This window comes from Emydura macquarii, unplaced genomic scaffold, assembly GCF_026122565.2.
Source record: "Emydura macquarii macquarii isolate MOO-44397 ecotype Brisbane River unplaced genomic scaffold, CSIRO-AGI_Emac_v2 contig_1477, whole genome shotgun sequence".
Classification (NCBI taxonomy): Eukaryota; Metazoa; Chordata; order Testudines; family Chelidae; genus Emydura; species Emydura macquarii.
This window is the reverse complement of record NW_027131614.1, coordinates 8,843,992-8,909,331: the sequence shown is the minus strand read 5'-3', so window position 1 is coordinate 8,909,331 and position 65,340 is coordinate 8,843,992. Positions and strand designations below refer to the sequence as shown.

The window sequence follows — 65,340 nt, the reverse complement described above, 5'->3', positions numbered from 1 at the left end:
AGTGGCAGAAAAAAGGAACTGATGGGGTGTAGGGCTGGCGGTACTTCATATGCCACGGCATGTGTGCGGGATTCCAGGGAGTGCCGGAGCCGGCCCTATGGGTACTGCTAAGGAGAAAAAAATCCCAGTAACCATGCACGGAGGTGTGCACACACCTAGAACGGAACTCAGATGAGCAAGCACTCGAAGAAGAATAAGAAACGCATCTGTGATGGACCCTGGGCTGTGATTCTGGAAGGAGCAGAACTGCAGGCACTTCCTGTTGAGCCTTGTGACAAATAAGTCCACGCATGGAACCACCCACAACTGGAAGAGGCTGCTCAACACATATGGGCAGATCAACCATGCCTGCCTGAGGAAGGACCTGCTGAGACTGTCAGCCAACATGTTCTGAGCTCTGGGAAGGTAGGATGCTTCCCCATGTATCGATCGGGTGATGCAGAAGTCCCACGGTCTGAGGGCTTCCTGGCACAGGAGAGAGGGGTGTGCTCCACCCCATCTGTTTATATAAAACATCGCTGTTGTACTGTCTGTCAGGACTGATACCTACTTGCCTTCCAGGTGACCTTGGAAGGCCTGACAGGCCAGACATACCGCTCTCTGCTCTCTTATGTTGATGTACAGTAGGAGTTCTGCGTGGGACCAAAGTCCTTGGGTCGTGAGCTCTCCTAGGTGAGGTCCCCAGTCCATTTCCAAAGCATCTGTCACTAGACACAGTGATGGGCGAGGTGCAGAGAAAAGCACTCCTGCACACACCATGCGTGTGCCTAGGGCCTACGAAGGTCTTAAAATGGCCTTGATTGGGGTAGCATTTTAAGTCTTCTATGATGCCACAGAGGGCCAGAAAACGAGATTCCAGGAGGGATGCCTTGGCCTGACCTGAGACTAGAATTAGTAAGTAATGGGAATAGAATTCCTTGCCCCTTAGCTCCCATGGAACCTCTTTCACCACTCCTATTCTTAAGAGAGCTTGCACCTCTTCTAGTAGAAACTGCTTGTGAGAAGTGTCCCTGAAGAGGGACAGAGAGGGTGGGGGTTGGGAAGGTGGGAAAGAAGAAAATTGGAGCGAGTATCCCAGTTTCACCAAGCATAGAACCCAGCCATCTGATGTGATTTGGGACCATGGTAGAAGTGGGATAGTCAGTTCAAAAATAAAATGGGGATGGTGGGTCCAAGACTCTGATTGCTGTGCCCGCCTCAGATGCACCCTCAAAAGTTTTGCTTGGGACCAGAGGGCTCGCCTGTCCAGAACCTTGCTGGAGGAGAACTGTGGAGGCCTCCTTCTGTGATTTCTACCCCTTCTTCAGTTAGGGCCCTACTTAGGATGGCCTTGGTAGAATCTAGGCATCGGCTGGAGGTTTAAAGTGCCTCCTTTGACGTGCCAGGGTGTGATGGCTCAGGGACTTCAGAACAGCCTGAGAGTCCCTTAAGCTATGCAGCCTTTAGTCAGTCTGTTGAAAAAACAGGGCTGGGCCTTTGAAGGGGAGATCTTGAATTGTCATCTGGACTTTATGAGAGAAGCCCGAGGCCTGGAGCCAGGAGCTTCTTCTCATGGCTACACCAGATGACATAGTCCAAGCTCTTGTGACCACTGCTGCCTAGAGTAAGGCCTTTGCCACAGTCTTACCCTCCTTTACCAGGGCTGTGAATTCAGTCTTGTAGTCCACTGGTACCAGCTCTGTGAATTTGGCCATGGACTCCCAGGAGCTGAATGTGTACCTAATCAGGATAGCCCACTGGTTTGCGATGAGAAGTTGGAGCCCCCAATAGAGTACACCTTTCTATTGAAGAGGTCCAACTTCTTAGTGCCCTTGGCATGGGGCCCTGCAGATTTTGCCTCATGTTCATTGGCCAAAGTCACTACGAGTGACCCCAGAGTAGGGTGAGGTACCTGTGGTCCTTGCAGGGCACAAAGTACTTTTTCTCTACCTTCTTTGCCATAAGGATTGTGTAGTGTCCCACATGGCCTTTATCAGTGGTAGGGCAACTGTAGAGCGACCCACCAGGCCAAGAATATCAACCATGGGATCCACTCCCCCTGTGACCTCCTCCACTTGGAGTCCCATATTCTGAGCCATCCTGCGAAACAGCTCCCAACGAGCCTTGCTATTGTAATAGATAGGTACAGTCACTGCTCTCACCACAGCTTTATCCGGTGACAAAGAGGAAGATGCTCTGATGGGCACCCGTGACTCCTTCTTACCCTTCGGCACCCAGTCCCGGGCCAAGGGTGCTGTCAGGCCCGGTGCTGAGTTCAGACCCTTCTCCAGTGCTGCATGGGCAAACTTCCAACAGCACATGATGGTTGGGCTCTGATGTCGGAGACGAACAAGAGTGACTTCCCCGAATGGGATCCTTGCACCTGCTGGAATGCCTACAAGATCCACAATGGCCATTGGGCCAGCATCTGCCATAGGGGAGGCCATGACACCGAAAGGGGTGTGCCACCTCGAGCCTCTGGCATTTGCTTGAGCAGTGTCAGCTCATCCTTGAGGTATGACTGCCTCAGAGTCGGAGGAGAACCACTCACTCCCGGGAAACCATGGTGGTGCGGTGTTGGATGGTGCCAGGGAGCAGTGGGGAAAGATGACTTTGCAATCATGGCAGATTTACCTTAGATGGCACCATGGTTCTTCTCTGAGCTGGTGGTCTGGGGTCCTGCTTGGGAGCAAGTGATGGTGCCATGCTTTCAGAATCCACGACACGCACCCGAGGATTTGTGACTGGATTGGCCTGGTGTGGGTCGCACTTTGCTCGCGCCTTTACACCCAGATGAGTTCAGCATTGGCGAGCATCCCCTCTGTCTTCATTTGCTTTTTACACTTTACCACAGATTTTGGGAGAGGTGCTGTGCTTCGCTATGTGCAGAGTCCCTTGGTGCCAGGGAAGCATAATCAGTGCCAAGAGTCTCTAGGCGTAGTCCTTTCTCGGTGCCATATCCCTTACTGACACCAGTGTGCTCTGCACCGATGCTGAAGTGCTTGGCCTTGGCTCTGCTGGACTTTTCTCCATGGTCAGAGAGCTGACTCCATAAGTAAAAACTGGCTTCTTTCTTTTTGGGTCCTTGGACGGAAACCTCTGCAGATCTTGCAGTGATCCCCATTGATGCATCTCTCCCAAGCACTTAAGGCAGGTTGAGTGTGGATCGTCTCTGGGCATGTTTCTTACGGGCCCCACAAAGCTTGAAGCCAGGCATGCCTTGGCCCTGGGGTGGGTGGGGAAAAAAAGACCCCAACTATGCTTATCCTAAAAACTAACATAAGTGCTAAGTATTACCTATTTACAGGTACTTAGAAATTTCACTGGGGAAGAGCTTGCAAAGCAAGAGAAGTGATGTTCCAGCAATCGTCATGGACAGTAAGAAGGAACTGAAAAGGCAGCAGGACCCTTTAAATGGCACCATGAGGGCACAACTCCAGGGCACACTAGAGCCAAACCTACAGATACCACTAGGGGAAAGTCTTCCAGGGAACATGCACGCGGCGCGCACACACCTACTTGGAATTGACCAGAGCAAGCAGTTGAAGAATCCCTGGATCTCTCTCCTTAACAGAGTGTTACCAAGTTACAGAATGAGCATCTTTATAATACCCAAGACATGTCATTTCTAGTGATTTTATTAGATTGAGTGGATTCTCTGATTACACATACTTAAACCAGGGATGTCTATCAAATGTTAATATTAAAAATTGCAATGGACAAAGTAAATCACTGTGGGAACTAAGTGGAACTGGGAAATGAGTGGATTGGCTGGGAGAAACCTGTTAGCACATTTTTACCAAAAAACCCCAATTCAAATTTATAGCACAAAAGGGTGCCAACAGGCTTTCCTTGGGCATAGTAGACAGAGCTGAGAGACAAAGTAAATTTCTAGAAAAACATCCAAGGTTGTAACAACCTTGCTCTAGATGACTAGTAGAACTAAGGAGAAATCAAATGAGAATGAACATTTCCTGGGCAACTTTAGTAGAAAAAAGACAAGATTATAATCTCTTGATCACTTTGAATGAAAGAAATAACTTTGGTTATATCATGTAATAGAACAAGTCATTCACTGGTTCATAGCTAAATAGCACTACATTTTGAAAAATCCTAAAATGTATTCAGCATTAGTCCAGACTTACAAATATCTATTCTTCCACTTGCTTGGATCAAGTAATAACTTTTGAGAGATAAAGAATTAATTATATTTTACTTATCAGTGATCATGACAAAGCACAGACAGTAGATTGTGTGCCTGAGCTAGTAAATTTTCATGACAGCTTTGCAAGACTGCAGTAGCTTGGCTGCTTGGCATTATTAAAAAAAATATGAAAAAACAGTTTGAAAAATGTCTAACTTCAAATAGAATCACTTGCTACTTAATAATTTTATTACGAATTTTTTAGTTGAACACATTCATTATGAGAATTAACACATTAGATCTACAAGGCTGTGGTTTAAAAGCAATTTCAATAATAGTTGCCTGAGACCGGAATGAGTCCAGAGTCTACAATTCTTTCAGAACAGGTTGATTAGAAATAGTTATTTTATAACTCCATGAGAACTTTTAAAATCATTAGCATCATTAAAAACAAGTAGCAGATTGCTATAACTACCAATAGCAAGAAAGTACAAAATGCCACCTCTATCAGGATTTCCAAGCACTGATGGCATAACCGCATACCACTTCTGTTTTCCTAAATATTCTGTATATTAGAAGGAATAATTTAACACCCACTACACAACTGTACATATTAAATTTAATGCAGGCATCTTAGTAAGTTTTGTCCATGTTGATAGAACACCATGATGAAATTTGTAACTGGTTTAAATACACTTTGGGCACATTTAATACAATCATATAGTTACATACTCATTGGTGACATGTCATCTCACACTCTATCTCCACTCCTCTTCCACCTGTCATTCTCCTTTCACAGCTTAATTTGTTTGAAAAAAATTGTTTCCAAAAGTACATAATCCAATTTTCAACATACATTTCTGCTATCATTTGACATTAGTTTGGTTGATAATGCAAATACTCATTTTTATAAGCCTATTACAATCATTTATATATTATAGAGTTCATTCCATTGCTGAATCACCACTCTGTATAAAGACCTTTTATTAATACAGTTAGGGGATTTTTAGTTAATCCAATATTATAGGAACATGTGCTATAATTCAATAAATGGGTAGCAATGTCAGATTACAAGGAAATAATATTCTACAACATCCTATAATACAGTATGACAAAATTCCAGTGTCACAGATTCCCAGGTTGTGTGAACTTTAATATTTTTATGCTTTTTTGTATACCAACAGTCCCAGTTTTAAAAAAATTATTTGCATGTTTAAGATGCGTAAAATGTAAAAAAACCCAAAAATCTGCTCTTGTACGGATTACAAATCTACTCTGCAGTAACCAAAAGACCATTTCAAATGTGATAGTTTGCTATATAATTTTAATAGGCTGAACTTTTCTTCATTAAATATTAAGGAAACCTAGAGTTTGTATATCAATATATCAGCAAAAAAAGATAGAAAAGTGAATTTCCCCTTTTCAAGTCACTTCAAATGTACTACACAGCTACAGAATATTTTCTTCTGATGTTGAACCATGAGGACCTGTCTAAAAGTATGTTTATATAGCACACCAGTGACATGATGAGCTTCACCATGGCCGACCAAAGATAATGTTAACAGGTGCTTTATTAATTTTAAATACCATTCTCACACTGTGTGGAGTGACTCATGACCGTGAGTGCCTATCCATAGGCGTTAGAACAATTTTTATAGTGGGAGTGCTGAGAGCCATTGAATCAAACTAGAAACCCTCTATATAATGGAAACCACTTCAAGCCAGGGGGTGCATCAGCACCCCAAGTACCCCTAGTTCTAGCACCTATGTGCCTATCTCATGGCAGACTGTCAAAAACAGGGCAGAGTCCCCAAACTGGTGGTGTGTTCTATAAAGATTTCACCATGGCCATAACAAATGTGAATTTCTGGATCACTAACAGTCTTACTATGGAGTCGCAGACAGTGCCCTAGACTCTCCAGTGTATCTTGCCACCCAGACAAACTAGATTTAGTGATAAATGGTCACTTATACCAAAAATCACACCACATTCAGGTTCCTTCCAGTCCCAAGAGACTTACACCAAAGACAACTGTAGCCAATCCTGTAATATACTATCTAAAGGTTTATTAACTAGAAAAAAGAAATGAGTCATTTATAGGTTAAAGCAAGCAAACGTACACAACAGTGAGTTACCATCTAAATCCTAAGAGTGACGGAGTTGTAGTGATTTGTCAACTCAAAGCGTCTTTCAGGGTGGACCTAGGAGGCAGCTGCTGGGGATCTCGCTTCAGTTTAGTCTCTGGCCCGTCAGAGTTCAAACAGCCATAAAGATAAAACAAAACGTTACAGGAAAATTTTCTATTTCTTTCAGTCAGCTTCCAAGTCCACAGGACAATCTTCCTTGCACAGCATTTCCAAGGTGCAATAGGGCCATAAACCAATCCTCTGTATTCCAATGTTGTTTGATGGCTCATCTGATTTTAATAGTACTTCTGGATGGGGAACAGAAGAGTTGATTCCTGTGCTCACAAGTTCAGAGCAAACATTTTCAAAGTTATAAAGCAAAATTTACATATTTGTTTGTAGCATGGAATACAGATATTGCAAGACAAATTAATACATGCAGTAATTTACAAGCATTTCATAGAATCTAAATACTAAATACATTTTTATAAGACTAATACCTATGTTGAGCAAAACTAACATACAGGTGAACTTGTCTGGTCTCCAGCTAGGAGTTTGTTAGTTCTTAGATTATGCCTGCAACCTGGGCAAGAGCTGGCATCTGGGCTGCCAGGGCCACAACCATTACATTTTAACATACACATGACACAAACAGTTATACCATATATTGTACACAATTGAAAGACGAGGCCTGGGGAGTAACAAAGAACCCTATGAATATGAAAAAGCATTTTACCCAACAATTTGCTGATACAAAAATATTAATACAACAGGAGCTCTGCATCTAATGCAATCACAGATACAATATACACATGTACCAAATGCTTTCGTGACCATTACAAATTAACGTTAAATAATGCTTGTTTACTTTGATAGACATTCTGTGCCTTTAGTGCTTTTATATGTAATTAACACATTACTGGACAGTCTTTCATTATAGCATACTTTTATTAATTGTATTAGCCTTTTGCTCTTGAGGTCTGGGGTTCAGAATTTAGTAATTTTAGTAAGGACTAGAACATGCTTCCAAGATCTTTATTTTAAGAAAGTACAGAGATACATTAAACTGAAGTTTTGGCTAGAACCTTCTCTGAAGAACCTGGAGTGCTCCCCTCTCAACACCATAGTAGGTGGGTTACACCACAAACATTAAGATTTTAGTACGTTTTTTGTTTGCTTTAATAATCATACACTGTATTGGAGTAACTGTATTAATGAGCAAATGTCAAATACAAGTGTTAACACAGTGACAATGTTTTAAAAGTCCATCACAAAGTGTCCTTCCATAAACATATATTGGTCTGAGTGAGTCTAGAAAAAAACTGGTGCCATTAACAACAGAAACAGGAAATTGAGGCAACGGCTTATTTCCAACAGCACTACAGCAGGAATCTGCTTTTAAATCAGTTCATTGATCATATGTTTTTCTTAGCCATACATTTAAAAACATTTACACTAAAAAAATCAAAGTTAAGAATTTACAAATGTTGATATTAAAATTAAAAAAGTTGAATCTAGATGAGCCTATTCATAATGCACCAATGGACAGTGTATTCTACTGTTAACATATAATTATTGCTTATATTTCATAAACAGTTGAGAGACAATACTCAAACCTGTAACTTCTGCTAACATCGGAAGGACAAGTTATTTAAATAAAAAAGCAGTGGTCTCTATAAAACAATTAAAAAAGGAGACCCAGGTGTTTGGAATCATGTCTAATTAAAAATTGCAATTACTAAAATAAACCTAATTCATGTGACTCTGCCATTTTCTCCAGCACTATGGACACAGCACAGTGATAACTATGAAAGATGATAAAGTGCAAGTGGAAAAGTAGATTTTTGGTTACGGAGTGTTTTATACAGTGAACTAAAATATTACCCTGAATAGCTTCCATAAATTGCATAGTTTACAAGTAAATACATGATCTTTAATGCAAGAACTGTTCCAGTTAATTGAGAAAATTTGCTTCTTATATTCCCATGAAAGAATTGAGAACAGTAAACTTTAAAAATTCTCAATGTTGAATTATTTTTCATGATTCACAACAACAACAACAAGACACACAGTATTTTCAGGAACCAATGCAGGGAACTAAATCAGAATTTACACTAGTTACTGTATGTTCAGCTCTTCCTGGTTCTTCTCTAACCTACATAGAATGGAGAAACTGGTACTATGTATCCCATATGTTAAAAAGTATGCAAGTTCTGACCAGTCTCAATCTCATTTACCTAAGCATATTCAGTTTGCACATTTTTTAAACATATGCGTTACAGAACTACTTAATCTAACCAAGATGATCTGATTTTATTGTTACAGGATTTGATCCATGTTCCTCGTTCTTCACTGTATCAACCTTGAGTGGCCTGATGGCTCAAATTCTGCAAGGTCACACATTCCGCTGTAATCATTTGCTTTTATCGTATGTCTACTGAAGTGGTAGAAAACAGTATTTATAGTCATTGCATATGAAAACATTAAGGCCCTGTCCACACAAAACTTGTACCACTTCAATTATATCTAGTACAGTTAAACTGTACAATCCACAGTTATTCTGGTATAAAAATGCTTGCAGCAGTATAACTTATTCCCATACAGGCAGGGGAGTAAGCTTTCCCAGTTTAAGCACACTTATATCAGCATAACTGCAGCCATAGTAAGGATTGTACCAGTATAACTATATCTGGTTGGTTTGTTTTTTTTAAATCACACCCGTCAGTTTTACAGGTACAACCACAATGCTCACATTTAATTTGTTTTAGACTATAACAACTTGACTGGTTTCATCTTAACTATTTGTTTCCATATGTCCTTTTACCACCTTATATTTCTGTATAAGGAACTGCAGAATTTGTATATATAACTATGTTCTGCCTTGTTACAACTGGAGAAAATGTGATTGTATATGAACATGTATTTGTGTCTCACACAAGTTCATCCCCAGAATGCCACTGTTTATAGAAGCTATACTTTCCATACCTGAAAGCTGTAGGCATGCCCAGAGGCATGAGCCCTACAAGAAAAAAAAGACAGGCGCTACAAGAGACGCCATCCATTCCCACAGCCCTCCACCTGCCAGGCCAGGCCAGGCCAGGCCAACAAGTTGAAATGATAATGCCACAACAGAGCCAGTAGATTGGCAATACAGAACTGTAAACCCCCAGTGGAATACATTTGTCTCCCAAATAGGTCCAGCTTTTTTGCGTTCATATTTTTGAGAATGGAGCTTGCCTGCCCCTGCCTGTCCCTTTAGTGGTGGCTGCAGCCATCACTAAGGACCCTGGGGGAGGATGGGAAAACAAGCAGTCAAATCCTGTGGCTGGCACATTCTTTTCGGCCTACTTTGATGTAGGAGCCAGAGAAGAAGGGGTTTCCTACAATGCTTTAACAGCCCCAGGACGACTGCCTCATTAATGGGCAGTGCGATCTCTAACATGTCTATCAATATGTGTGAGGTGTCCTTGAATTCCTCCATTTCTAGGCCCAGGCTGGATGCTACCTGCTTGAGGAAGTCCTGGTGAGCCTTAAAAAGTCATCTTGTGGCAGAAGATTACTGGGTCCTGCCACCACCTCATCCGGAGAAGATGACTATAGGGTTTGCACAGAGGGAGGCGCTCCTTCTTTCTCCACCTCCACTATGTCCCCTGGGGGCATTTCTTGGGTCTCACTCCCTCAGCCCATTTGTCCATGTGTGGAGCGGGCAAGCACCCTCTGTCCGCTCGCTACTTTTTGTGTTGTTTTCTCAGCAATGGGGATGGACAGTGGTGCCGAGATGTACTCAGTGCTGGCAGCGTGTGCCTCACCGATGCCGATGTACTTGGCGCTGAGTCAGAGACCAGCCTGAGAGCAGCTTCCATCAAAATCACCTTTAGTCTTATATGTCCTGCTTTTTTCTGGTATGGGGCTTAACACTCCAACAGATGTGGCACCTGTCCTTTCCATACGATTCCGCCAAACACTTCAAGCAGTTGGTGAGAGGATTGCTATTGGGCATGTGCTTCCTGAAGGAGGCACAGAGCTTGAAGCCCAGAGACCAGGGCATGCCTGGCCCTTAGGTGTGAAATCCTTCAAGGAACGGGACCATAACTGTCTAACATCTATATACACTAACTACGATGAACAAAACCACTAACGGAGAAGCCTTGCTGAAAGCAAGCAAGAAAACAAGCTGTTCCATCAACCCTCATGGGCGGTAAGAAGGAATTGAGAGGGCCAGCAGTGCCCCTTATACTGGCACATATACATGTGGCTCTAGAGGGTGCTAGAGCTGGCCCTACAGATATCACTAGGGGGAAAATCTCCGGCAACCATGCAGTAATGCGTGCACACCTGACGTGGAAAGGACATAAGCAAGCACTCAAAGAATTGCTCCCTCACTAGGGTATTGTGCCTCTAACTATACTGCTATAATTAAAGCAGTACAACTTTGTATACAGACAAGACCTAACAATCATAGAACATCAGACATGGTGTGAGGAATGTTGCAAACAAATAAATCCCTTGTACCAAAAGTGATCCCATTTAATCATTTTTTTAGAACTATGGAAATCCCTTATGGGCAACTGCACAAGATCTGCCCTAATTAAGTGATATTTGAAATGGTATACTCTTAAGACCAAGAATACCTGTATTAAACAGGGAGGACTCCTTCATAAAGAGATGCATGCATTAATTATTCCTGCACTACTGAACTTTATTTTCTGCACAGCTTCACAAGTTAAAAAACATCAAATGGCGATGCTACAAAGAGCATGTAATGATAGGGACAGAACTAAAGCAGCATTAAGCAGCTATGTATAGCCTGCACCTACAAGCAAGCTAGATATGATGCATGAGAGAACGTATACAAGGATTACTAGCACTGCCATACACCAAAAATCTCAACAGCTGTTAGGCACAGCTTCTAGGGAATTGCTAGTAGGGGTTCTGCAGTTTCTTCCTCTGTGCTATTTTCTATCCATGCCCATTACTTTAATCTTTGCTTTCCCCCTCCACTCCCCCGCCCAAAAAAAATTATAGCTCTTGGAACATCTGGTCTCTCATACCATTTTAGGGAGGATGACAGCATGCAACTCTAAAATATGCAATCCTAAAGGAATTCTGTAAAAAAAATTTACACATCCTAACCTAAAGCAAATACCATTTCATTTTTTACCTTCTGCTAAAAAGTTTCACCTACTAAACAACTTCAGTTTGGCTAAACTAATCCATGATTTCTTCATGCACTTCCGTTACAGTTGTCTCCCTTTTCCAGACTTGTTTTTATCCATTATACTGCAGTATTTAAAAAGTTTGGTCTATATATTATCGCACCTTCTACAAGACAGATGTATTATAGTTATAGATGGCAAGAGTAAGCTATTGTTGTAACAAAGCATGCTGAAAGGAGGAAAATTAAGGTTGTGTTAAATAGAGATAACATTTTAATGGCATTAAATGAAATGGTTAAGGCAGTCTGGGAAAGAGAAGACTTACTACGTAAGTGTAAAGCATGATGACAGGGAGCAACGCTCAGTAACTCTGGGACTCACTCCTGCTTTAGGCCTTATGTTCCTAAAAGCTTCAGGGCTTTAGCTGGCCACCTGCAGGGGGTCAGGGACGGAGTTAAAAAAAGCATATGCTGGGTTTTGGAGTCTTTTTGGTCTCCATCCTCTCAAGCATCAGAGACAGCCATGGCTGGAGATGGGACACTGAACACAGACGATCAGTGCTCTGAAGTGGCACCAAGCATTTTCTGTCTGTCTCAGGTGCTTGCCTTGCTGGTTCTTGCTCAAATGCTCAGGATCTGATGAACGTATGGGGTCCGGAAAGAATTTTCCTCCAAGTCAGACTGGCAGTGACCTTGGGAGGTTTTCACCTTCTTCTGGAACTTGTGAGCACGGGCACGCGCCACAAATTATCTGGGTATCTCTCACTTAATAATTTCCCTGCCATTGTAGGGTTTGGGCCCCGGTGCACCTTGATCCCTATTCTATTATATGCCACAGGCAGAGTCCAGTCTCCTGTGGGCCATAATACTTTGGTCTAATTTCAGTTGTTGGGTTTCATGTGGGGTGCTATTAATGGCCTGTGATATACAGGTCAGATTAGATGATTAAGGCCAGAAGGGACCATTCAAACACTATGATTTATTTCAACAAGCCCCCCCCACACTCCTGAACAAAGCTTTTGGGTGCTAATAACAATTTACTACAAATAAGCCCCCATGTTCTCCAACAAATAGCTGGCCTAAATTTCACAGCAAGATTTTTGTATGCTGTGGCAAGTTAGTGCTACAGACTGGAAATTCTGCAGCAGCTTCAGTTAAGGTTTAAAAGGTAGATTTTTAATGAATATCAAATTGAACACCACACAATACAACAGTCCCCATTACTAATTTTAATATTAAGTTGCATTTATTTTTCACTGTCACTACTTTCAGTTTTTAATAAGCAGTTATGTGCTGGCTACATCTGTCAATACAACCACATCCTGAAAGTTGGAAGTTTTGACAAGTTGAGGGAGAAGGGATGAGAAAGAACTGGAACTTTTATCATCAGGTGAGTTTGAGGATATGAGGTAAGCACATTAGTTGGACGTTTTTGTAAAAATAGCAAAGTAATTAATGTTAACACTTAAATTGTCACCTTGAGGTTTTGAATTTTTAAAATTTAAGATGAACAGGGCAGCTCACATCTTTCAGAGACCTTGTTTCAGGTTGTCTGCTGGTGCAGGATGACAGAATTGCACTGATTTACATTCAAGACTCTCTTTGCAGAGAGCGAGCTCTATATAAATAAAAAAAGCTTAGTCTAGAGCAGGTGTAGTTATTTTGTCAATGTCCAAATTTCTTGATCAAGGTATAGTCCAGATCCAGACTCCAGAGAAACATTTTTTCACACCACAATAACAATAAGTAAAAAGATTTTGCGGTCTGTTCAAAATCATCTGGTAGATCAGATTTGGCCCATGGTCCACCTAGTGGCTACCCGTGGTTTAGAGCATGATGCTATAGTAAATTCTATAGCTGCAGATTATATGGGCCCTGATAACGTCCAAAATGAGGTAATGTGAGACTTGTGAGAAGTATTATGCCACACTACTTCACAGAGCAATAGTAAACAAATGCTATTAAGTTAGTACAGGAATAAGGAAAACTTATCTACATTATCTTCCTGCTTCCTCAAGGGAAGAGAAAAAAAATCCAGGATTGTCACTCCTAGGTCTTTGATCCTTTGTGAACGATTGCAAATCTTCTCCTTTTCTTAAGCTGTTTTGAACCTTCAAGGCAACAGCAGGAGCAGAGCCTGAGCAAGGCCCCTTACTAGCCATTTTAGTGCTAACCTGCCCTCCCACAGGTATAAATGCTGCCCTAGCATTTTCAAGTTCTCACAGAGAAAAACACCAATTCAAAATAAGTAAGATCATAAAAGCATCAGACAAGAAAAATGAAAAATAAGATTCAAAAGATCTGCAGAACAGTAGCCTCTAAACTCTGAAGTGAGTGTAGGCAAATGGATTCCTGCAAGGTGATATCTAAAAGCAGAATTACAAGGTAAGTAGTTTTCCTCTCTTGAGAGTCCAAGAGTGAGTTCTTAGAAGATAAGCTTAAAAGGATGTCTCAAAAGAAAGAGAATATGGTAGAAACCAGAAGTGAACAAGGCCGATGCCAAGAGTGTACAAAGAAGGATTTTAAATATATTACACACACCCTAAACTCATTAGGTGTAATGTACAGCCTGTAAAATGAGGTCACAAATAAAAACACCACATTTGTAAAGATTGATCAACTGAAAATAAGGAATATTGTAAAATAAAACTTTTTGGAGAACGACATAATATGCTTCTGTGGAAGGTCAAATCCTGGGGTACAGAAATCAAAGCAGGATTCCTTCTAGGGGGCCAAATCAAAGCAGTAATGCTTTGCACATATGCATAGAGAAGATTATGCAACTGCTTCACAGGAGTCTGGCATGGAAACATCTGAGGCATCCAACAATAGCAGCCTTGCCTCAAACCAAGTGAGGTATAATGACCTAGTTTCAGGCCAGCTACATTACAACAATGAGACATGCAGTCAGACACCAATCTGTACAAAGTCCTCTTAATATTACTTAGCAAACTATCAATAAAAAATCTGAGCAGGCATTAGTTCACTCCATTCCTATGGAGAAGAGTTGCTCGGAATGAACCTGTTGGAATGAGGGCTGTTGCCTGAATTAGAGACTCATTAATGTGGATCTCTGACATAACACTGGACAAAAGTTTCAGATCAGTCTGTCACTTAGGACCTAAAGCTCACTTAACTCTGCAAGCTGATGTCACTGTCACAAGAAAAATTAACTTCCATGTAAAAAGGAAGGTCATGGAAATGAGTGGCACAATAAAAAAAGCTTTGATCAGCTTCAACAGGACCATGTTAATATCCCACTGACAGTCTTAATATGATGTTTCAAGTTTATATGGGACTGGACGTATGAAGATGCAGAGACCACAGCCCAATCCAGTAATAGGGATTGAACCGCTGACAAATGTACTTGGAGTCAATCTTAGATTTTGAGAAGTGAAGTTGGCCAAGCAGTTTTTGTGCATGGTAAATTAAAGGGCCCATTTGGGCCTAACTGAACCACACCACAAACCTTTTCTACTTTTTAGGTCCTTTCTGGTATTTTCTGGGGTATCAAAAGGACATGAGCCACCTATGCAATGCCAATGAATATCTACTCTGTCAAGAATCAAGCTAACAGAGACCTCCTTGGATGGGACAGTGCCATGGTCCTGAGACACTCACCCTGATGGCATCAGCAAGAGTTCAGAACCTGGTGTCTGGAACAGAATGGGGTTATAATCAGGATCAAACTCGTCTCTCCTAAGCTTTGCCAGGACCTTTTCTAGTTGACAGACTGATGAAAAGGCATACAGAAGCCTCCTCTTGCTAATTTGGCCTTTCCTCAGTGCCCACAAACCTTGAGGTGAGTGGCATCCTTCACTGGAGGAAGGTCTCATCTTCCACTTGCTGATCCAGAGATCTTTTCCAAAAATCTAATCAATACAACAGAGCTCTCCTGTCAGGTATATGGCTACTACAAATGTCTTGTCGGTTAGAGCCTTCCTGACTTGTCTGAACCAGGAACTTTTTTTGAGATCTGCAAAGGTTCTTAGAGCATACAGGACCAACCTAATTTTCAGAACATATACAGAACTGATGTTCCTGGAGAAACCACATAGCTGGATGTGGAGTCCTTCCACAGGACTTCCTTATTCCAGGTTGGACACATCTGTGGTCACTGTCATTTGGACAAGTAGTGTTTGGAAGTACATTTCTACCAGACTTTCTTTGAACTGCCTCCTGGCCAGGAAGGCCCAGAAGTCATTGTTATCCAGATGTGATGGGAGAGTCCCTCTGTCTCTGCTTCTGCTGGGATCACAAGATCATGTGCAGACATGTTACAGGTAATACAAAAAAACTGCAGCTCTAAGGCCCAACATTCATAGTATAGTCCAAGGTGTGAGCTACTAGCTTACAAGTTGTTTTTTTTTCTGTAGACTACAAGTGTCTTGGATCCTATTCTAAAGCAGGAAGTCTTCTTGTTGTACTGTGTACAACAGACATGTACTCCAAAATGTCTGCTGGAGAACAGTTACGACTTTGGGTATTTTAGCAGCCTTATTGACTCCTACATGCTGCTGGTTTACAGATTCCAAGGCCAGAAGGGGCTACTGTGATAATTTAGCTTAACCTTCTGTATAAACAGACCACAGAACTTCCCCAAAATAATTGCTAAAGCACATCTTTCAGAAAAACATCCAATCTGAATTGAAAAATTGTCAATGATGGAGAATCCACCACAACTCTTGGTAAGTTGTTCAAATAGTTAACCACTCTGTTAAAAATGTACACCTTATGTCCAGTCTGAATTTGTCTAGTTTCAACAACTTCCAGCCATTGGATTTTGTTATACGTTTCTCTGCTACAACTGAAGAGCTCATTACTAAATATTTGTTCCCCACATAGGAAGACTAATCAAGTCACCCCTTATCCTTCTCTTTGTTAAGCTAACAAGATTGAGTTTCTCGAGTCTATTACTATAAAGGCCTGTTTTCTAATCCCTGAATAATTCTCCTGGCTCGTCTCTGAATGCTCTCCAATTTATATACATCCTTCTTGAATTGTGGACACCAGAACTGAACATAGTATTCCAGCAGTGGTCATACCATTACCAAACAAACAAGTAAAATAAACTTTTACTTCTACTGAAGATTCCTGTTTATGCATCCAAGGATTGTATTAGTCCTTTTGGCCACATCACCGCACTGGGAGCTCATTTGTAGCTGATTATCCACCAGGATCCCCACACCTTTTTCAGAGTCACTGCTTCCCATAGAAGTCTCCCATGCTATAGGTAGGGCCTATGTTCTTTGCTCTTAGATGTACACATTTACAATAAGCCATACTAAAATGCGTATTGTTTGCTTGAACCCAGCTTACCAAGCAATCCAGTGACATGTCCTCTTCCATATTTACCACTTTATGTCAGTTTTCTTCTTCCAGGTCATTAATAAAAATGTTAAATAATGTAAAGCCAAGAACTGATCCCTGCAGGACCCCATCAGAAACAAACTCATTCGATGATGAACACACCCATTCGATGACGTGGTTTGATTAGAGTGGGATCCTTGATGAACAAGTTGTCTAAATACAAAAACGTGCACTTCCAGCTTGCACAAGTAATTAGAATGACCAGACATCTTGTGAAGACATATGAACAAGTCTGAAAACATTGAATGGGTAATGCGGTTTTCCTGTGAAAAGTGTAATAAAGGGATACTTCTAGTGTTTGGGAACTAAGTCCAAAGTCTAGAGCCAGTCACTTTTACCTGAGTCAGGATGACCACCAAACACTTCTTTGACCTAGTATTGAATCAGTTCTGTAAGAAGCGATGGGTCAGAGCCTTCCCATCTTTAACAGAAAATATCTGGGGGGGAAAACCCTCTACCATTTGAACAAGATCCCTGAGAGGAGACTGAACTGAGAGGACAGCATGGCCATTCTCTCATTTAATCTTTGCAAAGAGGTCTTCAGTTGCTCCCTAAAAAGTCTCTCTGATATCACATTGGTCCTTGAGCTTGCTCTGGACCACCCCAGATGGCTGCAACCAAGCAGACCTACTGGCATCTACCACCAAGACAGTAACACTTGTCACTGTTACCGCTTTAAAGAGGTATAATACAGGCCACGACTGTGGTCTCAAAAAATAGTTAGTTCATCACATTTCTCTTGGGGAAGAGAATTTAACAGTCTTGAGCCTTTCTTCCATAGCTCCGCTTGACCTTTGGCCATGAAGGCAATCCATGACATGAAGGACTGCAACTGTGGACTGTTCGATACTTCATCCAAATGACTCCTAAACATTGCAGGTCAGGAATTGAAGTACTCTTGGCCTTTCCTTTAAATAGGGTGCCTTCATCAAACTCTACAGGGAGATCCCGCACAGCACCCTCTAGAATGATACACTTGTTCTCAACCACAGCAGTTATACAGGGACTCTGCCACACATTCACCATCAGCCAGATGAAAGGGCATAGCAACACTATTTGACTAAAGATTCCTGGGCCAGGTACTTCATTTGCAGCAGATTTCTCAACTGTTTAATGGAAAAATCAGCCATTCAACAGATTCTGTAAAAACATGCAGAAAAAGTAGCTTCTTTCCTGGAATAACCGACTTGGTGTTCCTCCAAAGTGGAAATGTATTTGGCATCTGAGTTGTCTTCACCATCCGTATCCAATCATTAAGCACTGTCTGCTGACCCATGCAGTGCAGCACTTCTACATTGATTATGTAATCTCTTCAATGAATTCCCAATATTCTTCTTAAACAATGCTGATGGAATGCACTCAGCTTCCTTTTGTGTATTTCTACGATCTGCCATGTTTCTGAGATGTACAAAAATGCTGGAAGCACAACAGGGTTGTGCAATCTCATTTTAGTGTGTAGATATTTCTTACTCTTCCAGATGTTTAACAAATAAGAAAATGATCCACTGGCTTTACCAATTCTTGCCTTCACTAACAAAGTGAAGTAAATTGTTCCCCAGGGAGCAGTTTCCCTATATGTTTATTTTCAAATTACAAAGTGTTCTAAAATAATCTTGCTAAAGGAATATGACAAAAAAGCTCCAAAGGTGCTTAATCCACTCTGAAAACTTAAATTAATAATGCCCAAAAATCTGATGAACATCCCTTAGAATATAAAATACTGGGTCATAACTAGAAGAAAAATAAAATGATGAAAAATTGAGCACAGAATATATAGTACTGCTACTTAAGATAATAAAAATTAAAAGTACTATAGAAGCAGCAGCCAAACGTTTTAGAATTAGCGTCACTGAATTATTTATTTTGAAAATTTAAAGCACATAACACCTTTAATCTCTTCCAATTTTATAAAGATATTCAAAATTCCATTCACTTAAAATTCCCATTGTAGGAGTTGTGGAAACATTGGGCTGGCACACAATTACACATCAACAGCTAAGTGTACATGCATACCAACCAAAGCCAGTATCTCCTCCCCTCACACTGCTCAATTTAACTTTTGATCCTTACAAAAATGGGTTGTAGGAAAGTGGGAGTTCAGCTGACCTTTGGTTTCTATTTCAGAACTTATGGTAAAGGTCACTTTAATGTGCACCTCTCTCAATTTTTAACTACGTTCTGCTAGATTTTAAGAAAAGAAAGATGATAAACACCAAACACCAAAAAACATCTAAAACAATATCGGTCACCAATCTCAAATATTTAAAAGACCTTACTTTTCACAGAATTAGTTTTTGGATACCAAGTTTTCCCTGTCCATCTGAAGCGGAAGATGAGTTTTCATGCCTTTCTGAAGTAGGAAATACACAAAATTATGAACAAATTTATTGATGTGATGCAATATAAATTTCTTCACAGAACAGTCCAAAAACGGTCTCTGAAGTAATCTCTTGCCATAAAAGTAAACGAAAGAGCCTACAGTATTCCTGCTCCCCATTCAATATTTAAAGTGTTTGTCAAAAGGACACCAAAACCATGACATAAGTGTGTATACATATCTATGCAAACTAAAAAATAGCCCCAAGGCAGTATGACAATCTAGTGGATATTCTGTCTTCTGTATTAAGAGTATTTAAATTCGAAGGAAGTATTTCCTTAGGCCTTTACGATATATATACTTGAAGAGGAAAAGGATAAGCACCTCAGTGTTATGTAAACTCCTCTCTTGATTTCCACTACATCATTTTGCAATTACTCTGACAGCTCTGCGTCAGACAGCTAGACAAAGTCCTGGAAATGTTTCCGTACTTTACCATGCAGGGGTCACATTTATTTCCATTCAAGGGCACTCATCTATTTTAAAAACCAAAGTATTTATTGTGTTGTGGTATAAACACACTAAACACAAAACAAGATGTTTAACTCTTTGAATATTGATGTAAAAGAAAAGCAAGGTAGTTTGAAGCAAATTCTGTTGCCACTTCATGTGAGGAACTCCCACTGATAGAGTTCAATACACAGGGTAAAATTCACCCCATGGGGAGGGCCAGCACCACTTCCATCCAACTCAAACCCTATTTTGAGGCAGCACAGCACTATCAGAGTAATTGCACTATTTTGAGGATTTATGTGGTGCATCGGCTTTGTGCTGGTCCTCGCTACAGAGTGAATTTTACCCACCAGACAGCAGCGGAACTCAGAATCCACGTCAATTAGCTTGAGAGGTTTCCTCTTAATATATTTTGCTTTTTTGGTTTTAAATCACAATATCTATATTACTTTAACAAGGTTTTCTTCTTTTGTTTTAACAGCCACATAATTAAGGCCAGCTATTTGATTGTAATCCATACCATAGTGCTGATAGGTGAATCAAAATATAATGCTAAACACTACAGCATGTATCTTTGATAAGATACAGTACATTATAAAGCTCTTTTGAAACCATTATATTATATTATCACAATCCACAGTATGAAAACAATTACATGAATCTTTGACATGATGCACTGTAACAATTCTTTCAAGAGCATTAAGTTGTGTCATAGTACTGTTTCTTTACTGTGGATTAACAAGTGAATATTTTATATGATCCATTATGTGAACCAGCTCTACGAAGAGAAATACATGGAATTCTGCAAGATACATCAATCAAGTCAATCAGTAATACAGAGCAGACATGTTAATAGGAAATAGATTAAATATTCATAAAAAGTTACTGCTCATGCATACTAACAGTTTGCAAACATTAGTAACTAGACTGTTAAGATTTAACTTACATCTGCAAATTCATGCTAAATACAAGTTAGTTATAATTATGAGTAAAACTGTTTCAATTTTCAAAGTGATTTATCGCTCAACAAAAACTGACTTTTTTTTGCTTTTTAAAAAAAAAGGTAAATTGTGAGAGTATATATATTTTATACACCAAATTCATACCCACAACTACTTTTTACTGTTGAGCTCTAAAGGCCAAAAAGGGTTTATAATATAATAGAAAAGGTAGTATAGTAGCTCTACTTTACTGATAGTATCCATAATTCAATGGCTGTGCAACAACACTTTTCTAAAGCAGATCCATTTGAGTTCTACCCACCCTGAGTTCAACATTTACACTTTTTAAAATTTGTGTTTTAAACATTAGCTAACAGAGAAGTATGTACAATGCTATAAAATTTGTCAGTTATTATACAGCAGTAAAAAAAATATTTGAATATTTTCAGCCAATTTTCTTTTTTTTTTTTCCTCTCTTTTTTTTTTTTTTTTAAAGTTTAGCAGTTTCTGGTTCTTATTTTAAAAATAAAGTGAATAATTATTTGATATAGACATTCATTTATTGACTACGGTTTTGTTAGTTAAGGAGTCAACTATAAGGCAACAGTAAAAACAGCATTGTTATAGAAATGTTGCATATGTGTAAAGGTAGTAAGTTTATAAAAGATATCAATCAGTGCTTTCTAAAAAGACAGCCTAGTTGCAGTATCATAAAATTACACAGTGGTGAGAACAATTACGTATTTTTCAACAATTATTTCTCTGTAGAAAAATGCTAATCTAGCTGTAATTAAATTTTTGTGAAGAAAAAGCCTGGAAAAAAAATTATGGCGGCTGTGGGACAAGCAAGTTACGAAAATATACTTTTGTCTAAACTTAAATAAAAAGGTCCACACTTGTGTGTCAAAACATTAAGCCTCTGTCAAAAATGTATTTCTTTCTTTATAATACAGGATTAAAAGACAAGATGATGCTTACAAGGTAAAGAAATAATTTACAAGAAAATATCTTCTGACAAAGCTTTTCAATCAAAATATTATTTTGTAACATTCAGACATGACATACAACACAACAAAAGAAACAGCAAACAAAGTGTTATATGGATTGTTTTCAAACACAAATGAAATATTGTGTAGGCAGTAGGGCTCATGCTGATGGCTAGCAGGAAGTAACAGTGTGCAATCTACATGGAAAAAAGTTCTTATGTACAAATTACAAGCCCAATTACGGACTGCAGCAAATTCAGTTATATCACTGCCATATTCTTGTATCTCCAAAATAAGTCTTGATTAAGCCACTCAGATCTAATTATTACTCATTCCTTTGCTTCAGAGAGATGAGTAACTATATATTAAAAAGGTATTTTTATTTCACCATAGGGATAACATTGTACCTCTCTGCCAATGTCACTTGAAAACCTTCCATGTCAAAACAATTTGACAGCAGATAAACAATTTAATAAATATGTAATGATCTGATTACAGTCCTTTAGTTAAGCATGTTAATTCATGCTGCTAGTTTTGTTATCACAGTGCATAGAATCCAAATATAAAAGAATGAGGTGGTTTCAAAATAATGTTGGATCCCTTGCTTATAATCCCCATATATCTGAAACTTTCCATAAGCCTTATCATGCTTTTTTTTTTTTTTTTTTTTTTTTTTTGGAGGCAGGATCAAAACTTTTCCTTGTATAACATCCATTGCCGGCAATGGATGCAACAAATCCCCCAAGGAGTTCAACTGTTATTGCACAATACATGAAGACCTGGAATTCTGCCAAAAGCTTAAAAATAAATGGAATTTTTTGACATTTTCAGACACCTGCATTAATACTTTATGACTAATAAAAGCATGTCAGTTGCATGGACTGAACCAGCGATCAACATGCGCCCAGAATGCACACTAGTAAAAATGCAGTTAAAGGAAGTAGTCTTCATTGTCTATAGGTCACTTCCAGTCAAAGGTTAAAGTTCAAAGACTGAATGATCAAAGTGCTCATTTTCTCAGTAGGACAATCTTCTGCTAGGAGGATCACACAATGGTGGCATCAACAGGTGTCATCTTTAAAATAAAAAAAAGATTTATGGAAAACAAACACATTCAAATCCCAAATCTGTGAGGTACAGATGCAGAAGCAACTCCTAGCATATACGTTACCATGTAGGTGAAAGTATACCAAATGTCTAACTGGTGTTTTGATAAAGAAAACTGAATACATATTACAAAGCAACTACAAAACTTTGCCTAGTGCCATGCAGTGACTTTAGGAAAAATGGGTTTATCAAAATAAGAATTTAAGTTATTTTTCATATTACATCATTTGTATTCAATATTCAATGATCCAAACAATCCATTGTAAACCTGAAATCAAAAATCTCTTTTCTGTCTGCATTTTGCCCATTCAGGTACACTATATGCATCTTAGTTTAAGCATTTTGATGTTTTGGGCTTTCGTTCTCTGCTTTTGGCTGAAAAATGTTCTTAAGAGATTAAAGAAATACATGAACTTTGCAAGCAGAAGAAAAAATACTAGGGAGGCCACATTCTGAGCAGACCATATCATCACCTGTAACTGAGTAAACTACACAAGGTTCTTCTCCGCTTATTTTTAAAAAGTTATTTGACAAGCTGGACTTCTCAGGAAACTGCTTCCTGACTAATAGTGGCTAGATACACAACTGCTCGTAATTTTGTAATGTGATAGGTCAGTAAGCATAAATTTCAACAGAAGGGGAGAAAATTGCCATTCTCTGCCACAGATGAGTGTTTTAGAAACAACCACAAAAACTGTAGTTGATGTAATACAAGGCAAACTGTAATAATGTTATTGTAAACCTAAGGTCTTTCACATGTATATAATTTCTCCCCCACAAATCCCTAGTAAAACACAATGTTAATGACAACACACTAAGCTTTCAGATTTGTGGCCCCCCCCAATATTTCAAAAGTCATTTGAAGATTTTCGGTATGTTCACAATAATGGTCTAAATTATACACGCAGTTGAATAGATTAGGCCTAAGGGTGGACCTGTCTCGCAGAAGGTATGTTTACATTTCAATAAAACATCCTAGCTGGCTTGTGTCAGCTGACTCGGGCTCATGGGGCTCAGTCTGCAGGCTCTGGGATCCCACGAGACAGGAGGGTCTCAGAGCCCAAACTCCAGCTTGAGCCCATATGTCTAAACTGCATTTTATAGTCTGAGTCAGCTGACAAGGGCCAGCCATGGGTGTTTTATTGTAGTGTAGACATACCCTAAGGCACACTGGGGAAAAAACCCCAAAAACATTCATATTCCAAAGCAAAGGTTTTTGGGTTTTTTTTTTTTTTTTTTTTTTTTGCATGGTCCCCAATTCTACTGCAGATACTTTTGCCGGAAAAAGTTCTGCCTTTTAAAATTTTTCTTCCAAATCTCATCCTACAGTGAAGTTATTTGCATTTGTTAGACAACTGTATATAACAAATAATGTTAGAGAAATGAATATTATATATAGTATGAGAATATATAAACACTGCATACAAGAATATATAAAGGAATTTTGGCTTTTTGAAAGAGTCTTTTCTGATGCAGCATTTCAGAATGAAGCTGAAACTGCTTCAGGGTTGTGTAAACTGTGAAACTTGGTTTGTGTGTCTTAATGTAAAACCTTTGGTCTATGTAAATAGCAAGATGAAGCAGAATGACAAGAGGGCACCAGCTGTGGCCTCTGTAACAAAAACAAGTAAAAAACTCAAGGCCATAAAATAGATAAGTAAGAAGGATAACCACTATTGTAAGGTGAGAACTGGACAGAGCCAGTGGGGTTGACAGCAAGGATTAGATAGCAATAGACAGATAAAAGTAAGTTTTAGGTTAGTTATTTTGATTTATGCATGAAAATATTTTAATTAGATAGGTACACAGATGAAATAACTTGGCAAACTGAGTCTGCACAATGTTATTGAACACAGGATACAAGATAGATGATTAACAACAAGAGACTGGAGAAGACATGGGGAAAACATACCAGAGATCTGAAATGAGTTCCTGTGCTCTGGAGAGGTAACTTGGGCATTTACTTTCCTTGCCTTACCTATCACCACAGAGTCAATTTTATCAATATTTCAGTACTCTGTAAACTTAAAAAAATGTTTGTATTTGAAATTAAATATATTCCCCACTCCATCCTGCCTGCAAAATACTCTGTCCTTGATAACAGTACATGAAAAGAAGACTTCAGGTCACCAACAAGAGGGTGAAGAACTAAAATGCTTCATCGACAAGACCAGTTGGACAGGGTGCACTGGAGGTAAAAAGAGAGTATGTTACCCATCTTCAGATATTTCAGGAGGGGTACCAGGAAAAAAGCTAGCAGCAATCAGAGACACTGGTTGAGGACAAAAAAACATCCTCCTTCCACAGGAATCTCTCCCCTGCCTAGATAGGAACACTCAAATATCTCAAGTGACGGTGGGGTTTTTTTTTGGGAATCTGAGACCAAATCCCCAAAGAGTTACATAATCAGAGGGGGTGAGGGCAGAACTGAGAACAGCCACATGCCTGTGTCACTATTTATGAAGGCTCCCACTTAAGCATTATTCCCCCACTCACACGGCTCTGATCTGAGTACCAGCTGTTCTTGGGGAAGGAGAAAATGCTTGTTCCCCTACAAAAAGGAGATGGGAAAAATGGAACTGACTGCTTTCTCTCTCTTTAAAAAGAGCAGATTCTAAGGACTTCCTAACAAAGTATAAGGCTGAGGACAGCTCGTCTGCAGAAGCAGGAAGATCAGCTGTCAAGCTAGGCTTCTCAACTTCCTACAATCCAGCATATCTTCCAACCAAGTAATTAGATTTTCAACAATCTTTTACTGACTCCCCTTGCTGGTGCCTTTGTCATATAGCAGCAGCAGAGGAATTGAACTATGTGCACTTAAGAAGAAAAACTAGTAAGGGGAACATAGGATCTCTAAGGGCTTTAAAGCATGAATACACCAAAGCACACTACAGAATGTTTAGTAATCAGTACCAGGTTTCACATTACAGCATACTAGGTTGCTGCGCACGCTCTGGCAGATTCACATCCTGGTTTGCCATGCACTAACTTGCTGTGTAGACAACCTCTGAGACAAACTTAAAATTGAATAGTCCAGTACTGCTCCAGAATGGATAGCTATATTTTTAAAGAACTAAAGCAAAGGGGAGAAAAATAAAGTCCATCCAGCCTTTAAACATCACAGCTTTGATAATTCACAACTAGGAAAGGAAGGTAACAAAATTGATTTAGTATTATAGAGATGAAAATTTTCCAATTTCAACAGCATAAGTCATTTTATTAAACAGACTTGTCCTCATCTGCTTGTAACCTTCCCAAGCATGAGTTCTTCTCACTCCAGTTTTATTTACTGTTACCCACTTTTGTTCTTCAATTACTCTATTTTTCTGCCTTTCAATCAGAAAAGAATGGCTGGATAATTTGTCCACCGTGTAAAGAACCATTTGATAACTAGTTGAATAGAAATAGAAGTTTAGCCACTATACAAATGCTAATCATCAACTTCAAGAATCAGATAACCATGTTTATTTTTATACCTACATTTTCACCCTCAGATCCAATTATTTACTTGTAGGAAAACTGGATTAGCACCTAAAGAGTACTACCCTGCAGAGACTTCAACCCTACATCCTAAAGAAGAATCTCATTTTCTCTGACACAGATTAAGATTAAAAATAGAGCAGATTTTTTCACAAAAAGAAAGCTATTAAAAACCATTAGCTAGTCTTGGAAAAGAACTACCAAGAGGAAATAAGGTAACAACTTAAGAAAAAAAAGTCTTCCTTTTTACAAATTCTCTCCATCTAAAGTGCTCTGTTCAATGCCACGTCCTCTTTCACATCATATACTAACATCTTCTTTTATGATATACCACCACTTCTTCTTGGGTTGGCCTCTTATTTTTCCTTCAGTCTTGATCTGTTCCTTACTCACAGTTGTCAGAACTGCTCTTTATATGACCAACCCATCTGAGCCTGCACTCCCTCATTTTTGGGTGTTACCTTTGAGCATGTCTCTAAAACATACATTCCTTACATGATCTTTCTTGGTTAAACCATTCATCCATCTCAACCTTCGCATTTCTGTGGAATAGATCATTTAATTCATGTTTCTTTGTTGCCCAACACTTAGGGCAATACATTAAAACTGAATAAAACAGTGGTCTGTAGACTCTCTCTTTCAATCTTACTGGTTTTAGCCAGTCACATATTATACCACTTATCTCTCTCTATTAGAGCCAGACATCTATTATCTTCGCTCTAATTTTGTGCTCCTTTTCCCCAGATTCTGAAACCCACATACTTGAAACTTTGCATTTTTGGTATTGTCTACCCATCTAGTTTCAGGGATAATTCTTTGGTGTTTACATGGCTCGGGGGAGGGAAGGGAGGGGGAAGAGCGAGATACATTTCTCCAGAATTAGCCCATAGAGAAAAAGCTGATTAGAGCTAGGGAAGTGAGGACCACAAAAAATGTTACAAGAGTAAAGGTGTAGAGAAGAAAGGGGAAGTGATTACTGAAATGTTCCTGAAACATCAGATATGTCTTGTGGATGACAGGACTTGTTATCTTTAACTGTGGGTTCAATTTTGAAACTTTAGGTAATTGAAAATAAGGTAATGAGAAATAGATTAAATATATATTAGTATAGTTGATACTATACTGCACGGTCAAAGGCAACCATTATGCATAAACTGGTTCGACTTTGTCAGAAACAGCTAAATTGTTTCCAGAACTCAACTCCCCAGCATCACAAACACCATCTGCCGTTGTCGGTCCTCACTATTTGAACATGTGGCTCATATGGACAGCTCCGTACCTGCCCATGGAGCAATTAAATGCACCCTGAACATACGCTCTGGTCATCAGCCACCCCTAAACTGGAAGAGATCACCCAGTCACCCACGGTTAACCTGGTTGCAACAAATGGGCTATGGCTCATCTATTAGCATCAAATGGAACAAAGCAATTGGTAGAGGCCATAGCGGATTATCACAACAGACTTCTGCTGGCTAGGCAAACTGATGATGATAGTTGATACTGTGCAGTTCTCATTGGAATCAGAGTAATATTCTGCATCAAATTCTTCTAGTAAACATTATTTAACCTGAAGAATCTTAGGAACGCTTTGGTTAAGAGCTGCTTGGCATCCAATAATTGTGAAAATCAGGGGGGAAAAACAGCTCTGGGGTACATTTACTTTTGAGTTGCAGCAATACTTCCAATGCCAAGTAATGAAAATCATCCAAGATATTTATTCTTCAACTAAAATATCCCATACACACTTAATTCAGAGAGCATAGTATTAAATAAAACGGTTACTAACCTTCTGTAACTGTTGTTCTTCGAGATGTGTTGCTCATGGCCATTCCATGTCAGGTGTGTGTGCGCCACATGCACCAGTGCAGGAGATTTTTCCTTCAGTGGTATACATAGGGCTGGCTTTTCCCTCTGCAGTGTCACGCATATGCACTGGTATAAGGGACGCTGCTGGTCCCCCTTCCCTCTCAGTTCCTTCTTGCTGGAACTCTGACAGAGGGAAGGAAGGTAGGTCATGGAATGGACATGAACACCACATCTCAAACAGCAGCAGTTATGGAAGGTTAGTAACCATTTTTTCTTCGAGTGAGTGCTCATGTCCATTCCATGTCAGGTCACTCACAAGCAGTACCTCTGGCGGTGGGCCAGGAGTTCAGATGTGCCAACTGCAATACCACTCTGCCAAAGCATAAATTGTCCCAAGCCTGTTGCATGATGGAATAGTGTGACGTGAAGGTATTGTTGTGCAGGAGATCAGACTAGATGATCATATTGGTCCCTCCTGACCTTAAAGTCTATGAGTCAAAGACCAAGTCGCAGCCCTGCAAATATCCTGTATTGTAACCTGAGCTAAGAAAGCCACTGATGAAGCCTGTGGCTCTTGTTGAAAGGACTTGTCAGAGTGGCAGGAGGTGCAACCTTTGCCTGCTTGTAACAAGTTTGGATGCAGGTGATGATCCAAGAGGAAATCCTCTGTGATGAGATTGGAAAACCCTTCATTCGCTTGGTGACAGCGATGAAGAGCTGCGTGGATTTTCGGAAGAACTAAGTTCTTTCGACGTAGAAAGCCAACATTCGCCTGATGTCCAAGGTGTGCAGGTGTCTCTCTTCGCTAGGCTTTGGAAAAAAGACTGGCAGGAAGACATCCTGGTTGACATAAACCTGAGAGACCATCTTTGGTAGACACGTGGGATAAGGGCGCAGCTGCACTTTATCTTTGTAAAACACAATATAGGAAGGTTCCGATGTTAGAGCCTTGATTTCAGAGGCTCGCCTTGCCAACGTAATTGCCAACAGAAAGGCAACCTTCCACAACAAGTAAAGAAGCGAACAAGATGCCAGGGGTTCAAAGGGAGGCCTAGTGAGTCTGGACAAAACATAGGGTTACTTACCAGTAACTGTTCTTCGAGATGTGTTGCTCATATCCATTCCAATAGAGGTGAGTGTGCACCCTGTGCACTGGTTCCCGGAACCTTTTTCCCCCTAGCAAGCCCCACAGGGTCGGCTCAGGCGCCCCCTGGAGTACCGCGCTCATGCTGCGGTGCATAGGGCGTCGCCAACCCTGTGGGCCCTCAGTCCCTTCTTTCTGCCAACTCCGACAGCAGGGACGGAGGGTGGGTGTGGAATAGATATGAGCAACACATCTCGAAGAACAATAGTTACTGGTAAGTAACCTTGTTTACTCTCTTCGAGTGATTGCTCATATCCATTTCAATATAGGTGATTAAACAGCCATACCTTGGAGGTGGGTAGGAGTCAGCGTTGAGCCACCCTCGCCAGCACGGCTCTTCCGAAGTCTGCGTCCTCTCTCGCCTGCTGCACAATGGCGTAGTGGGACGTGAAGGTGTGGACCGACAACCAGGTTGCTGCTCTGTAGATGTCCTGTAGGGGCACTCTTCCCAGGAAGGACGCAGCTGAGGCTTGGGCTCTGGTTGAGTGCACTGTCACAGCTCCTGGAAGCGGCACCTTCGCCTGCTCATAACAGGTCTTGATGCAGGTGGTGATCCAGGTGGAGATGCGCTGGGTGGAGACAGGTGAGCCCTTCATCCGGTCTGCCACTGCCACAAACAGCTGTGTTGACTTCTGGAACGGCCTGGTCCACTCGATGTAGTAGGCCAGGGCTCTTCTGACATCCAGGGAGTGCCATCTCCGCTCCTCCTCCAACTAACTTCTAAGTACTTAACTACGAACTACAAACTAGTTAACTCTATTTAACAGTAAAACAGTCTATAAACAACGGTTCTATAGAGAACAAAGGGGATGCTACTTGCTAAGCAAGAGGCAGATGTTCCAGCAACTGTCAACAGGCGGAAAGAAGGAACTGAGGGCCCGCAAGGTCGGTGGCACCCTATGTACCACGGCATGAGCGCGGTACTCCAGGGGGCGCCTGAGCCAACCCTGTGGGTCTAGCTAGGGGGAAAAAGGTTCCGGGAACCAGTGCACAGGGTGCACACTCACCTATATTGGAATGGATATGAGCAATCACTCGAAGAAATAACTAGGCAGAGGTCCCATGGGGGAACCAGGTCTCTGACCTGCAGAAAAAGCCTTTCCAAACCTTTCAGGAATCTGGCCATCATCTCATGAGAGAAGACTGATCTGCTCTGGATATACAGATGATAGGCTGAGATGGCTGCTAGATGTATCCTGATTGATGAGAACGCCAGGCCTTGAGGTTTCAAGTGGAGTAAGTACTCCAGAATGGAGTGCAATAATACCAGGGTCAGGGAGAGATTTCATTCTGCCAGGTAAGAAGCTCTAAGTAGAGGGTTTTCTGCTTTCCAGCAGGACTTTCTGAACTTGAATGGAGCAAGCCTGCTCCTTGAGGCTTACCCAGGCATATTCCACACCGTTACATGCAAGGAGGTTCAGTTCGGATGTAACAGCCAAACATGATCCTGTGAAATGAAGTCCAGACAGTCCAGGAGAGTCCACTGCCAGCAACATGCCGAATCAGTGTTAACGGGGCCATGCTGGAGCAATCATTATGACCTACATTTTGCCCCTCTTGATCTTTATGAGGACTTTGTGGATGAGAGGGATCAGTGGAAAGGTATACATCAGGGCTCCTGAACATTAAAGGAGGAATGTGTCGGGAAGCAAGCCTCTGTTGGGTACTTGCAGGGAACAGAGTGACTTTTCCTGTTTGGTTGTGAATAGGTCCTTCTGGGGAGTTCCCCACCTTTGGAAGATAACCTTGACTACCTCCGGGTGCAAGGACCACTCACTGCAAGAAGAGAGGATCTGCTGAGGTGATCTGCCAACGTGTTCTTGACCCCCGGGAGGTGTGAGGCTTCGAGGTGGATCCCATGTTCCACACTGAAGTCCCACAGACAGAGTGCCTTTTGGCAGAGGGCTGAGGATCTCACTCCTCCTTGCTTGTGACATAATACAATGACAAACAATACTGCATCAAACACCCATACTACCTTCCCTGACATCTGGGGAAGCAACACTTTGCAGGCTAGACAGATTGCCCTGAGCTCTCTGACATTTGTGTGTAATGTTAGCTCCTCTTTGGCTCCCTCAGGATGCTGGGTCCTGAAGGAGCCGAGGTGGGCTTCCCACCTTAGGTCCAAGGCATGATACACCAAGGAAAGTGTCAGATGGGGGGAGGGCCCGCAAAGGGAACCCCTCTTGCTACATGGGCAGAATTTGTTGACAATGCCAATGAGGCAAATACTCGAGGTGTCCTGCCAGGGAGTAAACCAATGCTAGTCACATCTGAAGGGATCTGAGGTGCAGTCTTGCATATTGTATCACATAAGAACATTTTGCCATGTACCCAGCAGTCCGAGTCAAGCTCGGACAATTGCCTGGTGATCAGCTCTGACATGATTTGAAGTTTGGCTTGCGGTAGAAATGTCGGGTAGTTTCGAGGACTGCCCCAATGAACTCTATCCTTTGCACCACTAAAAATGTAGATTTCTGTTCATTTATCAACAGGCCCAGTTCTTGGCAGGTGGCCATAGTACAGTGATGCTGTGCTGGATCTGAGCTTCTGAGTGATTCTTGATGAGCCAGTTGTCAAGGTAAGAAAGAGTAAATTTGTATTCCCCAACATCTGAGGTAGGCCGCAACTACCGCCGAATATTTTGTGAACATTCTTGGCGCTGTTGATAGGCCAAATGGGAGGGCAATGACTTGATAGTGGTTGTCTCCCACCATGAACCGTAAGAACCATCTACGGCCAGGGAAAATGGAAATATGGAAGTATGCGTCCTTTAGGTCGAGGGAGGCATACTAGTCTCCAGGAAGGGGATGATGGAGGCCAGGGAGACATACAGAACCTCAGCTTGAGATATTTTTGAGGCAATGTAGGACCAATATGGGCCAGAGGCCTGCTTCAGACTTTGGGATTAGAAAGTAATAGGAGAACTACCCTTTCCCTCTCAGTTGTAGGGGAACTTCCTCTATGGACCCAACCCATAGGAAAGCTTGCACCTCCTGGATGAGAAGTTGCTTGTGAGAAGGGTCCCTGAAGCAGGACAGAGATGGGGGGGTGGGAAGAAGGGATTGAAATAAACTGAAGGGTGTACCCCACTGCAATGGTGGTTAGCACTCACTGGTCCAATATTATAGCTGCCCACAGAGGGAAGTAGGGTAAAAGGTGATTTGAGAAGGAAAGGTTTGGATTCTGGGTTAAGTCTGCTAGGCCGCCTCCGGGCACACCCTCAAAAGGCCTGCCTGCCACCTGGTGGATAGCAGCTGGAGCCTGACTGGGAAGTACCGGCAGGGGGTTGACCTTGATAGCGCTTTTAGCCCCTTCTTATAAGGGCTTGCTCCTGGCCTGGCCCATGAACCACTGCAGTTGCCGGAGCCTGAAATGCTTTCTGGAAGCAGATGGAGTGTACAGGCCTAAGGAGTGGAGTGTGACCCTGGAATCCTTTAGACCGTGCAGCCTGGCATCCTTTTGGTCAGAGAACAGTGCTGCACCATTGAAGGAGAGGTCCTGAATGGAATGTTGGACCTCTGCAGTCATCCGTCCTATCTGCAGACACGAGGCCCTCTGCACAGAAACAGCTGACGCCATTGTTCTGGCCATTGAGATGGACACATCAGAGACTGCCTGGAGGGAAGCTCAAGCAATTGATTTACCCTTCTCCAAAATAGCCACAAACTCCTGCTTAGACTCCTGGGCCAAGAAGTCAATGAATTTGGCCCTAGAATGCAATATATTATAGTCTCATCTCCCCAGCAGGGACTGTTGGTTCAATATGTGGAGCAGAAAGCTAGCAGTCGAATAAATCTTTTGGCCAGAGATATCAAGCTTCTTCACATCTTTGCTCTTGGGGGTTGAGCCTGACTGCCCCTGCCTGTCTTTCATTGGCCGCTGACACTACCAATGACCAGGTGACAGTACAGATATTCGAACCCCTTGGCAGGCACATAATATTTTTTTTGTCCCTTTTAGATGTAGAGGGCAGAGAGGAGGGGGTTTGTCATGACACCTTGACAAGTTTAACTTCCTCGTGGACAGAAAGGGCCACTCTAGAAGGGGCTGCTGCTGCCAAAACGTCAAAGAAAGCATAAGTGGGCTCCTTCAGTTCCTCTGCCTCCAAGCTCAAATTCGTGGCTATTCTCTTGAGTAGCTCCTAGTGCGCTCTAAAGTCATCCTGCAGGACCAACTAATTATTCACTAATTAACTTATCTAATAAACTATGTACACTAAATCTACAGATGAAACCTCTGGTAGAATGCTTGCCAAGGCAAGAACATTCCAGCACCATCAGTGGCAGTAAGAAAGAAGAGGGAGAGGGAACTGGCTGCACCTCTTATACTGGTGCATAAATGTGCCACTGCAGAAGGCACTAGAGCCAGCCCTACAGATAACATCATCGAGGGAAAAATCTCCAGCACTGGTGCATGTGGCGCCCACACACGACGTGGAATGGTCATGAGCAAGCATTCAAATAAGAAGTACTTTGCAAACACAAGATCTATTGTATTTAACGGATCAGGATTATCATATTAGAATTATAGCATTCCGGTTTTGCTAACCTCCTTCACCTTTTAAATACTTATTTAGAATTGCTATAGGTGACCAAGATCTTTACTCAAATTGTTCCCAAACAATTTTAGAAGCACTAATAATCATATCTTTTCTTTTTCATGTCTTACTTTCAGCTTCTTTTAATTTGAATCAGCAATTTCCAAAGTCTGTTGCTCATAAAAATTCACAAAGCTAGATTTTAGAATCAACCAAATATTCTGACTGACTTTCTCCAATCTTAAACTTTTCTATCTCTTGGTGGACTACAGATTACAATTATAAATATGCAAACTTAAATGGATATCAGTTTTCCTATTAAAATGTAATTCATTCCTTTACAAAAATCTTTTATTTGGTGTCCTGGGAAAGGATTTTATGTTCCAAATTCACTAAGGCTTTTAAATGCTTAAAATGACTTAAAATCCTACTTTGTATTGTTACATTTTTTTTTTTTTTGCACATAGCCTAGCAGACCTCTGAAGTTCCATCTCCAAATTAAATACTTACCATGATACCACCATTTTGTTTTCTTTGGATTTTTGTTACATGTTCTTACATAAAATGAATTATCTGGAGGTCGCCTCTGCAATAGAAAAAAAACCTAAAAATAATCAAATAATCAATATATCACTTACAGTATATTTTCTATTCAAGTAAGCTTTTACATTCAAAGAATAGATGCCATACATTTTGTAAAGTGTGTTAAAAGCAAGACTAGATCTGTCTACTACTGGTCAGGAAACTTACTTTAGCACCTTTCTAGCAAGAACTTTGTTTTTAAGCAGGGATACCCAGACAGAGCAAAAAAGTTTGCAAAAAACTTTCAGAAAGTTTGGACAAAGAAAACCAATTAACCAATGTTATTTGCAAAGGCAAATCAAACTTAAACCACTGCCAAATTAAAATACTTTTGAAGTTTGGCTTTAATGTATCACACTTATAGCTTCGAATCTCAGTCCATACGAAGACTCTCATATTTTGGGGAGATTGACCAGATGAACTTGAGTTAGGGCCTTTGCTCATGAAGATCTGCAGGCTATCAATAGCCTAATAAGTAGAGCCATTTTCTGAACAGAAATTTTAAGGAAAAAAGAGATAGGGTGGTCATAGTAAAAAGGGAAAGAGCCATAGAAATAATAAAAAATAGTTATAAGCATTGTTTTGTACCCAAATAATATATATTTTCCTGCAAATAATTAGAACTGAAATTGTGATGCAGTGAGAATAGACCTCTAGCAAAACAGCATCATACAAGAAATGACTGATGTAAAATAAATAATTTCACATGTGATTTTACTCTGAAATGTTTATGTAAAAAAAATTGAGCCTTTTGATGCAATGGATCTTCTCCGAGTGCTATATCTGCTTACTTAAGTGACAAAAATTTATTGTTAGCTGTGTTGGTTCTCCTGTGCTATGAGAATGAGCTGGAAAAATGGAGAAAAAATAATCTGGTAATGGGATTAATTTGATTCTTTACAAATAGAAAATTTTCTTCCTAAAAATTCTTTAATATAGCAAGTTGACATCTGCACTACTTAAAAGTACACATTTCAGTACAATCACTTATGCATTTCCTTTTAGAGTCAATATAAAGAGCAGTCCCAAAATCTATTTTAACCTAGGAACTGATATTTAAAATGGCCTTTTGAGCTATTCAGCTCTCTTTTTGCAGTAATCAGATACAAGCAGGCTACTAGCAGAGCACAACTATCAGGGAAGTATTGTTCTGTTTACTCTTCAGTTCTAGTATAATATTGCCTTAACTGGCACTGCCAAAATGTTTCAGTGTTTTAATTTATGGTATATTTGTTTGCATATTAGAAAAAAGGTAACATTATTCAAGCATGAGAAATATAGATAAAACCTTTGATTTTGGAAAAAAAATATAAAAAAAACTTACAGCTTTCATTTATTTTACTCTGAGTGCATTTAAAAAAAAAAAAAAAAAAAAAAAAAAAAACATACCTTTTCTTTGCAGCTGGAAAGCATGCTAATAATGCTAAGACAAACTGATTGCACTGAAAGAGCTGGGGACCAGTCTTCTGTTAGAATGGATAAACAGATATGACCATTGCTATAAACATGAGGATGAACAGGAATATTGTCACCAGTAAACATGACCTAAAAAGAATAAAATACAGTTAAGCATTTGTTAACATTCTAAATGAGATATGAATGTGCTCCTGTCTTCTGAAAACAGTAATGCCTTATATTCAAGAGCCAGATTATGCCATCTTTTCTTACACTGAGTAGTATCTTTCTCTGTTTGTAGTCTCACTGATTTCAGCAGGACTTTTTGCTGACAATGGTACTAATTAATGTAAGGATGGCAGAATCTGGTCCAAAGTCACAAGTATTTATGGCAGAAAATTAGTGTGAAGAACTAAGGTTAAATATAATCAGTACTTATAAACAGCAGTGCAGCAGAGAAAAGTGCAGATACAGCTTCTCTAAATTATAGCGATATAAAGACACCACAAAGCTTTCATGAAAATTTTTTCAGTCTTAAAGCCTCATCTTATTCTTCATAGAGAAAAGACTATAGGCCAGCAACCCAACACATTGTGTTTCAATGGTTCCATAATCTACAACATTATTCAACAGGAAATATGATGAGATTCACAAATGAGTATGTCTTCTTACAACCACAAATACAACAGAAATTTGAGTTTGGGGCACCTGATGCAGGTCCCAGTAGAAAAAAAGCTTGTTAATTAATCCTACAGACTAACAAAAAGTTGTGATTTATAAAACCGCAGCAAGCTGCCACATCTAAAATTATATATTTCATATTATATTCTATTGGAAGTATGATTTTGAGGTGAACAAAATAACAAGTGTTCAGAAATAGACAGGGATCAAGTTACTGTCACATTGCCATGGTCAAAACAAGGAAAGAAGAGTGATCTTGGCAATTATTGTCCATAAGTCCAACTTCTAACACTAATCAAATTGATCCAGAATTCAAAGAACGGACAATGAAGCAAAAAAGCACCCACAGCAGCCAGCATTACCCACTCATCTCCTCCTCCAACCATTAGCAATCTCCTACAGTATGTACCCATCACTATATGACCTAACAACTCTCTTTTATCTATGTATTTATATGGCTTTCCACCGGAGAGCCTCCCAAATATTTTATGGATACATTCTCACAACATCCCAGAAGTAAAGAAGCATCCTCATCACCAGTTTATAGATGGGGAACTGAGGCAGAAAAATTAAACATATGACCTTCTTACAGTAAAGACGAGAATTAAACTCAGATCTTCTCAGTTCTAGTCTAATGTCTTAACCACAAGACCACTCTTTCTCATTTCACTTTGAATTTCTATACCTCTATTACAGTATTTTAGGAATACTAGAAGGTCTTATTCTTTCAGAGATCCAACAATACATTTCTTTTTCAAACTAATGTCTCTCCTTACAAAAAAATAAAAATTATGCACAACTCAGTTTTCTGTCTCTAATGTATGTTGTCTGAGTGCTTAAGTGATAGAAGTTTAAACTGTTATTTTACACTGTGTACTTTTGTTAGAAACAAGGTGTTAAATTGTACGAGATGCACTTATCTGGCAGAATTTTTATTATGGGAGTTCTGGCTATCTTCAACAGTCAAGCATAATTTACTTAAATCGTAATTGTTTTCTGTACTACCAGTGTACATGTACTGGTCTGGTGTTTTGTTTTACAATAAGTTGCACACAGCCACACACACACTTTGGGTAATGAGTACAAAGAGTACCTACTTGGAACCAAATGGAAGTGGCTACTCTCTTGTAGATCACCTATGAGTACTTCACTGAAAACCTGATAGGTGCAGATGCCAGTTTGTTCCTTAAAACCTAAGACTGAAAAGTCAGTATTCTAGTTTTTACCACAGTACCTAAAAGTATCTTTGTGGTTAAGCTTTTCTTGTGGCTTTTTGAATGAGTTGCAACAAAAAAGCATCCACAGAATCACTACAATTAGTACTATTTCACAAACTCAGAACTTTCAGCTGAGAGGTCAAAACTGAATGGACATGAAGACTAAAGTACTCTCACTCTGGATGTTTCCCCTTCCTTTTTTCAGGCTTAGGGGGAAGGTCTTTTGCATACCCACCTTCCCCTTGAAAGCCACACTTTGTAACCTTCATTCTGGTTGTGGAAGGTGAATGTAGCTCAACACTGATACTGCTCCTTTAATTGGTTTGATGTTGTCACTAGAGATAAATACAGCAACCTTTCCATTAGGACAGTGAATTTCCTCCGCAGGGCATCCAGCTCCTGCTGCTGATTCAGGAAAAAATGAACCAGGTTTGCTCCTTAACTCAGATGGTATCACTAGAATATCAAGCCTCTCCTACTATGCCACAACACCTATGTTCATACTCTGACACAATCACACCTGTGGTCCTACCTACAGTACTTCCCCAGCAGTACTAACAGGAATAGCAAAGAAACTGCAAGGAAAGCAACATTAAGCATCAGCACCAGGGTTTGGAGGCAAGAGTAGAGGAAAAAGCAGTTTGTCATCCACTCTATTTCTACACCCCAAAAGCAAAGAATCACAGCCCTTTGTTGCTCTTTCATCTGTCATAAAAAAATCCCCAAGAGGATTCAAGTAAAACTCAAGAATGTCAGATTTACTCTGCTCTTCCTATGAGAAGTGGACATATTCTTCCACTGAAGGGACATTTTTAAAAGACGTGGCAACTACACAATTGTGTGTACAACTGAAACCCATGTAACTAAAATAGAGCCTTAAAATCATGAGAAATGTGGACAATATTAATATTCAGCATATGCCATGCAGCTCTAATCCAAAAAAATGGGAGGTATTCGGGGAGGAAAGAGAAACTAATTACCTGAGGAGAATCAAAAGGGTATCGACTACTGAACTTAAATAGAAGCTGAAATTTCTCTCCTTCATATAATGTGCCTGGAGCACCTTCCATATCTACGATCCACCTAAAAAAGAAATCTTTATTAACGTAATCTAGCAATTTAAAATAAAAGACAAGAGAGTAACTGAATGAACTACCTATTACAACACTATTAGCTGAATTATGCTTCAATATCACAATGACCGTGAGAGTAAAAGTAAACACAACATGGAAAGTAATACCAAACCTGCATATGTGAGAAACAAGTTTGGTATTTTATATTCTCACTCTTTGCGATAGTGTTGTAGATTATACAAGCAGCCATGCCTAAGGAAAGAAACACAAATGTGTTTCCCTATAAAATGCCTACTTGTATTCACAAGAGACAGTAAAGCTCAAATTGAAAGACTGGTAATATGTTCACACCCAGGCTCAGTTGCAAGACTACAACTTGTGTGACAATTAGCTTTAGCCCCTTCCCTCAGGTGAAAGCAGACTTTCCATTTTGTTTTACTCTTCTGCCCGGGAGATTTAAGAATAGCAGGAACATCAAATAAAATGCAGTTTACTAACATTAAATCAGAATCAAAAGGGGCATGCTCCTGTCTCTCACTCACATCTGCAAAAATGTCATTAGTGATGCTATATAGAACTCCGCAGCTAATAGCATGTGAAGGTTAACAAAACAACTGCGCACTGCAAAAGTATTAGTTGATATGCAAACTAATCTACTTTGATCACTGAGCTCCTCTTTAAAGGTTGCGCAATAATAAACGAAACTGATAGGCCTAAAAAATATATATCAGTAACTTAAAGAGAAAAATTTAGGAACGTTGTAGGTATTTGTTAAGTGTCTGAAAGGCAAGAAATGCATAAAGTCCAACTATTTTGAAAAGTAACTAAAACCAGTATCAGAGGGCTGCATGCTTATATTGTCTTGATACATATGTCAGATGTGTGCCCCGTGTTTTATCAACATTCATTTGGGATGATCTCCATATCTCACTTGCGGCTTTCCTACTTAAAATAATGGGCACCCACAATGGGCACCCAATAAAACCTTTCTATTTCTTCAATACATATAGATATTACAGCAAATAAAAACATATACCCACTTGTACTCTATTTTTGAAAAACACAAAAATATTCAAATTAATCCATCATTCTCCCTAATAATTAGTTTCCTGAGAGTCTGAAGACTTTCTCTTGGTTCCCATCATATTACTCTGAAGCGATTTTAATTTAGACCACTCATCCACATTTGTTGTAATTCAATATCTTAACTCTCCTCTATTCTTTCAACTCATTGCCACATGCTACAAGGACCATACAGAGCATGGACCTTTCTCTGGATCATACAATAACCAAGTGACATCACATTAAATCACAATATTTTCTTCTGCTTCAATTTCCCCCATATCATGATTTAATATCAAATCTACCTTAATGGCAATGCTTGATGTATTTAGAACTAAAAGATATAGTTTGTGTATAGTTTTCTCCCCTTCCTGTTGATGCCAAAGCTCAAAGTGATCTCACATCACCTTTTCTGCAGTTTTAGATAAAACCCGTATTTAGCTATAGCGTAACATCCCTTCAGATTTCTCTCTCCTGAGTTCAGAATTGTCTGGCACACAGAACAGAAAGGAAATCCAAATGAGAGATTGTTTTACTAAATGGGATACCCTCTTGATTTAATGCAAAAAGCAGATAACACCAAACTACTTTAGATTAATAGTTCTGATTTACCAGAATTTAATTCTTCTCTGTCAGATAATACACAGGCACATTTAGGCTGATTTTTTTTTTAAATTCCACACAAAAAAGTTCTCTCTAAAATAATGTGCAAGCATCACTGACCCAGATTTTATAGAAGACAGTGAAATGTATCATACTATAGGTTATTACCAAGTTTATTAGTTACTAGTTAACATCCTAAGCAGTGTGCTTATGAATCACTTCACTGTTTTTATATTCATGGATGAAAAGAAGCAAATATTACTCAGAAAAAACAACATTTCACCTGTCTATAATCTGAGCTAATGTAGAAACCATGAAAAATATTTACACACTCACTGTGTAATTGAATTTTGAACACTCTTTTCATTTAATGTCATTCCCGGAGGTGGGTCATTCTGCAAAGCCATCAGTTCTTTCTGTAGTCTCTTCTAAAAAGAATATAAATAGCATTTGATATATTGCATAAACTATATTACAATAAAACTCATTAATTTACAGTACATTTGCTGTTTAATAAAAGCAAAACAATTGAAACTCTTTTTTGCCAACAATCTACTCAAATCTTGCAGCACAAAAAATGTGCCTAAAGACAAGGAAAGGGAGATTCCTGCCATAAAAATTAAACAAACAATCTCCTATAATTAGTTAGATTAAGAGAAAAGACAAATCTCAAACTCAGTCATTTTCTCATCTACATAATTCCAAATATATTTACAATATATAACTGGCAACCATTGATCCAACTGGATCACAGTATATGTGTAAGAGTAATCAGGTGCCTGATGAATCTGCTTACGGCTGACAAGCCTAATTAGAAATTACTTATTACAAATATATTTACAATATATCAAAACAGTTTTAGGTTAAAGCAAGAGAAGCAGATAAAGTCTCTGCTAGGTACCATTAGGTTAACAACTCCATAGTAAGAGCAATCACAGCTCCCTACTTAAGGCAAAATAACATTTTGCAGTTAAAGCATTGATTAATCTTTAATGCATAAAAATGCAGCATATCCTCCCAAATTTAAAGCACTGAACATAAAATGAATTTTGCAGATTTAGAAGAATACTATTAGTTGAGTTAAAAGTAAAAATTGGGTTCTTTAAGAAGTCTGGCATCTGCATCAGTCTTTTCTATACTCTAAATTAGTCTAACAGAATAATGCTCTTCAAATATTCTATAGAATAAAATCAATTAAAATCTTGTGCATAGGTTAAATTTAGATTAATTACAAACTAACTTAAGTTATTAACTATTGTTGTATCTAATTATTATGATTAAATTACTATTAGAGTCAAGACAACAGCTCATAAATAGAGCCATTGTGACAGAGGTAACAATTACTACCATTCCTCACAGCTATGGGATATTCTGATGTGGGTCTCAGTCCCTCCTGTGGAAACTGTTCCACCTGTTATAAATAGTCATTGGAACAGAAATCTGAATTTGGGACTCCCACACTGAAGGAGATTGCACTAATCCCTGAATTATTAGGTAGTCTGTGGTGCATCTTTCTCCATCTTTCGTGTTCAAGCTATTCCACTTTATATAAATAATTAGTATTTGGACCAGAGAGCACGAATGACAACCTCATGGTTTGGGAACTCACCTGGGACATGAGAGACCCAAGTTCACGTCCTTGCACCAATGACTAATTATTTATATCCAGTGAAACAGCTTCAACAGGAGAGATACAGACATCACAATATTTTATAGTCTAGCGTCTAGGGATTTTTTCTACAATATGAGACTATTTGAACTTGCATCTTTCTCTACATCAATCAGAATGGGGAATAGCTCTCACACATCCTAAGTGAGTGTCCTAACCACTGGGCTAAAGTTTATGGAGTACCACCACTACTTCTTCCTGGCTTTTTATAAATGGTGCCTCAGTCCTTTTAAAAAAAATATATATATGGACTACAATTATTTGGCAAATTTGTGTCAAATTCACAGGCGTATCAAAATATGCATTTTTCAACTAATTTACTATTTGCCAAGAATTTTTTGCCCAGCTCTAATTGGTGGACTACTTAACCCTACCATGTTTGCTCTCTAACTGTATGCATCAGTACTTAAAAGGCTTCCCATGGCACTCCTGCCTCAGCTTCACTTAGTACTAAGGAAGCAGCATAGGAAATCTTTTTAAAAGTACCGAAATATTCTGACCAAAGGACTGGATGCTCCCACCTCTCACATAGCACTGGTCTCTTACACACTGCTTTGCACTGCTCTGATATGCCCAGTGAACCTGCTCTTAGAAATTAATTTTTTTTTAAAAACACAATGTTGATACTACTTACCTTAAGATCATTAGAAATATTTCATGGTAACATTCTTTGGGATTCTTGTTTAGTGTTCATGTATGAAATTAATAAAATAAGCCAAATTCCAAGAAAAAACTACATTAAGCTAAGCATGGATCTAACTTAGGGGTAAAAAACATTATAGGGATACTGTAATTATTCCATGGTAGATACAAATATGATTTTTATTTAAACTGGATTTTATTTAAATTAAATAAGTTTCTTTAAAAAAAATAAAACTATTTAAAATCAAATTTGAAATTATGACAATTTATGTTAAAACCTAAATTACTATAATCCATGAAAATGATTTAAATTATTTTTAAAAATATTAAGTAGTATATGTTTGCTGCCAAGTTTTAAAGAAAGTCAAACCACAGAACTGGGGGAAGCCGCTGACTAGGCTCCTAGAATGGGAGCGAGTTAGAAGTGCTAAACCAGCTTTTGACAGCAAAAGTCTCTCCTGCAGGTGCAGAGTGAATTTTTTTTCCATTTCAGTTTACTCAATTACTTCAGTTCAATGACTAGTTCATTGATAGTTAAAAAGCCAATTAGGAGTTGAACAAGTATGAAAGCTTGTTTTTGTCTTCAAATCTATGAATCAAAATGAGGTGTGAGGATAAGTACTAGTTTTAAAAGCTTGAAGAACATGATGACCAGAAACAATCATTTTAATTCACTAACTATGCTTCCTTTGCAAATTAAATCAGCTTTATATGCAAAATTTGATCTGCTCTTTCTTATGTATTCAGCACATTTAAAGTAGTTTTATTTAATTGATAATAAAAATTTAATACATGGTCTTTGTGCATTTAATACAATTTTAATTTTCATCTAAACAGAGCTTGACACAAATCCTAAGTAAAAAATTAATCTAGCAAATAACATAATTAAGGTTAAGTTTCCGTCACAGGTATTTTTAGCAAAAAAGTCAGGGACGGGTCACAGGCAATAAACAAAAATTCATGGAAACTACAACCTGTCACTGACTTTCACTAAAAATACCCAGAGTGGGGAGGTTGACCAAGCTGCCAGGGCTTACAGGTGCTCCGGCCCATGGCTCCAGTGGGCTGGCTGGCCAATCAGTTGCTGTGTGGCGGCAGCCAATGATCTGCTGGGTGGTAGCAGCTATCCCTGTGGCTGGCCTGCCCATCATTTGCTAGGAGGCAGCGGCTAACGCCACCTCTGGGGCTGGCACCTGCTCCAGAAGTCATGGAGGTATATTCCACTCTCACTCCTTGGTTAAACATGCTGTTTCAAAGATTTAAATTCAGACCTAGACTACATTAGCTTTAAATCATGTTTCTTTTTAATATTTTCATGTTATTTACATTTACTTTTTCATTTATGTGTTACTATTTTTTCTTTCATATTTTATAGTATTAGGCCTGGTCTACACCCAAATATTTGATCGACCTAGCTCAGGGCTGTGAAAAATTTTGTGCCCTGTGCAATGTAGTTGGGTCAACCTAACCCTCACTAAAGAGGCAGTTAAGCTGATAGAAGAATTCTTTGTTGACCTAACTACTGCCTCTTGGAGAAGTGGATTACCTACATTGATGGGGGAAAAAAATCCTTTCATCAGTATAGGAAGCATCTACACTACAGCAGCAGAGCTGCAGAACCATAGCTGTGCTACTATACTGCAGATGTACCCTTATTGGTTATTTCTTTAGTTCAGGAGTTAGTACAACTTCAGATTTCACACAGATTTTTTCTCCTCCTCACTAGTTTCAAGCCTAATGCTGAATAGGCAAGTCTAGGACCTCATTAACATCCTTACTGTAAGAAAACCACAAACCCAAACACAAAAGTGGTAAGCGAACACCCCATGTTATATTTGCAAACAACTCTGCTATATTGAACTTCCACAGGTCAAGAAAGCTAAAATATTTCAACCAGGCTATATTCCTCTACCAGAGTTTGCAATTTAAAGTCAATAGGACTTGTGTTGCTAAGTAACTTAGGTACATAATATGTGCTTTAGTTACCTATTTTGAAAAATTTGGCATGTGTGTGTATAAGAAGTCACAATACTTTGTTAATGTATTGAAAGTCAAAATAACTTTTCATTAATATCAAAGAGGAAAAAATAAATATAATTTTAGCCACAGATGCTGCGCTTAGGTACAGGCTTAAATTTAAGCATTAGTAGTCCTATTGAAGTCATGTGACTACTCATGGGAGTAAAGTTGTTGAACCTGCTTAAGTGTTGTAGGATCAGGGCCTTAATTTTCAATTTTGTTTTTTGCTTACCGCAATATTGTAGAATTCAAGAACTATACCCTACCACTAATGGTATTAACACACTAAAAGAAACAGCATTTGTAATTTAGTTCACAAAGTTTTAATGCTGCAACAGAACACGTTTTCAAATCAGTTTTACAAAGTCTCAACCTACTGTAAATCTTTTTTTTTTTTTTTAATTAAGTGATTTAAATAATAATTTAAGTTTGATTTTTAAATCAAGTCTCTCTACCCTGCAAGCTCTCTCTGAAAATATGTCAGTATATATATATATCTATATATATCTATATATCAATGGTATACCTCACCTGGTTCAGGCTGGTCACCCCACCTCAAAGTAATACAGCAGAAATAAAGATGGTGAGACAGAGAACTAAAATGATCAGAGCAATGGAAAGTCTTCCATATGGAAAGAGACTGAAGACTAGGAATCTTTAGTTGAAATTATGGCTAAAACAAAAAAATGTAAATTGAGTGCTAACCTTTTATTTACACTACAGTACAAAAAGGGGACATTCAATTTAACTGAAAGACAGAAAAATAATTTTTGCACAATTAACCTCATTGCCACAAAATCTCATTAAAAACAAAACAATTTAACCTGTTTATACATTTACATGGGTAAAGAACAACCAGTTACTTTAATCGTGATAAAAAAATCCCACACTTCAATTTTAAACTAAAGTTTCAGATACATGCTGAGATATCAGTATTTAAACATTCAGTGTCCTTTATATTGTTACTGGGAGTTGAAGGTGTTGTCTGAAAATTCAACTACAATTAAAAACATCTGTGTAGTTTGAAATTTAGAACTGTGCTCTTTTTCAACAAAATGCTAGCAACTTTCTTTCTTGTGCAATCTTGTTCTTTTTCCATTTGTGACTCTCATACACAATATACTATTTCAGATCGCTCCATAGCTTTGCAGGACTCTTACATAATAATATTTGCACCTTTTTTCTAGCACAGCAGCAACTGCACTAGTCCTCCAACCTTAAATAATTCCCTCTTACCACCTTCCAGGTGCTTTGATGATTATATATGCATATTGTAAAAAACTCACACCCAATCACACCAGGTCCTTTCAAAATATATGAAATAAAATGGAATAATATAGAAAAAAATTGCATAATGCCATGCAAACCATGGAAGGCACTTACAACCCAAAATTGAGGGTATATCTGTACTGTGTTTTTAAAGCCATGGAAGCAAGTCTCAAAAGCCTGGGTCTACAGACTTGTACTATGTTGCTAAAACCACTGTGTAGATCCTCCTCTGGAGCCCCCACATGGGGGGGAAAGGGTACACTTTACCAGAGCTCGGAGGCTCTGGGGGTCCAGCCCAGGCTGCAACCCCGATTACCATGAAGAACAGTTTGAGGCTAAATTGTAGATAATGCCTGAGGACATTTTATAAAAACTTATTTCCCTGTATCTATTGTCCAGATCTTGTGAGATTTGCTGGAGCCAATCAGAAGCAGTGTTAATGCAGTTTCAAGCAACATTCTGAACAGTGAGTTGCTGGGCCTCCTGGCCCAGGCCAGGCCCTTTTCTAGACTAGAGTGTGTGTGCTTGTGCAGTTAAACTAGGACTTGTAGTCTGAGACAGAGATTTGTGCTCCTCTCTGTGACAGGGTCTAACATATCAAGATCAAGAACTACTAGTCCCAGAGTTCCTTGTGCATAGGCAGGAGGGTGGGACAGCTGTTGGGAGGGGCAAAGCAAAGCACAGCACCATAAGACTGTGGGAGCCAGTGCTGCTGCTTCTTCTGATAGGATTTGCAGGCCCAAAATATATGTGAGTAAGTGTCTAATTCACTCACAGTCACACACACACGCGCACCATACTGCCATATCTGGTGGTGGTGATAAATACAAATCAGGGAGCCAGAAATGTAAGGAGGTAAAAGAAAGGGAACTAAAAGAAGCTAAAGGACACCAATCCATCCTCCAGTTTTTCAAATCAGACAAGGCCTTTCTGCAGTCAGGCAACATACTAACTAGGGAAGCAGATGAACAAAATCAAGATGAAAACGATTTCAACATAGAAACTGTGTCTGTGGCACTGGCAATTGATGACAAAGTAAAGCTGCTAGAGCATGCATCATGTGACTCCAATCTAATGCTTGAAGATAATCACGTAGTATCACCATTAGCATCACCACATTCAGAAGGTTTACAAGCAGCACGAGAGAATAATGCTATACTATCTGATTCTTGTCTTTTCAAAGATCCAGGCTTGTGGCCTGAAAACATAACAGATTCTATCTGTCAAAAAATTGTTCCATCTGGTGTCCTGACTTTTGAAGAAATGTGGAAGCCAGCAAAGTCAATGCCAAAAGATGTTGATGGGCATAATTTTCCTGAATTTCTTCTCAAATATATGATTTCCAACAAGAGAGAAAAAGATACCAAGAGACTGGCTTGTTTGGAATGCTACCAACCAAGCACTGTATTGTTTTCCATATCGGCTATTTCCTGAAAGGAGGCTTAAACAATGCAGTATGCTGGGAGAAAATGAATGGTATTCACCAATTGTGAAAAAATGGCGTAAACTATACAACTAAATTTCCTGAACATGAAAAGAGCATAGAACACAAAACTTGCTACTGCCATTGGAAGCAATTACAGCAGTCACTGTGAGGTGGACATGGAGAGGACAGTGAGATTAAAAAAAAACAAATATTAACAAGAGCTACAAGATGGAAAGAAATATTGGAAACATGGTTGTTACCTTATTTCTTGCTTCACGAGGATTAGCATTCCAATGAGATAATAATCTGATAGGTGACCCACACAATGGTAACTTTCTTGGAACTCTTGAGATTATAGTTTTGGGGGGAGCTAATTCATGATTTTGCAATGAAAAAGGCCAGAAAAATAAAGCTTTAAAGTTAATTGGCCTAATTATAAAATGTTTGCAGTCACATTGGTCCATTAGAATAAAAAAATCAAGACATTGACAGAATATAATACCTTTGTAATGACCAAAAAATTACAGAATAGTCAGCAAACTTGTCAAACTCTCAGGCTGAGTGTTATGTTAAACAAAAAAAGCAAAGGGGGGGCATTTTTCAGAAATGTAGAATATGTAACAGTAGTTTCAGAATTCAAACCTTTTTCATGACTCATGAGATTGTATGTATGGGATGAAGGATTGTGGTGTGTGTGTGGGAGGGGGCCTGTGCTACAAGTTTGCACTGGGCCTGAAAAAATTATGCTTGGGCTCTGCCCTCCTCCCACATCCTTTCCTGAGCTTCAGAGTCCAAGCTGCAAGGTCCACACAGCTGTTTTTAGCTCTGTAGCATGAGTTTTTAGCTCATGTAGATGCAGGCTCTGAGACTTGCTTCCACAGGCTATAAAATGTAGTGTACACCTACCCTTTACTTGACACCACTGGAAGAGAGACACTAAAGGTTTCAAACACAATAAGCAAACATTTTTAAGTGTGCCAGTTCAAACAAATAAAAAACAGGTCATGTACTGTTTTTGATTTAGACATCCAGCTCCTGCTGACTGCCAAATGAAAAATCCCCACTTATTTCTATAAATGAATAGCTAAAGGGATATCCAATAGAATATTGATTTGGATATTCTGATTTTTAAAAAGTTAATAGAGCAAACAGTGCAAGCTCAAGAAATGAACTACCCTATGATACAGCTAGTGTTCATATGAAACGAAGGCAATGTTTTGGCAAAGAATTATTTTGCTTTGAATTTTCCAAGAGGTTATGTTAAAGTGAGGATGGAGGCGAGAAAAAGATTTTAAAAGTAAGAGGCAACTGGATTTGTCTTCTAGTTAATTCTAACAGTGTTCTATGCTGCCAAGTGGAAGACCTCTGTTATCATTTGTATTACAGTAGTACCTAAGAGCTCCTGTCAGGAACCCTGACCCAATTCTACTAGCATCCAACCATCCTCTGGAAATATGCTATGATGTGGGACAAAAAAGGGTCAAAACCAGTGTGAAATAAAGATTTTTAGAGTAACATGCTTAATATAATTTATTTAACTTTTAAAACTACTACGTCATACATCTTTTACTATGCAAAAGTCTACACTAGCACAGATATTTGCTCATTGTTACTGATAAACAGGATTTCGTATTACAACACCCATCAACAGTTCCATTTCATTTACACGTTCTTTGATCAAGTCTCAAGTACCTGATGCATACACTAAACTCCCAACACAACTGACATTTCAGTTCATAATAAATGCACACTAGCACAGAAGCATTTCATACTTAGTACAGAGTATGGACCACATGACAAATAAAAGGTAAAAAATGTTCTTGATTTAAAAAAATATCTTAGAGGGAAAAGGAAACTGCAAAGGTTAAAAGTTCTATTCCAGTGGCAAAAATAATTAATAATGCCACCATAGCAACTTGCTGCCTCACTTATGAAACATACAGCAGCACTTAGTTCTTAGAGTTCAGTACATAGACAACATAAATGAGCAAGTTGAAGATAGAAAGCAACACGATAAACTTATTTTGAGCCTGCAATCAGATGCACATGGACAGATGCTTCCATCCCCAAAGAGACCCTCTAATACAAACAAAGACCTGACTGTAGAATCAGAAGCCTAGCTTTAAGTTTTTTTTACATATAAATTGAACCAACAAAATCAAAGTTATTTTACATTTAGTTTGCCCACCTATATAGCCATGTGATTTACATTGTCTTTCTAATAACATTCTGAAGAATGGGTATTTCTCAGATTGTACTTTCCCTGCTCCCCACCAAGTTAAAACAACCAGTAACTGAATCTTTATTTCTTTCCATGATAAAACACTGAATTTTCAGTAATTTTTATTTAGCAGCACAGTAAAATATTGGGGTTAGGTAAGTAGGTCAAATTAACTACTTCAAGACAAGATTTTTTACAGACTAGTTAGAATATGCAGTTTCTAGTTACTGTAATCATGCAACAAATGTCTAAGATTTATTATGCAATATTAATTTTAAGGGCGACAGCTTAAAATTCATACCTGTGTACCACCGCATCCCTGTTCATAACAGCTGACCATGCCAGTTACCAAAAAGTTTTGGTTGTCTTAAAACAATTCTAAATCCAAAAAACAGCATCTCAGACTCTTGGAACTGCTTACACAAAATTGTGGGTGTAGTTACATCTGATCACTTGAGTCATTTTTTCTTTAAGATGTGTGTAAATATGGTGACAATGCACTCATTCAATATGTAAACATATGCATATTTTTATATGTCCAATTCTGAAATACCAGGCCTACTCTAATCTTTTAGATAATATATATTTCATAGAAATACAAAACTCTATGGCTGTAAAGTGAAGCACTCAAAAGTTAGTAAGTGCAGAAATTAAGGTTGCCTGTGCAGTCTCAATTCAGACTGCTTCTGCAAATAAATTATGATTGTCTTAGCCACATCATATATGAAGTCTATGCCTGAGCTAGAAATGGAACACAGCTCTCCTGAGTCCCAGTCCATTAAAACACAAAAGAACCTCTCTTCTTGCAACTCTATTTCATTCACCATCTATACTTTGGCAGTCAATGAGGCAGGGGTCTGTAGAATAAATATGACATCATGTAATTGAAGACTTTTAATGTCCCAGGGGGCAGCATTAAGGTTGTACAGGCAACCTTACTATGCCATTTCCTTATCTGAATGAAACTTTGCAACCGTAGCATTCCTTTAATGTAGTTTATTTGTATGTAATTTCCTATCTGTTTCTGAAAAGCAAACTGAAAAAAACAGGAACGCCATCATACAGAACCATATGAACCATCACTGGAGCAGTTAAGAGGACTGGAAGTCAGGATCTTTAGATTCAAAGCATATACCACTACCACTTGAGCTAAAAGAAGATGTAGCAGAAGTAGACTGCCATTATCCTCCATGAGAACTAGACACTAGAGCAGACAGCACACATTTTGTGGTTCGAAAATAAATGTAAGCAACAGGCAAAGGAATGCTGGGAATCAGAATTTCTAGATTCTATTCCTTGCGCTGGAAGGGAGTGAGAGTTAGTGGTTACAGAGAGAACACCTAAGGGTTAGCACACTGATCTGTCACATTTGTTCCAAAAGTCAGGGTGGCTAAGTAGATGAGACACAGATCTCCCATATTAGAGATATGGATTCTATTTCTACCTCTGCCAGAAATGACTTGTGCTATCTCTCAATTACTCTGCCTATAAAAAGGAGGAAGTGATCCTTGCCTTGACTGTCAAGGGGATAAGGATTATTTCAAACAATAAAGGCTGGGAAATGTACAGAATTATTAACAGGAAGTCAGTGGCAGTGCTGAGATTAGAACTTCTACTGGCTCTGCCTGGGGGCCAAGAGCATGCTCACAGATTTCAGTTGCAAGTCTACATGAAGCTTTACTGCGCACATGCAAACAATTAATTTTCAGTGCTTATAACCAAAGCTGGATGGATTTTCATGGGATTTGGAAATGCACCCTTCCAATCACAGAACTATCCCACTTCCAAATTTTGAGTTCTTCTTCCAAACCTGCTGCTAGAACTCTTCAGTTTCCAAACTTGCATCTGGATTACTTTTCCCCTTCTCTGGTAAAACTGCCTATTTTGCCCTAATATTCTCCAAAAAAGGCTGAATCATTCTTCCTGAAACCTAAAAAAATTCAATCTTAAGCAGAAAACAAAACATGGAAAATTTCAGCCCCGATGGTTCAAGTTTAGTAAAGTGACAAGCAACTGAACTCATGCTTGTAATGGAAATCATTGGGAAACCTTAAATATGCATAAATATGAATTTCAATTCTCGAAGAAAGGAAAACTAAGAACCTGCACACATCAGGCATCTGACTCTGCATTTCTTGCACACCCTAACCTTTCACTGATTTCAAGAGATCTTTGAGATGCACAACCAATGCAGAATCAGGCCCTAACCCAGGTATCTATTGCAAGTTTGGACGCTAAAGACTATCAAGTTTGATTAGTTCATACAATTATTACATTTGCACAAGACTACAAGATGAATAACCAGAAGTTAGGCAGTTTTAAGATTATAACCATCATATGGATAAATAGGAAAAGGCATTTAACTTCCCACTCATAGCTATTCCGCTCATAGGGAATTTGCCTTATTCAATCTTATTTCATTAGAAACTAACAGTTCCAGGGAGATTGTAGAACTACAAAACATTTTAACTTTCTTTTGGTACACACCAAAACACTATATTATTAGCAGACTCAGATTAAGGGAAGGGGAGAAGTAGGGCATTTCCTATTTTCAGAGTGTTAATAATCTCTCACCAAAGGAAACACTAAATAAATATTTATGATATTATGTTTTGATACTTTTTTGTAGTTAACAGTACCTTGAGGCTGGTCATGAAGACCTGTATTTCTTTTTTTTTTAGAAAATTGTATTTAAAAAAGTTCTCTTTAAAATATATTGAAGGCCCCATAAAAAGCCCCAAAATCCAAGAATGAGCTCCCAATAAGCATACATCTGGGGTCTGCTATCTCCCTACACAATTTTCAACACCACAGAAGTTGTAATTTTTGGTGTACATCTTATAAAAACCTAGCCTCTAAGTTTTTGTTTTGGTGGAGTTTTATTGGTTTTAACTCTAAAATGAAAACATCTAGCTGTAAAAGTTTAATGAGCTATATTTTTATATGACTTCCTTTCCAAAAATAGTCACTTATATATTGGCACATATCAAAACTAATTTCCAAATCGCTAAATAAAAAATTATGCAAAGATTATGCTAATGAAACTGAAAAATTATCAAGCAATAATCTAACAGTTCCAATGAGAAAAGACCTGACCCTAAATCTTTCCTTGAACAAACAATATAATTAATTTTGATTCAAGTATATATCATTGCAATATATTGTAAGATTTGTTATTTTGGGATCAAAACTTTTTTCTAAATTCATAGACAATGGCTGTGGACATCATAAATTTGGAAGACCCTCTGCATTGGTCCACTGATTATACCACTACCATCATCTCAGCTTCCCTTTACCATTTCTTTTCACACAAACTTTAAGTCTGCAGTTCATAGATGTAGAGACAAAGCATAATTTTTTCAGGCCCAGTACAAACTTGTAACACAGGCCCCCTTCAACACACATACCACAATCTCTCATCCCATACATACAATCTCATGAGCCATGAAAAAATTTTTCCTCATGGTAATGGGGATTGCAGCATGGGCCGGGCCCCCCAGGGCCTCTGGGTCCCGGTAAAGGTACTCTCCCTCCCCCCAGGTAGGGGCCCAGCATAGATCCTGAAATCTTGAATTCTGAGAAGACATTTTAACTGCATGCACAGACATATGTATGAAACCAAGTTTGAGATGTATGCTTTAACACCATACTAGCCTTTGTTCTTTTCATGAGAGTGATACACTTTCATGAGTTAGGTACAGGTCATTTATATAGGTAGATATTCAAATCTCAGCACACGGTGCTAATGTAATTCATGACACAGAGCTTTACTGAAGAATGTGGAATGAAGGCCTTCAGTATGGGATTTTATTCCTGCCCTCAAAAACTGCCTCTCAGATGAGCCAATGTCAAAATACATCTATGTTTCAAATCTTTTAACGTAAAGCTATATGATTTTGTTAGCATAATGAAGTTTTAGACATTTTGCTAAATTTTCAGAGATGACAATTTTCAAGTCTTAATCTAACAAGGTACTTGATGTGTTTCAAAATATTTAGAATACAATCTATGCTGGTTGTCAATGGCGAATTAATGCTAAAAATCTCAGTGTGTAAGGATTGCCTCTGAGTTACACATCTTTAACAAGGAAAAGATACCATTAATTTTGTATATGGATTTTATAAAGTTTGTGTGGTTTGTATGCATCACCAAATCCCCAAGACAAAATTACATTCTAGTTCATAAATTTTGATGTATTTTTACATTGACATGTGCCCCTTACATGAGGCAGATGTCAACATCTGCAGCAGCAGTCCAAAAAGTCAACAGTATGTTAGGAATCATCGGGAAAAGGATAGAATATAAGACAGAAAAATATAATGCCTTTTTATAAATCCATGGTATGCCCACACCTGGAATACTAAGTGCAGTTCTGGTCACCTTATCTCAAAAAAAGATACATTAGAATAGGAAAAAAGTATTGAGAAGGGCAACGAAAATTATTAGGGGTATAGAACAGCTTCCATATGAGGAGAGATTAAAAGATTGTGTCTCTTCTAAGATGACCATTCCCAACCAAGGGGGTTTATCATAGAAGTGTATAAAATCATGAATGGTGTGGCAAAACTGAATAACGAAGTGTTATTTACCGCTTCACAGAAACACAAGAACTAGGGAGCACCCAATGAATATAATAGGCAGCAGGTTTAAAACAATCATAAGGAAGTACTTTTTCACACACACAACACACAGTCAACCTGTGGAACTCATTGCCAGGGGATGTCATGAAAGCCAGAGGTATAAAAGAGGTAAAAAAAGAATTAGATAAATTTATGGAGGATAGGTCGATCCATGGCTATTAGCCAAGATGGTCAGGGACCCAGCCTCATGCTCTGGGTGTCCCTAAACCTCTGACTGCCTGACGCTGGGCCTGGACAACAGGGGATGGATCATTAGATAAATTGCCCTGTTCTGTTCACTCCCACTGAATCATCTTACACAAGCCACTGTCAGAAGACAGGATACTAGGTCAGATAGACCATTGTTCTGGCCCAATATGGCCATTCTTATGTTCTTATCCACAAGTTTAATGTCTGAAAAGATAATATAGTGGAAATAGCAACAATAGCCAACATAGCTGAAACTTCATAAGTAAATCCATACTATCCACTTGCTCCAAGGACATTCAAAACTTTCCAATAACTTTACTTTTTCAAGCAGAAAACTTTCAAACGTGGTCTCTTCCTCAAGGTAATCTTTTGAAAACTTTGAGGAAAAAGTGATTGTGCCATTTTTGCACATGGGAATAGTTTGGTTAAAATTACCCATACCTTAGCAACACTAGCTTCCATCGCTGAAACTTTTATGGTGAACTACCCCAGCAATATTTATTTGAAATAGGCCCAACAGAATATGTTTCAAGTAAATTTTCCTTACATAATTAACTTAACCAGATGGATTTCAGCAGGGCTCTGCAAAGGTACACATACACAGCACTTAATAAAAGATCAGGGCCACAAAAAACAGTTATATAAATGATAAATCCTGCAAAATACAGTACTATGTAGTACAATTAGATGTAGGATCATTTCTATGAATAAGGAATGTCTTTTACATTGTTACACTATGTACAACAGCACCTACAGTACATCAAGATATACTACTATAATCAAATGAGCATTGTGATCAGAATTATTTTAAAATTTAAACAAGTCCCTGATAATCATCTCTCAAATAAAAATAGTGGACAACCTATTGCAGATACAACCAGATTTTTATTTCATGTGGTTTTTAGAATGAGACACTGCAGATCAAAAAAATCACCTACTCTAGTCTCAAGTACTTGTTCCAGTCTAGTTTTCAAGATGACCTGCAAAGGATTTTTTTTAAACTTGCTAGCTCATCTTGATCATCATAAAAGTGACCTGAAAGGTTTGTGGGGGAAGGAGATTTGGTTTTGTTTAAAGGTTTTTCTCCTGCTCATTTTATACCTCAGAAGGAATGAGGAATAACTCTGATCTTCCCTAGTTTTGTTGCAGATACTGAGGACCGCAAAATCTGTGTCGTCAGCTTTCACACCTTAATTGAAGTAACTGGATTGTTCAATCTTTAACACAGACTTCCTCTAGCCAAAATATTAGTCACTATTTAAACAGATATCAACAAAACACAAAAGTATTGTAGCCAGTTTGAAGATCCCCTCTGTTCTTAACTGCTTAACGTTAACTCTAAATCAAAGCTTCTCTTCCATTTTGCAGATTCCTCGTTAAATAACTGTACAGAATTTCTGAACTTCAGGAAAATTATGTTACAAAAATGTGTTATAAAAGTCTACATAATTAGTAAGATGGAAACAAAAACAATGCTTCACTAGCTCCCTTATCAAAAAGCCTTGGGAAATAAGGGGTCCCTTAGACACTATCAGTGAGTTTAATAGATACACTTGAGATTAGCATCTATAATATAAAAACAAGCACTGAATTAGACCTCCCCACTATTATATTTTCCAAGAAAGACACTAGCTAAAAGATTATTATTAATACCAGATAGCTCTTAGATAGCACTTTTCATCTGTGGATCTCAAAGTGCTTTACAAAGGAACCAGTCATTTCCCTTTTACACATAGGCAAACTGAGAAAAAGGTGCAAAATAAGCAGTACAGGAGCACAACACAGACCAGCGGCAAACACAGGAACAGAACTCTGGTCTCCCAAACCCCACGTTGTATCTCCTTAAAGCTTCACAACCCCTTCTGCACTTTTATACATAGCTACAGAAGCTTTTATTTTTTAAATAAAGATTTTTGGGGAAATAATATTTTGTAGTCAAACTAGGCTATAATATACAAAATTCTGAATATTAAATAAAACAAAACTACAAAAATAATCTTACACAGATTCTTACAGAAAACGGAGACAAAAAGATCTATTAGACCATCCACCTGCTAATCAGGATTATCTGGTACTGTATGCTCTCAAGTACTTTATCCAGTCTTGTTTTAAATGACTCAAAACTGGACTTCCATTACTTTCTTGGGAGACTATTCCAGAGTCTAATAAATTTCACTGCACTTGCTCATATTACTCCTAGTTATAAACCCTGAAGCTGAGTATCAGGACAACCATATATATCTGTTTTGTTTCAGTTTATACATCTTCTCTGCAGGTTGTCTGAGCGATGGTTAAAGTCAATATTATAGTGGTGTAGAAGCGCCTTTACAGTTTAAGTTACTTCATGACATCTGTCTAAAGGTCAACATTTCTAGGCCCTCTAAAATCAACATGCTTAGTTGGATTATGTGAAATGTTGTGCATCTCGGGAGGGTGAAGGATAGGGTTAGTAAGCAAATTTTGAGTAATTTGATACAGGGGTTCCAGAGATAAGTCCACCCTCCTCCCCCCAAAAAATAACCATTTTAGAAAAAGTTTCTAGGGGGAGTTTTTTTTGCCCACACTAAAGATCAAACTATCATTGAGCTATGAGTCAAAACGGTCTCAATCTGAGAAATTGAGTCAACAGTGTGCCCTCGTTGCCAAGAAGGCTACTGGCATATTGGGCTGCATTAGTAAGAGCACTGCCAGCAGATCGAGGGAAGATTCGGCACTGGTGAGGCCACATTTGGAGTACTGTTTACAATTTTGGGCCCCCCACTACAGAAAGGATGTGGACAAATTGCAGAATCCAGCAGAGGCCAACGAAAATGATCACGGGGATTAGGGCACATGACTTATGAGGAGAGACTCAGAGAACTAGGCTTGTTTAGTCTGCAAAAGAGAAGAGTGAGGGGGATTTGATAGCAGCCTTCAACTGTCTGAAGGGGGGTTCCAAAGAGGATGGAGCTAAGCTGTTCTCAAGGGTAGTAGATGACAGAACTAGGAGCAATGGTCTCAAGTTGCAGCTGGGGAGGTCTAGGTTGGATATTAGGAAAAACTTTTTCACTAGGAGGGTGGTGAAACACTGGAATGGGTTACCTAGGGAGGTGGTGGAATCTCCATCTTTAGAGGTTTTTAAGCTGTGGCTTGACAAAGCCCTGGTTCAGATGGTTTAGTTGGGGTTGGTCCTGCTTTGAGCAGGGGTTGGACTAGATGACCTCCTTCCAACCCTAATTTTCTATGATTCTATGAATTTTATCCAAATTTATATTTTGGGGGGACCAAATTTGAACAGTAGTTAAGAAAATGCACATTTTTACACTGTGCATACACCAATACAGAAAAACAGCTAGAGGGCTTCAATTCCTGCCATGTTATATTCTGTAAAGCTCCAACTCTTGTAAGTACTCCAAATTTCAAAGCATTCCCATTAACCATTTGGAATATAGTATGCCTCAGATGGTATGGGATAGCACTAGTGATCCAAACTTGGGGGGGAGCTATCACTTGGGAACTCTTTGGTCAGATTACCCCACCTCCCAAAAAAAATATCTTTCCTTCTGCTGCCTTGTGCCATTGAACTATAAAGTACAAATGATTGGAGGAATCACAGACCTCTTGACTGCTGTGAGCTCACCCTTCCATTAACATAACTAAGGATAAATTAATCGCAACCACCACCCACGCCTAAGGAAAAAAAGACTTTTGGACTAAGTGGCTGGAAGTTGCTACAATTTGAAAGTTCTAGATGGTGACTGAAGGGGGGCAGGAGGGAAGAGGGGGGCTGAATGCAATCAAAGTCTTTGGGGAAACTATTAGACATGAATGCTTTTGGGAGGGAAGGGGACAAAAGAGTGGAGGAATAGGGAAAGAAGGGTTTGGGGTGCCGTGAAGGAAAAAGAAAGGTTGCAGGCTCACAGCACCCCCCCCCCCCCCGTTTCACCAATGCACCCTAAACCCCTTGCACACCACACCTCTGCCAGCGCACCCCAACACTGTTCTACAGTAGTACTTTGCGCCAGGCACTGGATGAGAGTTGGGTTATAGGAGAGGAAGAAGTGACAGAAACAGAAATGTTTGTACACCAGGGAGCGCAGTTTTCAGATAGATGCATTCCCGGTGGGGAGACCTAGGTACAGCAGTTAAGAGCGTGCCAGGTTGCACAGGCAGTCAACTGCATTTTCTGGTTTTCAGAGTCTGAGTTTGACATACCACCAAGCAATCTTAATTCTATGGTCACAGGGTTTTTTTTGTTTTTTTTTTGGCCACTAAATTAGTTTGTTTCAGAGGGTAAGACCAAAAAACAAAAGGGAAAAAGTTAGAAATTGAGCAGAGGACATTGCTCCGGAAAAGAAAGAAAAAAGGCAAGAGAAGTATTAATTTTTCAGAGCTAAAGGAGATGTGAAACTGTGTTAAGAAAAAAAAAGCTAACAACAAACATGGACAGTCTTAGAACTAAAATATCACTTGTTCTCCTCCTTAGGATGTTTCATAGCCCTGTCCTAATACTGTAAAACATGGAGACTTCTGCCTTCAAATTTAGTGTGTTGCACAGAGAAAGGAATCCAAACCTCCACAGCAGTTCTGACCACCACTATCTAAAAACTCCTCCACAAAAGGTACATTTAGTAGAGAGAAAAAAGAAATTCAGGTAGAAACCGGTCACAGCAGCAGGACATTTCATGTCACTACAGCACTGCAGCCCAGCCCAAGCAGCCGGTCAGACATCCTCCTCTTCTCTCTTACTGGGATGGGAAGAGACTCACCCACACACCCACCACCGACTCCTGGGGGCAAGGCTGACCCTTTGTCAAAGTCACCCCACCCTCAGGCATACCCTCTCCCGTCTTCACCAATCCCGGGGGGTGGGGGGAGAAGGGAGGGCAGGGCCCTCTGGGAGTGTCTGCCTCCTAAGATCCGCACCCAGCGGACAGGAGGGGGTTGTTTCTACCATAACCCTCATTCCTTACACCCTCAAGGGAACTGGGGGGTGGGGGGGGGGGGAAATCTCTTCCCCATCTTCACACAGTCCTCAGAGGAACTGAGAGGGGATCTTCTCCCCCATAGCTCCTCCTCCCCGCAGACCACGGGGATAACTCCTCCTCTACACACACACACACACCCGGCAGGTAGGTCCCGTCCCGTCCCGTCCCGTCCCTGAAAGGCTCCCCACCCGTATCCACGGACACCGCAGAGCTTCCCCACCAACCGCCGCCCCGCACGCAGCGCCTCTTCCCCGGCCCAGCTGCCCCCAAACCTAACCTAACCTCCCCTCCCTCCCGCCCGCGGCTCCTCCCGTCACCCGGAAACTCCTCTCTCCGGGGCCCGCCCTACCGGGCGACCCTCCTCGCCGCCGCAAGCTCCTCACCTGCATAGACGCCATGTTGGAACCGCCCCCCCCCCCTCCTCCCTTCCCGTCTGCGCCGCCGGCCGGGACCCTGAGAAAGACACGCAGCCCCGCCGATGCCCCGCCCCGCCAAGTCACGTGTCGTCCTCCCCCACCCTCCCCGGCCGAAAGGGGAAAGGACGCATGCGCTTTAGAGTCAAAGGCTGGGGCGGTGTTAAGTACCGTGCCAGCCCCGCCCATTGAAACTGGTGTGTGGGCGGTGCATGGTGGGGGCGGGGCGGGGCGGGGGCAGAGAGTCGGGGGGAGGAAACCCCACCCTCCCTCTAGAATCTGATGAGCTGTTGAGAGCTCAGCTGCTTGGCAGCTGATCCAGCCCTGGCCCAGAAGTCACAGAGCTCCCGGTGACCCTCCGGTGGCAACCTGCAAGAAATGGTCAGCAGTATGGATGTGGATATAAAATAGATATCTGTGGATTTGAAGGGTTCTAGTTATAACTTTGCTACAGACAGGTGGATTTTCATGGGGGCAGCACACTGCACAGCCTCCCTCTTCCCGCCAGATGAAGGCTGTGTTCAGGGCCCAAGCATAATTTTTTCAGGCCCAGTACAAACTTGTAACACAGGCCCCCTTCCACACACACACCACAATCCCTCATCCCATACATAGGATCTCATGAGCCATGACAAATGTTTTCCTCGTGGTAGTGGAAATTGCAGCCTGGGCCAGACCCCCCATGGGCCTCCGGGCCCCAGTAAAGTGTATCCTCCCCCCCCCCATGTGGGGGCCCTGGCTGTGTCCCCATAAAATAGCACAGCCCTCTTCCAAAGCACTGGGGCACTAGAGCTTCTCAAAGAACAGGACACCTGAATTTTTTTAAAATGGTAAAACAATTGTATTTTTCTCTAACGGTCTCAGAAACCGCTGAAATGTTCCAGCAGGTGTCAGCCTGAGGGGCACCAACTGCCTGGAAAACATCAGCTCAAATGGTTAAAGTTTGGGAAAATTATAAGCAACTGAAAAGGGTGAAGTATGGAGCAACATTCATAATTGGTAGTGCTACTAGTCCTGTCTATAGTACTAGGTCATCTAAGCCTTGGCCACATTTCTAGAGGCATATGAAACATTAAAGAATTGAAGACTTGACTTTAGCAAAGCTTTTGATACTTTCTCTCACAGTATTCTTATCAGCAAGTTAAAGAAGTATGGGTTGGATGAATGGACTATAAAATGGATAGAGAACTGGCTAGAGCATAGGGCTCAACGAGTAGTGATCAATGGCTCCATGTCTAGCTGGCAACCGGTCACAAGCAGAGTGCCCCAAGGGTCGGTCCTGGGGCCGGTTTTGTTCAACATCTTCATTAATGATCTGGAGGATGGGGTAGATTGCATCCTCAGCAAGTTTGCGGATGACACTAAGCTGGGGGGAGTGGTAGATACCCTGGAAGGTAGGGATAGGATACAGAAGGACCTAAACAAACTGGAGGATTGGGCCAAAAGAAATCTCATGAGGTTCAACAAAGAAAAGTGCAGAGTCCTCCACTTAGGAAGGAAGAATCCCATGCACAGCTATAGACTGGGGACCGACAAGCTAGGCAGCAGTTCTGCAGAAAAGGACCTGGGGGTAACAGTGGATAAAAAGCTGGATATGAGTCAGCAGTGTGCCCTGGTTGTCAAGAAGGCTAATGGCATATTGGGCTGCATTAGGAGGGGCATTGCCAGCAGGTCACGGGAAGTGATTATTCCCCTCTATTCGGCATTGGTGAGGCCGCATTTAGAATATTGTGTCCAGTTTTGGGCCCCCCATTACAAAAAGGATGTGGACAAGTTGGAGGGAGTCCAGCAGAGGGCAACAAAAATGATTAGGGGGCTGGAGCACAGGACTTATGAGGAGAGGCTGAGGGAACTGGGCTTGTTTAGTCTGCAAAAGAGAAGAATGAGGGGGATTTGATAGTGGCCTTTAACTACCTGAAAGGGAGTTCCAGGGAGGATGGGGCTAGGCTGTTCTCGGTGGTGGCAGATGACAGAACAAGGAGCAACGGTCTCAAGTTACGGGGGGGAGGTCGAGGTTGGACATTAGGAAAAAGTTTTTCACTAGGAGGGTGGTGAAGCACTGGAATGGGTTACCTAGGGAGGTGGTGGAGGCTTGACAAAGCCCTGGCTGGGATGATATAGCTGAGGTTAGTCCTGCTTTGAGCAGGGGGTTGGACTAGATGACCTCCTGAGGTCCCTTCCAACTCTAATATTCTATGATTCTAAGTTTTGTTGATTTGCTTCTCCGGTGGATGGCCCTCTTCTTCACCTGGATGCAGTAGTCAGATGAGTGCGCAGTGTTAATTATGACCCCACCGTCCCCTCTCAGGCTGAGGATCAGGTCTAGTAGGTCTCTTTGTGAGTGTGTGAATGTGTCTGGCAGCTCACCTATGAGATCCCATGATTTCCAGAGGCTTGTCTCACCACAAAGAATCTGGAGAGTTTCTAGAATGATGCTAGGTAGCTAATCTCATTAGCTACTCTAAAAAATTTGCTCTCTGTAGACCACTGAATCCTGGGTTCCTTTTGTACTTTGTATTGTGGATCATGTAATGCATTCAAAGATTTTGGATATATGGCCAGACATTTTATGATTGGTGCACTTTTTAAAAAACTTTTCTGTGTGCACACACACACACAAATGCTCCCTCTTTAATTGTGTAAGTACTGTATTTTTTAAAACAAATACTTGTGGTGTTTTGGATTGTCCAATCACTGATGGGAGCTTGTATCACCAGACGTTGCCATCTTAATAAATCAGTCAAGCTACTTGAGTCTAAAGCTGACCGCAAGGACTTATAAAGGGATCTCATTAAACTGGATGATAGGGTAATACCTTGAATACAGCATACAGTTCTGATCACTCCCTTTCAAAAATATATATTTGAATTAGGAAAAGTACACAGAAGGGCAACAAGCATAATTTAGGGCATGGAACATCTTCCAGGCAAGGAGAGATTAAAAAAATGGATTGTTCATCTTAGAAAAGAGACAAGGTAGAGAGGAGAAAGGAGGGGAGATATGACAGAGGTCTATAAAATTATGATGGCATGGAGAAAGTGAATGGGAAAGTTATTTACCCCTATACATAACACAAGAACTAGGGGTCACCCACTGAAATTAATAGGCTGCAGATTTAAAACAAACATAAGGAAGTTCTTCACACAATGCATAGTCAATCTGTGGAATTTGTTGCTATGGGATGTTGTGAAGACCAAAGGTATAACTGAGTTAAAAAAATAATTAGATAAGTTCATGGAGGATAGATCCATTAATGGCTATTAGCCAAGATGGTCAGGGATGCAACCACATACTCCAGGTGTTCCTAAACTTCCAGATGCCAGAAGATGGGACTAGTTGACAGGATGAATCACTCAATAATCACCTGTTCTGTTCATTCCCTCTGAAACATATGGCACTAGCCATTGTCAGAGAGAGGATACTGGGCTAGATGGACCACTGAGGCTGTTCTTATAAACAAAGTAGGACGGAATTGCTTTATTAGAAAGCATTGGATTTCAGGAAGTTTCAAACCTTTTTTGTTTTTTGGGGGGGGGCAGAGGGGTGGGTGAGATAGTTTAAATGTTTTTATTGGATTGGAATAACACAAAGGTCATAAACCCATTCTAACACAAATCAAATATATACAAGTAGGTTATAGTGAAATATAAATGAACATGTTTGAGTACACCCTGCGTGTGTAGAGAAGAGAGCCTTGCAGAACTCTATAACCTTTTTCTCCACAGATTATCTCAGTTGAGTTCTCCTCCCAGCCCCTTGAACGGAACTCTGCTGGCAAAAGCTAAAAGAAAATTAAGTTTGTGCAGAAAAGAAGGAAATGCACAGTTCAACCCTGCAAAAAGTGAGCATGACTGAAGTTGGAGAAAGTGAGACTGGTTTAAAAAAAAAAGAAGTGTTCCCCCTTGAATATTTGATATATCTATCAAAATGACTATCTACTTATATCTATAACCTGTATCCTCCTTCGCCTTTCTGCTGTATATTAGAGATTCATACTTACATGTCAAGTCCAGCATTTGGACTATAAACTTTTAGGGGGTAGGAAGCTGTCTTCTGTGTGTTTTCCCATGTAATCCATTTCTGGATTGTATAAAATATCTCCACAGCTGTAGAGACAAGAGAGTTGAGAATGGGGAAGGCTGAAGACTAATGGGTTGGGGAGGAGGACAGGTTTTGGATATCTGGAGAAAGGGCAGCATTCACTGAAAACATTTGGTATATACATCTGCAGATTATTTTATTTCAAAAGAGGATTTTGCAACACACAAAGAACACAGCAGTTGCCTAATAGCTGTTGGAACTCTCCACTCTTCACTGAAAGCATTCATGTTTTGAGAGCAAAGGCATACCAGTGCCTGATGATCACATGTAAATTATAAAACATGGAAGGCCAATAGCTTTCCAAAAGGAAAAACTGAGAAAGATGCTTTGAGATGCAGTCTAGAAGCATTTTCATGCTAAAATAAATGTGATGCTTGTCTTCAATTTCTGGTCTACCTCCTTTTATTCCAATTGTTTTTCTTCTAACTTTTGTACACCATCCCCCTCCTATAAACACAGCATGATCCAGCCATCCTGCATCTTCCCCAACCCCAGTGACAAGCCCACAATGCTTTCTAAAGCATGCTGAACTAAATCCTTAGCTAGTGTAAACTGGTGTTGCTCTATAGAATTCTATAGAGCTACACCATTTACACTAACTAAAAATCTGGCCATCTAGGTTTTTCCTGAAGGTCTTTTGTCCACATGCCGGCCAGTCCAACCAGTACATCATAAAATATGACAAGATCACATTTCCAAGTAAAATCCTGGCCCCAGTGAAGTTAGTGGACATGAACAACTCCGTGTGGATTAATGTAGGGTTAACTTTGCTACAGCCTTTTTTACACAGCTAAAATATTAAATGAAACGCCATAGTTAGTTTTATTAGGTTGTGTTGTTTTATGTGAACCCAACATGTTTACCCTAAACATGTTTTTAATGCCATATGTTACACACACACAGCAAGCACATCAAGTTTAGGCAGTGGGCATGTATTCAACTGTAAATATGCATGTTAATTAGGCAACAGTAGCATAATCACAGTGGAATAAAACTAGTTTGAAACCAACTTCTTAATCCTGTTCCAGAAAACCAAGGTCAAAAGATTTTGAGTGTGCGCGCACGCGCGCGCGTGCCAACAAACTAGATTTTCTTTTGCATGTTCTACTATATATAAAATACATATTAAGACCAGCTATATAGGGCTTTGTGTTATACTAATATAGCCTTCCATTCTGTAATAAAAAATGACAATTTCTCTTTCCTGTCTTTTGCCACTACAGGAGCTCAGCTGCAAACATACACAGCCCTGATATGCCCCTGCATTTATGGGAAGTCTCTTTCCTATATTTAATTACATTTATAAAAGGTTTTTAATCCAATCCAAAACTGTTTTGTTGTGTTATTTACTAAAATATATTCATGCAATATCCATTGCTGACCCAATTCTATCCTCACTCCCACACAACCCCATGGATATCAGAAGTAAGCATAAGGGAGATTTTGGCCCTTTGTGTATAAAATAAAGCCTAAAAGGATCATCATGTAATCTGGGTCTGTGCCTGCTGAAGTCAATGGCAAAGCTCCTACTGACTTCTATGAGAGCAGTATCAGCTGCTTTA

The 65,340-nt window shown here is 39.7% G+C and overlaps 1 protein-coding gene across 4 annotated transcripts; it reads right to left on the bottom strand.

Annotated features, from left to right (window-relative positions):
• Positions 1 to 21,002: 21,002 nt before the first annotated feature.
• On the bottom strand, positions 21,003 to 59,752 carry UBE2W (ubiquitin conjugating enzyme E2 W). 4 transcript variants are annotated; one of them, XM_067553610.1, is made up of 7 exons: positions 49,770 to 50,187; positions 45,258 to 45,300; positions 40,559 to 40,650; positions 38,465 to 38,567; positions 35,581 to 35,736; positions 34,120 to 34,213; positions 21,003 to 22,607 (listed from the first exon to the last, which is right to left on the bottom strand). In XM_067553610.1, the coding sequence occupies exons 3-7, from the start codon at positions 40,627 to 40,629 to the stop codon at positions 22,594 to 22,596; spliced, it is 438 nt and encodes a 145-aa protein (XP_067409711.1). In that variant the 5' UTR covers positions 40,630 to 40,650; positions 45,258 to 45,300; positions 49,770 to 50,187; the 3' UTR covers positions 21,003 to 22,593. The 4 variants fall into 4 exon arrangements, with proteins under 4 accessions (XP_067409711.1, XP_067409708.1, XP_067409710.1 ...); XM_067553607.1 differs by lacking the exons at positions 45,258 to 45,300; positions 49,770 to 50,187 and adding an exon at positions 59,648 to 59,752; XM_067553609.1 differs by lacking the exons at positions 45,258 to 45,300; positions 49,770 to 50,187 and adding an exon at positions 59,648 to 59,709 and having other exon boundaries at positions 34,120 to 34,195.
• Positions 59,753 to 65,340: the final 5,588 nt, after the last annotated feature.

Excerpts from the sequence above, each read along its gene's own strand:
- UBE2W (XM_067553607.1), bottom strand. Across the intron at positions 38,568-40,558 it reads GTTCAAAATTCAATTACACA|GTGGATCGTAGATATGGAAG; the intron begins GTGAGTGTGTAA and ends TTTCTTTTTTAG. Across the intron at positions 35,737-38,464 it reads ACCCTTTTGATTCTCCTCAG|GTCATGTTTACTGGTGACAA; the intron begins GTAATTAGTTTC and ends TATTCTTTTTAG.